The sequence below is a fragment of the Diadema antillarum genome, unplaced genomic scaffold (assembly GCF_040938485.1).
Source record: "Diadema antillarum isolate AM-2024a unplaced genomic scaffold, OU_Dant_1.0 seq00000486_RagTag, whole genome shotgun sequence".
Taxonomy (NCBI): Eukaryota; Metazoa; Echinodermata; class Echinoidea; order Diadematoida; family Diadematidae; genus Diadema; species Diadema antillarum.
Window position 1 is genome coordinate 288,160 of NW_027271449.1, and position 72,089 is coordinate 360,248.

General features: G+C 39.6%; 3 protein-coding genes across 3 annotated transcripts; 1 reads left to right on the plus strand and 2 right to left on the minus strand.

Moving 5' to 3' along the window:
• Positions 1–4,295: 4,295 nt before the first annotated feature.
• On the minus strand, positions 4,296–38,365 carry LOC139733681 (delta(24)-sterol reductase-like). The gene is made up of 8 exons (XM_071644493.1): positions 37,928–38,365; positions 30,789–31,050; positions 20,696–20,814; positions 19,968–20,234; positions 19,215–19,355; positions 9,517–9,714; positions 8,236–8,414; positions 4,296–5,672 (listed from the first exon to the last, which is right to left on the minus strand). The coding sequence occupies exons 1-8, from the start codon at positions 38,180–38,182 to the stop codon at positions 5,519–5,521; spliced, it is 1,575 nt and encodes a 524-aa protein (XP_071500594.1). The 5' UTR covers positions 38,183–38,365; the 3' UTR covers positions 4,296–5,518.
• Positions 38,366–45,508: 7,143 nt separating this feature from the next.
• On the minus strand, positions 45,509–53,833 carry LOC139733654 (CUB and zona pellucida-like domain-containing protein 1). The gene is made up of 5 exons (XM_071644466.1): positions 53,749–53,833; positions 48,715–48,905; positions 47,506–47,939; positions 47,009–47,108; positions 45,509–45,694 (listed from the first exon to the last, which is right to left on the minus strand). The coding sequence occupies exons 1-5, from the start codon at positions 53,831–53,833 to the stop codon at positions 45,509–45,511; spliced, it is 996 nt and encodes a 331-aa protein (XP_071500567.1).
• Positions 53,834–59,348: 5,515 nt separating this feature from the next.
• Positions 59,349–64,988, plus strand: LOC139733682 (aldo-keto reductase family 1 member A1-B-like). The gene is made up of 6 exons (XM_071644494.1): positions 59,349–59,546; positions 59,954–60,105; positions 60,658–60,859; positions 62,858–63,057; positions 64,180–64,336; positions 64,861–64,988. Exons 1-6 carry the CDS (start codon positions 59,349–59,351, stop codon positions 64,951–64,953), a joined length of 1,002 nt encoding a protein of 333 aa, XP_071500595.1. The 3' UTR covers positions 64,954–64,988.
• Positions 64,989–72,089: the final 7,101 nt, after the last annotated feature.

The window sequence follows — 72,089 nt, forward strand, 5'->3', positions numbered from 1 at the left end:
TGCAAGGATATTAGTTCCTGTTTCATTTCATTATGAAAGTCAATAACAGGAAAAATGTCACATGACCCTTCTTCACCCTTGAGTTTATGTACATAATGCCAAGTTTTGGATAAAGATGCGAACCAGCCACAGAAATTATTAGCCAGCGAGTGGACATGCTGCAAACACTACACAGATGTCTTTGGTCAACAGATAGTACACAGTACCACAAATGAATGTCACACCGTAATGTCACTGCTCCTTTTCTGCATCTTTCTAGTTAAATGCTGACACATTAGTTTTTGAATGGATCAGATTATCCCATGAAAATCTGTACATGTTCAATGACTCTTTCTTATTTTTTTTTTTTGCACAAACAAGTGCATTTTATCTTGACAATGCAAGCAAATACTGTATACGCCAAATATTTCGGGGGTTTTTATTTTCGCGAATTTCGCGAGTCAGGTGCTATTCCCGAAATTAAAGACATGCGAAAATATTGACTCTGATCCCGATGTGAATGTGACGTACGCGTGTACACTTCTCCATTCTGTAAAGGACTCCACGAAAGCAAATCTAACCACTTGCGAAATCGTCGGGAATTCCCGATCCACGAAAATCTAGACTAACGAAATATATGGCGTATACAGTAGACCTTCCCTTGTAGGAAAAGTAATAAAACAATAGCCCCAGAATTCAATTCTGTTTGGAAATATATCACTACTTCAAAGCAACATATGGTTTTGCGAGAAAAAAACAAACAAACAATAACACCCATTTCGTTTCACCTTGAGAAAGTCAAGAACGGGATATAATTTCACACAACACTGCATGTTAATGCCAAAATTGCATATGTACGTCCAACACGAACTCAACAAAATGAAGTAGTTACCCAATGAATTGCATGATAATAATACAGAGTATTAACAAGAATACAAGCCTATAGGAGGAAATAAAAATGAAAGCTAAATGGTTTTCTTTTCAAGTCAAACCATACATGGTTATGATCAATGGCTAGGGACAGCCCCATATCAAATTGACGACAAACTTTTTTAGCAAGGCAACTCTACAGAGTATTCAATTCATGGTCAGAAAGTAACATAGAGAGTGTTACTTCACCAGTCATTAAGGGCTACTATAATGGACTTCAAGAGATCAGAGAAATTGTCAAAGAGTTTTGTGCATTACTGTTGCATTTAACTCACAGCTGTGCTGGTTCCTTTGGCTCTAAAATTTGTCTCATACAACATGCTCTGGAACCTTATACTAAAATTGGAGGCAAGTAAGATGACCTAATATAAATGGTTTACTTCCTTTCAGCACAAACATTTATGTCTAATCTTCACATTATAAAATATTTGCTTGACGTCACAATAAACATGATGTAGTTTAACATGTAATTTGTTACAATACTGCAGATTTTCTGCTATTCGCAATAGAAACCAGATACTTTCAATACATAGACAGGTTTAACCTATATCAAGAGTTTCTCATCATAACTTGCCATCAAATGTTCAGTTTTTGAGAGTTATAAATATAACATTCACAGTGAAAATTACAGAGTCCTCATTAGATGCTTCGACATGTGACATTTACATTACCTTTCAGAAAGATATTCGGGACATTAAAATACATTTTATATAACATCTTTTTTATCCTTAATGCCAAAATTCGACTGGCAAATCAGAGTCAATGTAAAATTTAAAAAAACAAATACCGCTGTGAATTTCATTCTATAAAATATCTTACTATATTAAAAATCTTATCATGTCTGCGACAAGCCTACCCAAACATGTAATACCAAAAGTAAAATATTTCTGGTCCAAAAGCTGCACTTGTCACCCATCAAGATCCACTCTCAACCCAGCAAGTCATAGGGGTATTAGGCTGCTGGTATTATTTAGAATATGCTTTGCCTTGAGAGTTTTTGGTTAAAACTATGGGCCAATGAGACTACAAGATAGCACCATTGGAGGCCAGATGGCCCATAGTTTCAATAAGCAACTCAAAATGAAGCAGGGTACATTCATTCTATATTTTGAATCACAAAATTAACACAAGAGGGGAAGAAATGCGGTCAAAAGTCAGGTGCTGAAAGTGATGTTGTGGAGGGATCCTACAGCACCTGTATGAAGAAGGGCGCAATGTACTTATTTGTGACATTTAACAGAGTGACTGCACGAAGCAGCGAGTGCTGTCAGAATCCCTTTGTGACATCATTTCACACATCGTGTTCTATTTGGAAACTGCTGCAATTGAAAGTGACATCATTTTCAAAATAGTGTACCATGGAGTGTAAAACATGCTAACATTCCGAAACAATCAAAAACATATCAAATCACATGAAGCTCTTTCAACCAAAGAATACAGGATAATTCTAGATCCAAAACTTAACATCATTTTGTCATCAAGTGGCAACTCCAAATTTCATTGCATATTATCTTGGTTATATTCATGAAATCCAATTCTATATGAACATCATAAGGCTCAACTGAACAAAAATGTCTTACTAATAATAAAAATGACACAGCACCAAGCTATAGAAATAGATTTCATTTTTATTTGATGGGTTGAGATGTGTGAAGAAAGTGGACAGTGAAAAAGTGTCCACTATACATATATATATATATATAGATATATACATATATATATATGGCTGCACGGCTTTGTTCTGCAGGTGTGCAAGTGTATACGCCTCATCTGTAATTACCCAAAATCAGATTCTAAAAAGCATACTATTGGGAGCATACTATTGCTACCTGAATTACACCAGCCATGTCTCTTGCCATTTCCACTGATATACAGCAAAATTACATTGCCTGCCTAGAACAGATACAAGTCAAATTGTCGGGCTGAACAAGGTGGTTAATAATAAGAACTGATCACTTCACACAAATTAGTATAAAGCAAAGACAAAGGCCCATAAATATTATTATCTACACATTCACCATATTCAGCTCAGCGTGAAGTTTTCAATAAGTTAGCGCTGTTAATGTTTTTAATGCACGATCAAAATGAGCTCATCAATAAATACCTATTCACTATGAAAGCCTATGGATATGAAAAGTTTTTGGTATAGATGAATCTTGCCCTCCAACGAAATTGCCATCAAAGTGAGCAATCATATGAACAACAAATGCAAATGAAAAAGAAATATGGCACAAGCTGAGCCTGCAATCATTTTTGCATGATTCTGTTTTGCATATTGCAGCCCTACATACCCTGTACAATAATACTTCAGGAAATGTCAAATAGAGCGCTAAAGTGTGATGTCATAACCAGCTTTTCATTACCATGAAAACAGGTTCTAAAAACATCACCTGGCCTGGTCTGTGAACACTATTGCTGATAACCATGCTCATTCCTGGTTCAAAACCAAGCTATGTATAACAAGTCAGTGAAATCATCACATACATATTTCACTAATACAATTGTACATCAATAAGACAATTTGGAAAGCAACCATTTTCCCCCCTACATCACTTTGATATTGATCCGCAGGCATACTCTCCTACGCATGTTCAGCATGCAGGGCATAGCCCCAAGCACTTCAATGCATAAAACATAAAAAAGAATTGGAAGCCAGGGAAAGAACTGGTGACTTGCACTGATATAAAAATGTCATCATATCTCTTACATACACACACACTCTAGTTCTGCATATGGACGCTTCCTCACAAATCAAGCCTGCCTTTGCATATTGTGCAAGCTACATTGTAGAAAAAAGTCCCGATCTAAATTCAGTGAGAATGGTGGCAAACCAAGACAAGAAAAGGCTGCACAGGGAAGCACAAAAGTACAGTGAAGAGTTTACACAGGAAAGCACCATCAGTGTGTGACTTGCCACACGACCATTCCATGTGTGTCTGTGTCTGAGGTCTCATTACACTGATTGCACTGATTGCACCAGCAGTGTTTTGTGTAGTGAGTCTAACAAGCTCATATATGAGCACCCTGCTTTCAAGAAAGCAAGGTACACGAGGGAACACTGAGGCTTGCAAGCAACTCCTTAGCATCGGCTACTTTGTAAGCTGTCATTTTTATGAATTTTGTGAATCACAGTTGGACTGCGCATTTCCAACATGCAAATATGTTGCCATGCACTAGGGTAATAGTGCATTTACAACAGCCTCGGTGTCAATTCTCAAAAACTACATAATCGAATATGTCTGTGAGCTCCTCATTTGTTAAAATATCTGTAAGTAAAAATTTTAGCTTGTACAATATTCACGAGGTGAAGCCCACGAGATTAATCTACGATATGCATGCAATATCATTAAGATGGAGCAATGGGTTATGACGAGAAATACCTCTGAGGTAAAAGCTGTGTGTATTAACTGGCCTTGCTTCGTCTGTCAAATGCTGCCAACTCATGTCCAATAACATTTAGAGATTTCTCCCATGGATTCAATATGCTGGTACTACCCACAACTACCCGACTGATAATTTGACTCAAGTCACACTGCAGCAGCGTCATACAGGCGCTGTTAGCATAAGTAACCCCTCTACCCCCCCTGAAGGAAACCTCGTCGCTGGGGTGGCAAGACCTCGTATCTACAAAACGGTTTAATGTCAAATGTTCAGAAGAGCAAAAAAACAACTACATGGCAGCCAAAGCACTATACTGAATGGGATAGCCTTTCTTCGAGAAGATGTGGTGGCTTCATTTTGGGGGTAAGACAGCTAGGAATTGGACAGGACATCACTGAACTGATTATCTGACCATTAATACAGGAAAGTAATTTTCACCAAAATTTGAGATACAAGGTCTTGTCACTGCAGCGACGAAATACTTCAGTCATACTCACTAAGCAGCATGCATTTCAAGGTCAGGATATCACTGCTGCTGGCACCATTCAGTTTTTAATGAACATTCAAAATCCCTCTCCCTAAAATATTATGAATCAAAAATTTACTTTGGCATGGTCAAGGTTGTAAAATATTTCTCAAGTACATTCAGTGGATGCTTAAAATTCTTATACAGTTCGACCTCGAGTATCCGGCCATGTCGGGACCAGTGCTCATCCAGATAAGCGAAATGGCTGGATATGGGAGACACAATGTTGATGTATATAGCGGCCGTCCAAGCTGCCATCCCAGTGCACTGGCAGCTAGACAGGTAGCGTACCTCGCAATGGTGGTGTAATCTATGCTAGCCTGCGCAAAATTGTAGTCCCTTCTTCACAAAAATAAAGTATATCTTTATGTTAGTTCTGTCGGAAATAATGTAAGTAAATCGTGTGAGATTTGTAGAAATTTTAATTGAGTTTAGAGTCACTGTTTTTTCTCAATTTTTGGATGAAAAAAAAAAGTCCTTCACTGCGTGAACGTGTCCAGATAATAGAGATTTCCGGATAAAAGGAGGCTGGATAATTGAGGTCGAACTGTATTCTGTTTTTATGTCAAAATGACATTAGAATTCTTAGTCCTACAAGGGCATGTCCAAAACAAAACAATAACCTGTGCCACGATTCTGAACATTTACAGCATGTCATGGAGTTAAAGGAATTTCTGCATCTCTCTACTAGGGTGTCCAAGCTCAGTGGCGGGCAGACTTGTTGATCTTGTCGTAGACCTCCGGAAACGCCCTCTTACAGTCCAGCTCCTTGCGCAACTTGTCGTAGAGGGAGTGGTCAAACATCTCACGGAATTCCTCACGCGTCATGTAGCTGTCGGCGTAGAGCATCTGAAATCTGTCCAGATAGCAATTCACATTCAAATCACATTTTATTTCCAATATCACATTCTTTCCAATACAATTACGAAAAATGTGAAACAAAAATATATATAAATACATACAAAACTTTGTTAAAAATCACTTTATCATTGGATAAGAGAGGGCCAGTAGCAGGAATTATAGGAGTGACAGCTGTCAGCAAGAGAATGTTTGATACTACAGCTGTACTGACAAAGTGAAGAAGAAAAACCAGTGGAGTTAAGTTATTGTAGAAACAAAAGTATAAAATTTATTCAATTCAAAAGAGCTTAAAGCCACCTAGGTCTCATTTTGAATACCTGCCAGGCCAGGTAGACTTTTCTGACGGAATATGTTCTGGGCAACAAGTTCACCTTCAATATGTGTGCATGTGTGTTGGTTTTCTCTGTTGACACATGTAACACAAATCATGACAAGCACAGTGATAACTTCCTACAGGTACTTGTGTCTAAGAGTAGCAGGTAAACATCTGTTGGCATACTGCCTAATGTTAGCCCCTCTATCTGTGAAACACTCATTGCCCTTCACAACTACAAAGTAGGTCTGTCAATATTGGGGTCATCTGGACATTAGACAAGTTTAATGTGACTTTAAATTGCATCTTAATCATGCTGATACATTCTATCTTTCTTCCTAACAAACTACTTAAGATTTGACCAGTGTAAGCTTTGTGTAAGCTTTGTGTTGCATGTTTTCAAGAATATTTGCTTGGGCCCACACAAAAGCATCATTACCTCCGCCAAGGGAGGAGGTTATGTTTTCGTTACCACTGGTTTGGTTGTTTGTTTGTGTGTTCGTTAGTTAGTTGTTTAGTTTGTCCGTGTGCAAAATAACTCAAAAAGTACTTAATGGATTGGGATGAAACTTGCAGGAAAGGTTTAGAATGACACAAGTAACAAACGATAACATTTGGTAGTGATCTGAGAATTTTGGGGGAATTTATGAAGGATTTTTGATATTTTGGCTGGTAGGGTCAATGAACTTGGGAGTTCAGGCTGCGCGCATTTGAGGTTTGCATGCGCGCACTAAAGTGCTTGCTCTAGTTTCTGCTAGGGGCAGGCGCGCCACGCAGCTGAGGGTTTATGACGTAACAAAGGCTTCTATATTGGGAAGTCAGGCGACTTTCAGCACACAATGCTATAAGTACGTATGGGTGGAAATCACTGATATCTCTATGGAAGAACAAGATAAGTGGTGGAAATAAGCTGCATGCTTGGCGGAGGTCTGCGCTCTCAGAGTGCTTCTAAAGTTATTGTTAGATTTTCTTGTTCTTGTTCTTGCTTTGCTTTTTTGTTTTTGTTTTTGTTTTTTCTTTTATTAGGTTTGTGTATCCTGTTATCATCCTGTAATTCACAATTTCATCAAAATCCTCTTGACCAATGACTATTTCTTTATTAAGATACGCACACACCCAAAATTACATTGATTTGTTTCCTCCTCACCAATTCACAGGATATTTACTGTCACGCCTCAAGATTAAAAAAAAAAACCAACAACATTGAAAAGCTAATTAAAAGTGATTAAAAGTAGTCAGTATGTGGTTCAATATAATTTTCTTGGCATAATTGTGCCTACAGAAGGCACTTACACTTTGTACTCATGCATACCAACTTATCCAGCCAGAAGAAACATTAGGGCTAATGTCCGTGATCTCATACATGTATGCCTGCTACATCAAAGTCTACCACACCTCTCAGTGGCTGGCTAGACAAATACGTAAGGTATCCTCTTTTAGCCTGAAACTTTTTTTTTTTTTTTTGGGGGGGGGGGTATTTCTGTGGCCATCTCTGAGGCATTACAGTCCTGTTAGTTTTTAGAAAGTAAAGGCTAAAAGGAGATTAAAGGACCAACTGCGGCGATTCCCCTATATAAAGTTGTTGTTTTCCTCAGATGCGAGTTTCTTCACTTTGTCTCCCTCTACAAATTAAATTTGTTAAGATCACAACTGTCGGAATTTCGGAGCTTGGGTATTTGTTCCATGTTCATCGTGTCACTGCCGGCAACCAGGGACAGCCTGGTGGCAGTGTCGCTGCCCAGAAAGCAGTAGATGACAGGTTCGGGTCCCGCTGGTTCCTTTTTTCCGACATGTTTGTTAATTTACAGATCAGCAGTTGCGATCTTCACAAATTAAATTTATAGAGGGACAAAAAGTGAAGAAACTTGCATCTGAACCTTCACCCCTCTGAATATCTTTCTTTCATTTGTTGTTTTCTTGTACCTCTAGATTTATCCTTACAAGATGTCTGTATTACAGGAAGACCATCCTGCTGTACCAGTGTGCGAATGTGAGTGTGTGTGTGTGTTTGCTCATTTTATTTATTACAATCATTATCATCATCATTGTGATTATCATCATTGATATATTATCATTATAACCATCACCTGTTCATTTTTTAATTTCTCTTGTTACCAAACTAAAGCATTATCATGTGTCAGTGTGTTACCACTCATCTACGCTCTGCTCAGTTAGATGGGTATGCTCACAACATGTCAGCAATTGACTTTCAGTCTGCAGTTACTCTTGCATCTCTTTTTCTTACCCGTTGACTTTCCGCACGTGCTCCTCCACGCGCCGAGTCGTGTTGCTGTGATGGTAAGCGGGGTTCTTGGGGTTGCCGTAGGCACCGATGTCCACGTACAGTTCATCCTGGTCACCATGGGGATGAACCATGCCCGGAAAGGAGGGCAGGTCAAATGGACACAGCCACAGGGGATACAGCTGAATTGTTTTTTAGAGGAGAGAGAAAGGGATGACCATCATGACAGGAGGAAAACCAATGCATGTAGATAATAATAATAGTTATGAGTATAATAGCTAGTTTTTATGTAGCGCATTTCACACTTGTTAAATATCTCAATGCGCTTTACAGACTATCATTACCCCGGTCACTGGATACATTATTTCCAACCAGCACTAACAGTACTCACTCTCCACTCCCTGGGGAGCATTCCAGTCAGTCACAGAGCCTTTCACAGGCGTGCACATGCTGATCAACCAACATAAGCTTGCTCATCCTAACGGGTACACATTTATACTACTAGGTGGAGAGGAGAAATGTGGATAAAGCGCACCCTGTTGAAGGGCAAACATGTCAGGCTTGGCTTGGGCTCAAAATCTCGAACCCATGCCATGCTTGTGTGATTCAGAGACGAGCGCTCTTATCCACTCAGCCACAACTCCTCACACTAGATGAACTGATATGTTTTGTGCTCAGCTGCAGAAATTCATTGAAAGACTTGTTTCCCCCGACATAATTTCCAGAATTCTTCCCTCTGACAAAAACTCACTAAAATTCTAGGTTACTTCTACACTGAATTTGCACACAACGGCTGAAGTTAGCATAAAATCAATTTAAAAAGCTCCATGAAAGTGCATGTCTGAAAATCATGTACACAGTTATGTTGATTGTCTTCAGAAATAGAATTCTACTTGATTGGCCACATTTGCACAATAGTGACCACAGAGATGTTTTAAACATATATTTCTTCCAAAAGGCTGTCTTTATCTCTGAAAGCTAAATTATTACTTATGCAATGCAAACAACAGAAAAACAAAATAAAAGGACAAAAGTGTCCTGGGTCTGTTGTCAAACCTACGAATAACACAGAAAATAAAAACACAAATGATCACAGCTTCCAGCCTACATGCTACAAAAATGAAATTGGAATTCAAAAGACGGTTCAGAGCTTTTATGATTTCTATGATTTCAAGACCTGTCAATTGTCAATCATCTCGCTATCACCTGTCAATCATCTCGCTATCACTGCTGCTACAAATAAGCTGTACGATGGCACTGGGAAAGGACGGCCAGGGGGCTCACCTCCATCTCCTTGTGGAAACACTCGAGGGAGCTCTTCATATCCTTGAGAGGGACCAGCATGTCCTGCACCACATGCTTCTTCTCGTAGAGCTCCCGAATGACCTCTCCCTGGGTGAGCTTGAGCAAGGAAACCTTGGGTGGGGTCAACCAGCCCAGGAGGTAGCGGAAGATGGGGTGGTTGCCGAATGGAACAATGTCCTGCAGAACAAGGTGCGGGAAATAACGATAAGATATTTTATAATCACCATTTGAATGGGAATTCACTCAACACATGTACAGATGTGGCTTGCATAAATGCAGAAATATTTAATAGTAGATCACATTACTTAAGTGAAGTTTGAGGAACATCAGACAATCCATTCAAAAGTTATGAATTTGTAAAGTTTGGGTTAGATTCATGTGCAATCATCACTGGATATTGAAAGATGGCTTCAACAGTTTGTGATGTCACAATAGTGGTACACTACAAAGAAAGTAGACAATAACTCCAGTAACTCTGTACATATGTTTGTGTTTGATGATCCAGATGTTGTCGTCATTCGTTTGATGCAACCGCCTGACAACAGCCATCGAAATACCTAAGGGTTATTATCTATGACGACAACATAGTCTGCCAGCCGCCTTATCGAACTTGGATCAGTATATCTCGGTAACAAGCAAGATGCCCGCAATTAACTGTCCCTTTCCAGAATGCACCTACAACACAGGTGATGTGGACGCACAGCTCGCCCTAGAACTCTTGAAAATACATGGTCTTGCCCATGCAAAAACCGAGCACAACCTCCCCACATCACAGCCAAGGTTGAGAAAGTCCACCGACCTATGCTAGTCGCAGAAAGTACGTCTGAGGACTGGAATTACTTCCTCACCCGTTGGGCTGACTATGAAGAAGCAACCGGGATAACTGGGAAATCTCTCATACTTCAACTGCTCAAATGCTGTGACGAAAAGCTGCGTCGGGACCTGACCCGCACTGCTGGGGGCTCACTCACCAACAAAAGTAAAGCTGATGTTCTAATGCTCATGAAAAAACTAGCGATCAGGGCAGAGAATCCAATGGTGACTCGTGCTGAGCTTCACACGATGCGACAAGATCATGATGAACCGGTTCGCGCCTTCAGCGCTCGGGTCCGTGGCCAGGCAGACACTTGCCAATACACCATACAGTGCCCAAATTGTGGCACTGACGTGGACTACACTGAACCCATGATACGTGACATCGTAAGTCAAGGCCTCGCAGACAAGGATATCCAACTCGAACTCCTTGGTGACACGAATCAGTCTCCCTCACTTGAAGAAGTCCTGCAGTTTGTTGAAAAGAAAGAGTCCAGCAAACGCTCAGCGCCCCGTCTAGCTTGCCCCCAGTACTCCGCAGCAGCAAGCAGTACGTACAGACGGCAGCAACTGGGATCAGTCAAAGACCGCGCACAGAAACCACAAGCTCAGGCTGGCCAACCCCCCGACCCCAGTGATACATGCATGTACTGTGGCAAACATGGCCACGGCACCAAGGCATCTGCTCGTATCCGCAGCAAAGAATGCCCCGCCTACGGCCAGACATGTGGGAAGTGCAACGTCCGGAACCACTTCAGCTCTGTATGCAAAGGCGGACGACGCAACACTACAGCCTCCGCCTCGCAGGAGGACGCTGAGTTTGGCCAACTCTGTGGGATCAGCGACCTCCCCTACAACCAGACCCATGCTAATTCCAACCACAACACCAGTGCAGCCATCACCCTGGACCACCACGTACACGATCAACTCTCAAATGCTTGGCTCAAACACTCGTCCATGCCTCAACCGATCGTCACCCTAACGGCTAGCGTCCACCGCGAGGACTATGAAGCACTTGGCTTTCCTCTAGCGAGTGACACTCAGCCCACCCCCATCGACAGCACGGCCGATACAGGATGCCAGAGTTGCTTAGGAGGAGTGCAGATACTGCCACAACTGGGCTTACGAAGAAGTGACCTACTCCCCGTCAAAATGTCGATGCGTGCTGCCAATAACAAAGGCATCAACATCATTGGAGCCACCTTGGTACGTTTCACAGGTTGCTCACCAGAAGGGGACACCCTCATGACCAAGCAGATGGTGTACATCACTGACCAATCTGACAAACTCTTCCTCAGTCGCGAAGCGTGCATAGCCCTCAAGCTAATTCCTGCTACCTTTCCCACGGTCGGCGAGTGCTCAACAACTGGCGACTTCACCCATGAAACAAGACATTGTGATTGTCCACCTCGCAGCAAGCCGCCTCCACGTCCCACTGCACCTCCATTTCCAGTCACCAGCGACAACAGAGAACGTCTCCAACAGTGGCTCTTGGATTACTATGCCTCATCAACGTTCAACACCTGCACGCACACACCACTCCCGATGATGGATGGCCCCCCCATGCGCTTGATGATCGACCCAGAGGCTACACCAGTGGCACACCATACCCCCATCCCAGTCCCCATTCATTGGCAAGACGAAGTCAAGGCGGGTCTGGATAGAGATGTCAGCCTTGGTGTTATCGAGCCAGTCCCCGTGGGCACACCTGTAACATATTGCCACCGAATGGTCATATGTGCCAAGAAAAATGGAACCCCCCGCCGCACTGTTGACATGCAGGCACTAAACACCAATGCTGTTAGGGAGACGCATCACACTCCATCACCATTCCATCTTGCGCGATCCGTCCCACACAACACCACTAAGACGGTCTGTGATGCCTGGAATGGATACCATAGTGTCCCACTTCACGAGGACGACCGCCACCTGACTACATTCATAACGCCATGGGGACGCTACCGCTACCGGGTATGCCCACAAGGCTACGTTGCTTCTGGCGACAGCTACACCCGCCAGTTTGATGAGGTAGTCTCGCACATCCCAGACAAAGTGAAGTGCATCGACGATACCCTCCTGTGGTCACATTCGCTTGAAACCAGTTTTCACCAAACCACGGAATGGCTTGAAACTTGTGGCAACAAAGGCATCACTCTCAACCCCGACAAATTCGTCTTCGCAGCAGACACAGTTGAGTTCGCGGGATTTGAGATCACCAGTCACGACGTACGCCCAAGCCAACGGTATTTGCAGGCCATTCGCGACTTTCCTACCCCTCAATCGACCACAGACGTCAGGTCGTGGTTTGGCCTCATGAATCAAGTTGCATATGCATTCTCAATGGCGGATACCATGACCCCATTCCGCAATCTCCTCAAGCCAGGACAGACCTTCCATTGGGATGAAACGCTAGACAAGCTCTTTTGTGAGTCAAAACAGAGGATCATCAATGAGATACACAATGGCGTCAAGATCTTTGATAAATCAAAACCCACATGCCTCGTCACGGACTGGTCAAAAACTGGCATTGGCTTTTGGCTACTGCAGAAACACTGCCAATGTCATGCAGATGGCACAGCCAAGCCATTTTGTTGTCGCGAAGGGTGGAAGATTGTTCTAGTCGGCAGCCGATTCACACATCCAGCCGAATCACGCTACGCACCCATTGAAGCGGAGGCCCTCGCCGTGGCAGATGCCCTCGACCGTGCACGATACTTTGTCCTTGGATGCAAGGACCTCATTGTCGCAGTTGACCACAAGCCGCTCCTTGGCATCTTTGCGACCCGTGCCCTCGATGAGATAAGCAACCCACGCCTCCGTAACCTCAAGGAGAAGACGCTACGCTACAGCTTCCGAGTGATTCACATCCAAGGTGCAAGGAACCGGGCCTCTGACTGCATGTCTCGCCATCCTACAGGTGATCCCAACCCGGCCAAATACCCACTCGAGGATGACATAGGCTCTGCTTCATGCACACCTGGGCCCACAGACTTCATGGCACAGCTACGAGACAACGCTCCCATGCAGTGCGACATTGACATCTTGCTTGAAGCTTCTGCATCTGCATCCCTCGAGGGCCTACAGTCGATAACCTGGGATCGCGTGAAATTAGCAACCACAAGCGACCAAGACTTGGCCCGCCTCACCAACATGCTCGAGTACGGAGACTTGCCCCGAACACGACATGGATGGCCTGAACCCCTTCGCCCATACTACCAATTCTGTGACCACCTTTACACCCTCGATGGGGTTATCATGTACAAAGACCGGGTTGTTATCCCACCAACGTTACGCGACGACTGCATTCGGGCACTCCACTCTGCCCATCAAGGCACCTCCATGATGACTGCAAGAGCAGAGTCCTCGGTCTTCTGGCCAGGTATCACACACGCCATCAACAACGCCAGGGCCCGTTGCAGCCATTGTAATCGCATGGCACCATCACAACCTAGTGCCCCACCAATGCCATGCCTTGAACCAGCCTACCCCTTTCAGTGCATATGTGCCGATTACTTCCAGTACAAAGGCAGCAACTACCTTGTGGTTGTCGACAGATACTCCAACTGGCCCATCGTTGAAAGTGCCGCAAATGGAGCTGCCGGCCTCATCGCTTGCCTGCGACGTATCTTTGCAACTTATGGCATCGCCGATGAGATCACGTCAGATGGTGGTCCTGAATTTACAGCAGCCATGACTCGCGACTTCCTCCGCCGATGGGGCGTACACCACCGGCTCTCATCCGTTGCCTTCCCCCATGGCAACTGTCGTGCTGAGGTGGGTGTTAAGACTGTCAAGCGTATCATTGCAGACAACACGGGACAAGGCGGTACGCTAGACACTAACTCCTTCCAGCGAGCAATACTGCAATACCGCAACACACCAGACCCGACCACAAAAGTGTCACCAGCTCAATGTGTCTTTGGCCGCCCAATCAGGGATTTCGTACCAATTCATCCTGGCCGGTATACACCACATCCGACCTGGCGCGACACACTTACTGCCAGGGAGGCAGCCTTACGTAACCGCCACATGCTTCAGGCAGAGCGCTGGTCCGAACACACTCGCAAGCTCCCACCACTCAAAGTAGGTGACATGGTGCGCATCCAGAATCAAATTGGCTTGTACCCCCGGAAGTGGGATAAGACGGGTCTTGTGAAAGAAGTGCGACAATATGACCAGTACCTTGTGCGCATCGATGGCTCAGGCCGCCTGACATTGAAAAACAGGAAATTCCTGCGGAAATACGTACCCATATTCCATCAAGAGCCTCGTCGATCCATAGTCGACGACTTGGTGCGACTAACCCCTCGACCTCCTGCAATTCCATTGGAGAAGCAATGGATCAAACCCACCCACCACAAGCTCACGATGGAGGTAAACCGCGATCAACCAGTTGTCCCAGCCACACGCCCAACCCCTGATGTTCCGCCTCAGCCCACGCTACCCGCTGCCGAGTCACCAATGGAACCACCAGCAGCCCAAACTCCAGCTGCACTACCTGCCACGGGACCCCGCCTGCCACAGCCAACCGCAGGCGACCCACCAATGGCTGACACTCCAAACCCGCGACGATCCACGCGTGTCAAGAGACCACCTGAATGGATCAAGGACTATGTGAAATAAACTTTCATCCAATACAGCCCCTGTCGCACTTCCCAGTTGGACAGCGACTTAGGGGGGAGATAGACAATAACTCCAGTAACTCTGTACATATGTTTGTGTTTGATGTTCCAGATGTTGTCGTCATTCGTTTGATGCAACCGCCTGACAACAGCCATCGAAATACCTAAGGGTTATTATCTAGAAAGTAAGAAGAGAGTTCCACAAAATTTCATTTTATGAGACAAGTACAAATTCATTCAACTTATGAATGAATGAATGAATGAATGAATGAATTGCTTTATTGTCCATAAAGGAAATTCTCTTTTCACTGGTTTTTTTACATGTAGTCCACATAGTGAACAAGACAAAAAATTACAATTACATATTACAAATTGACAAATTCATCATAGTTCAAAGGTACATATTGCATAACATATAATTCTGCTTGCCCAATGTATACATTAGAATAGCATATGAAATAGACCAAGTATTGATAATATACAACTGTCTTGTAAATCAATTTTGGCCAAAAAGTTCTGTATCATATAGGGCCTAAGTCATAAAAAAATTACTGACACATGTTGAGGGCAATATCATTCCCCCTGCCGTCAAAAGAAGTAAACAAAAAAATTAAAGGCAAGAAGCATAAAGAATTGTGCTATTCTCTGATTTCTCTCAAACTTCACTAGTTGTTCTTCTACTATTTCTGAATGAACTGAGGTTACATGGGGTAAATTTCTCCCTTTAAGTCAACAGAAGTTGACTTTAAAGGCAATTGTTACATACAGTGTACAAACTGGATCAGCATGCTGTAATGTGTACACGGGAATAGCTTTCATGGGACAGGTTGGGTCTGCATGTGCTAATTTGAGAAATAACAGAAACATGATTTCTACAAAACCACAGCTTGATCCTTTGTGCAATTATATCCATGTCCATTCATGAATGCATCAAACATCTACATGAGTAGAATAACTGGCACTAATTCTGCACGCTGCATAAATACCTGTAACTGATGCATGTGATATGCTTGTTTCAACATATGATTTATTGTCTTTAGGAATACAAGGAACAGTAAATGACAAATATTCACTGTACATTCATTTCCACGCCTTTCATGCTATTTTTGGCTAGCACAAATTCTAAAACCCACAAAAATATTGCCTTGATTTTCTCTGCACATTTTGAACGAGTTGTATTGTCTTCTTTGTCAGCCGATAACACAACAGTAGTACACTGTACATGTAGAAATAATGGTGTGTGTATGTGTGTATGTAGAAGAATGTACAGGATTTGAAAATATCTCACGAACCGTCTACTGCGAATGAATGCTGTAGTATCTTCCAGTCTGGGAAGATAGGGCTGATGATAATATGTGATTGTGCATCACAAAAGCAACAAAAAGTTGTACGTCCTGATTTTACATGAGGAATAAAAAATATGTGATACATCGTAAGGTCAACCTAGTCAATCATCTAGATGAGTATTTCACATTTTCTGAAAGAGCAATTCTCCTACATAATTCTAAAGTTTGGGATCATTAAAACAAATGGCAAATTTTTAGCAGTTTTTGTAGACCACCTTTTTTTCCCTTGTAAAATATAGTGTGATTTGGTTTGTCTTACAGGCCTCTTTTATTTCTAAAAATACATTACATTCTTCAATTTCAACTCTAATAAATTATTGCTGAACAGATGATGCTACTGCTTTGACAGTTGGTATTTGTCCTGGATAGATTGTTGATAGAGCATGCTTAATATCAGCTTTAATCTATAATCCCTTCATTGTTGTTGCTATGGCATTTCACGTCTTGCCTTTTGTCCTTTTCATCGCACAGCTAGCACGGCTTGGTGAGATTAAGCGCATGAATGGACCCAATACTATAGAGGCCTCTTCCTCGGTACACACTTGTCCAGAGTGTGTGCATTCTTTCCAGTATCTAGGTAGGTTTTAATAGGAGAGTCCATTTGAATTGAGCTACACATCATTTTAAAGCTTAAAGTGTGCCCTTTTAGAATCTACCCGTGTCTAAAAATCCATGTCTGGCCACTTTTTGTTGGTTTTGCAACAAAGGGTCACATGACTGCCCATGAAGTGATGTAATTCATCTAATAGGGTCTTTGGAATCTCTCCAGTGCTTGACCTTCTGCTGTACTGTCCACTGCACTGACCACACTTTATCAGCTGCAGCAACATGTCTTGTCTGTCCTTCCGACAGCTGTTCTTTCCGCACAACAGCAAAATGACTAGTTTACATACCACAATTAATGTTCACTTCATGGCCTTGTGGCTGGCAAGGGGGACATTGCTCACTACAGAGTGTTCTCGCTGTCATAAAGCAATGTGAAGAGAACACACGACAATAACCTAGGCTATGATTACCTTTCCTAATTACATTTCATCATCCAAGGATGAGATATTCTGTGCCATTACCCCCCCCCCCCCATACACACACACACACACACCCATACACAAACACAATAAAGGGGAAGGAATGTTTCATTATCCCGTTGAGGACGAGTCCCGAGTATACTCGAGCAAGTTATCTATGGGAAATGCATGTTGTAGCAAAAGTAGCCTGTCCTCAACAGGTTAACAAGGATATAGTCCTGATCTTTTAAACTAGAATTCTCTGTATTTTCAAGAGAGATTTTGTTAATATGGTTTCATTGTTGTTGATTTCTTTTCTGTTTGTAGTCTCCATGGGCTCAGTTATAGTCAAATCCAAGGAAACAATGACACAAAACATTGATCTTTTCTGCCATGCTCTCTTGAAAGGCAAAATAATGCTGTAAAGAAAAAGGATCCTCACAAAGAAACAAAAAGACTTCCAGATTGCGTTCACCTGTGCAATACACTCCACCTGAGGCAAATTATTTCAGATCTATTTTAAAGATGGCCCTTCCCTTTTGCATTCCTTCCCAAATAGCACAGAACATGATATATTCCACCAGAATGACAAGACTATTGTAAATCTATAACATTTCTGTGATATTTGAAGGTTGTTAGCCGTTAAAATTCAAATAATGCACCAAACGCTCACCGTAACGTATTCTGTGTACTAGGCACAGCTGCATACATTAATCCTCCTGTGGTTGTAATATGATACTTATACTTCGAACAACAGATATGCATGCTAAAGCTGTCAGAAAAGAAGAATTCACTAGCTTCTCTTACTTTGTTATCAATGGCAAATAACAACACACCACTTACATGAACTACATGTACAACTAAGTGCATCACACAGGTCTGCAAAACTAGACTAGTATTTAGATTTGTCATTTTTGCGAAGTTCGCAAAAATTATTCAAATCTTAACGGTCAATTTAACTAAACAAATAAAGACCCTCTTGAGTTCAAAATTTACAGGTTTCCAAATAGTGTTTTCTTCAATACCTAAGTGTTTTTTTTTTCAAAAATTTGCATGCATAAGGGATTGGCTGTCTTTAAAATTTTTAGAACTAGGGATCAATTGCTTCAGGTCCATTGGGCAACACCCTCATACACTTTTTGTATTAGTTTGGTTATTTGGGCTTCACCCTAGCAGACCCCTGGGGGCGCCACAACCATTTGTACAAACTATGATCCTCTCCCCTCCCTCATTGATGATTCCTGTCAATTTTGTCCACATTTCTAGCCTCCAGCTTTCAAGACGTTGCTGACAATGTGAAATAGCTTCTGCACAACCACACTGCACACTGCTAACAGCATGAAGGAAGATGGATAATAGACACTAAATAGCACTGATTGGAATAGCCTGTGAACTTGAGTCATTTGGCTTAGGAGATTATTTAATTAAGCGCGACTTCATTAAATATTAAAAGTGTATATGGTACCTCAAAATTGGTATTTATTTAGTGAATTGAAACCTCTCTTTATTTTATGCAATTTATCTGTATTTCATAATTTATAAATATCATCACTGCTTCACTAATCATTGGCACTTTAAATCCAGCACACCTGTTCTGGAGACAGTGTGTTACAGGAAAATCAGTCCATCTTCAATGGGTTAATTATTCATCAAATGAGTCCAGGTAGGGTTTCAGGGCCTGTTTCAGAAATATGCATGTGCAACTGTAGCAAGTTTACTACATAGAATATTGGCATTTATCATGGTACAGTGTAACAGTTGGACAACAAGTCATATTAAAAGCTGAAAGTATTTTCTATGTTGCTAGCTATGCTAGGACAACTGCAGTTACCGTCACTTGCAATAATTGTTGTAACAGACCCCTGATGTCTCCAATGCCTGCATTTTCTCACCTGGATCTCCCAGAAAATGCTCCTGGAGTGTCGATGGTAGTAATGTCGCAGGGGGATGTACTCAACGGCTGGACCAGTCTTCAGGAAGGTCTCAACATGCTTAAAAAACCAGGGCTTCCAGAAGTTCCCAATGGAGTTAATCTTTACAACAAAGAGAAGTAAAAGTAATGAGTCACATATGGAAATACATAACATATCAAACTAACCAGACAAATATGGAAATATATAACATATCAAACTAACCAGACATGTGACCTAAAAATATATTTGTATGTGTCTTACCCAATATTTTTCAAGTTTTCAATAGCTCAATCCTGATGCTTTCGAGTCAGTTTCAGAGCAGAACATGAAAACATTGAAACGGAATGTACACACTGACTGACACGGTCCATGGCATTGAAAAAATTGATCAAAGAAACAAGTTCCCGTTTTTGCTGCTGTTTGTTTATTGCATGATCACCAGTGTTTTTTTAACTAGAATAATTCCAAGTTTTTTCAGTAATAAGTCCTCAAGTATTCATGCCCAGCAGTGAATTCAGAACAGCATAATGTATGAGCTGCAATTTTCGCATAAAGATATATTTGTATCGTTGTTTTCTTGTGCTTTTTATATTCCTGAGTGAAAGATGATTCGTGAAATTCACAAAAATAAAACGTTAAACCACTGCAACAATTTCAGCTCATACAGTAGTCTGCAGAAGGCAAAGAGAGCATCAAGTAAAAAAGAATTGAATACAAAAAGAAAGTTCTCACCTTGTCTGGTTCAGCATCATCAGTCAGTTTACCAGTCATGATCACAGCTGTATCCTTGGAATACATTAGGCCCTCAACGAACTCGTTGACGTCACCACGCCTGGATTCCTCAGCGAAGACATTGTAGATGTCGTCGAAGCAATGCACTGGTTTATACTCGAGCCGGACAAACTGCTTGGCCGGCACGATTTTGATCTCGGCAGAGACCAGAAAGCCAAGGGTGCCGTAGGACCATGGTACAGCATAGAAGAGATCAGGGTTTTCATCCTGGAGCAAATTTGTCACAGATTACACGGGTGTGAGGGTACTTTCAGAAAAATGCCTGAAAAAATCTGAAACTTATGAAAAGAAAAAGTCTGAAGGGCCTAAAAGCTGTGAATATTTCGACAATGCATTTGAGTAGAATAAAAAGTCTGAAATCAGATTAAACTCTGAACCCTCACATCCTTGAGAGTAGGAAGGACTGCATAAGCACTCAGCAATATTTATGATTAAATTCCTTCAAGCTGAAACTAGAATATTACAGCAAAGGCATTTCATTATTCATTCCACAAGATGCAGGAAGTATTCAGGTTTATACAATATGAACTTTAGCACTTGCTCTGTCACAGTGAGGTAAACAGTGTTGTCCTGTGCATTCTCGATTCCCTCTGTGTGTTTTTAATACTTGGGTTTCTTGCAGCAACGATACCCGCCCCATCACCCCATACTAAAGGTTCAAAGATTACCTTGGAGCAGCGAACCACGCTCCCGTCAGCCAGCACCAGTTCGTAGCTCACACAGACGTGCTGAAAGAGGCCATACTTGTGGGAGGAGCTCTCAATACCAACACCCATGATGAGTCCACCTTGCAAATGAAAGATACAGTAACCAATAATGACGAGGTAAGAGTCGGAGAGGAAACTTTTTTTTTTTTCAAAGAAAGTTAACAATCCAAAGAGGTGGAAAGTATTGGTGTCAGAGCCTCCAAACTGACTGATGAATTAAAGGGATTGTACAGTTTTGGTTGAGACCTAACAAGAGGTTTCTAAATTTATTTTTTTTTGTGAGAAAATGAGAAACCTCTTAAAAAATGGAAAGTGAAAGAGCATGTAATTCTAAGAGAAATTCAACATTTATTTGATAAAAATTGGTTTTGAAATGGCTGAGATATCCAAAACAAGGCGATCCTAATAAAAGGTGGGACCTTCCTCCTAAATACGATTGCTTTGGCTTACTTTGTTTTTGGATGTCTCAGCCATTCCAAAACTGATTTTCATCAAATAAACTATGAATTCCTCTTTATCTTTAATTGGTTTCTTGGTATCTTACAAAAAGTTAAAAGCCCAATCCTCATCTCCATCAATACTAAACCATCCCTTTAAAGTGTGCTACTAGAAGGCACCTACCACTACACTTGCATGTGATACTTTTCCTGCTCCATACAGGTCTTCTGCCTTTTCCATGACAGAAGCTAAATCAATCATACCAGTACAGGTTTCTAATATCTTTTGAAAATATGTACTTTCATCTTTTTTTTCTCTCCTTTTTTTTTAAGTTTTGGTGAATTACATCTTTATGGGGGCCTAAAGTTTAGGCAAACTTTAGATAAGAGGTTCTGCCAGTTTCTCTCAAACCTCACAAAAACATCAATACCAGGTCTCCAAAGTTCGTGAGAAGTTCAGTGAACTTTTGTAACTTGTCGATTTCCAGTGCACTGACATGACAGAAGCCTCATGAGGAATGCATTTAAGTCTCTCCTAATCTACACTGTGCAAACAACTCCCTAATAATACACAAGGAGCTGTATCTGCATCAAACACTACAACATGATACCGCAGCATTATCAATATAATCTAATTACACAGCATGGTGCTCTGCAGTGACAGTTTCTTCTGTATCTAAATGTATGACTTGAAATTTAATACTGGGTGTAACCTTGGACTAAGGATAATGCCCCTTAATTCTCTTGATTAAGGTGTGTTTTTTTTTTTTCAAGTCATTATTGTCACTCACATACAGTAATATTGTTTGCAATCAGTCAAAACATCAATATCAGATAAACAAACATTACCACAGAAGCACATCTACTGATAGATCCATTTGTATATGACAATAAGCTCCCTGGACCCTGGATGTGACATTCCGTCTTTCCAACAGTCCTCACTGAACACTGCTGGAAACACAAACATTGAGCATTTCTGTTTTTCCATGTTTTTTGAAGGTCAATCGAAGATATTGATGTTATACCTGACATTATTGATGTCATACATGTACTAATATACAAACGTTGTATGTGTAATAGTCAACTTGCACAGTGTGCATTTATAAGTACTATCACATACTTGAGTGAAATGTCTGACATCTTGGATTTTGGACTGAATTTTATTTTCTAAATTTCCAACTTCAGGTCAAACTTTTTACAAGTCAAAAAAGAAAGTGTTTATACCCCTGTATTATTGCAACTTTTCACAGTTCAAAATATTTAACAACTTAATCATATACTGTACGAGCTGAAATCTTCGCAAATGTCGCGAATTGCCTTTGAACCGCGAAATGACGACACACGAAAATAACAATGTACGAATAACTAAGTTCAGTTAGACCCTTGCAACCGCGAAACTAACAACACGCGAAAATGTCCTCCAAGTAGCAATTCGCGAAAATATCTGTACGCGAAAATTTCAGCTCGTACAGTATAATGTTTCTTCCAAAATGAACCAAGTAATCCCATTACTGAAACATTTTGTTACATTTAAATTCTGCACATATTTTCCCTCTCAAAATGGCCCTTCCAACCAATCTACAAGAGATAATCACAAAATACGAGTCAATGAGAAGTATGCAAAAATGGCCTCTTGATTAGTAAGCGTCCTTGCAGCAATTACCAATATCTGCCATACACATAATTTTGAGCATGCTGCTCTAATATCATAAGATAACGCTTCTTATGAAATTACTAATTTTATTCAAGATACATGTATAGTATAATATGAAGGTACCTCTTGGTGGACTAAAGGCTACAGTACCCTCAATACTACATGTATAGGGCATTCATTTGTTTGTTTGTTTATTTCACTTGTATTAACTCTTCTTTCAATTTTCTTACATAAAAACTCAATGAGACTGTATCAAAGGTATATTTCATGTACATACCAAATATTGGAAAAGGTGAAACCTAAACAACAGTACTTGTGATCTTTGTTCTATCAATGCTGTGACTATGATAAATGAACCAAGGTGACTTGATTAATTGGATCTGTATGTCTGTAAAGTGTCTTATTTAATGTGCAAGTACTTGTACATGTGTAGGTGTAGGACTGTAGCATGCAACATGAGCTACACTACACTTGCCGCACCCAAAACACATTATATTGTACCTCTGTCTCTTTGTTTCTGCCTACAATACAGTGTATGTACTGTATATCTGTCTGTCTCTCTCTCTCACGCATACTTTCTCTCTCTCCTTCTTTATAAATCATCTACCACCAGATAATGAGTAACATTCCATATGGCCTTTTTTACGATCAGTGGTGTAACTTTTGTACTCAGAGGGTCAAAATTTCAAACAAAATATTTTTTCATTATTCTGTTTGATTCCTGTTGGAAAGTATTCAAATTTTTGAAAAAATAACATTTCAGACCTTAAAGCTGAAGAGTTATTGGTGTAATTTAAGGAAAACCCTGGCACCTGAAGTAAATTTAAGCAAAATTTTGTTTTCATGAATTGCACCATAATGACAAAACTCTGTAGTCAAACTTCACCATGCAAAGTTTATATGGTTAACAACAATATATAGTTTGTGAATCAAAACAATTTGGGGGTTGAATATAAATTGAATTTAAAAAAAAATACATGAGATTTATAAATTTTTGGTAAAAATACCAATTGACATGCAATTTTTAAGATTTTAACTATTTATTGGAGGGCAAGCCAGGTAAAACTCTATACTATAACAAGTCTTTAAGAAGGGCTACCTTCCTATGTAGGTTAAATGAAATTCCAATCATTTCTTTAAATCTTGGATTTTTCACACATGGATGTTTCGGAGGTGACAGTTAACACAATAGAATGTTTCCGAGGTGACATTAATATCAACACTCAGTTTTTTTGAGAATAAGTGACAATAACACAAAACTTCTTCTTTTTATCAATGTTTTTAATAATCATAACTCGAGAACAAGAAATTAACTCCTGTTTCAAGCAGATAAACCACACAGAACGAGTGTTTTTTTACACTTCATTAATTAGCACGGGCACCAGTAATTTGCCTTCCATTTGGACGAAGGTTGTAAGCTAAATATTGTAATCTGAAGAAACATGGCATTCCATTTTCTACCTTAAATTGAGATGAGGGTGTGAGATCATTTTAGTAATGTTTCTTTGCTCTCAGAACATTTTATTCCACAACACCAGGGAAGAATCACTTCGTTACGGAGGTGACATTCAATGTTAACATTGTGTTGAAATATTCATTTACAGTAAGAATATGACAGACATAAGCTAGATATTGTAACCTGAAGAAAATTGGCATTCCATTTTCTACCTTAAATTGAAATGAGGGTGTAAGATCATTTTAGTAATGTTTCTTTGCTCTCAGAACATTTTATTCCACAACACCAGAAAAGAATAACTTTGTTTCGGAGGTGACATTCAATGTTAACATTGTGTTCAAGTATTCATATAGTATGCCCCCCCCCCCCCCCCACCAAAAAAAAAAAAAAAAAAAAAATACAATTAGACTTTTGCATTGATAGCACCCAATATGATTAAATCAGCTAAAATCTACTTTGGGGTCTTAAATTATAACATCTTAGCTCTATTTTGCAGAAAGCCCCAGTCAATTTGGTTAAGTGGTCTCAAAGAAATGTGGATTGTTATAAAGGATGTCAGGAGTCTGATTCTTCCAAGTTTAGCACTTGGATGCTCTTGGAACTGCATATTAATGTGTAAACACAATACTAGTATACAGAACTTGGAGGGAAGGGATTCCCGACATGCTCTACAAAAATCCTCATTTCTCTTTGACCTCTGAAGCAAATTGAACGGGGTTTTCTGTAAGGTGTGGGCAATGAGTTATAGTTTCAATCCCTCAAATTGTATTTTAGATTGATTCACTATCTTTAAAGTTATCGTTGCGGAGGGTACCATTGTAATTTTTTGGTGGGGACATAGGTTATGAGTGCCAAAAGCAAAAATTCTTATTTGACTTGTATTATGTTTTTGTTTGCACATAGTATTATAAATAGATTAATTCAAGGATGTTCATGAATTCTTCATCATTCTTGATAGCCACCATACAAATGTTATAATACTGGTGAAAGGTGTTTGGTTCATCTGGGATAAATTTTCTATATACCAGATTCATTTAAACTGTTGACATTACTAAAATATATTTTATGTATCTTTCTGAATTGCTTGAAAATTACCAGCAAATCATATATATTAGTCACTTTTGAGAGTAAAAAGTATAAGATAAGAAAAAATCATTTTATTGTTTTGGAGGTGACACAACACAGAGACAACCCAACTTCTCAGGTGTTACAATGTAACTAATATATTGTGAACATTCATGTCTTTCCTCATGGCTTTAATTTTCAAATATAAGCTCTTTCTTTCAGTTCTTACTTTTTATTTTGTTTAGTTATTCTCTTTCATGATAATGGATACCAGCTCATATTTTGTTTTAGATTGTAATTCATACTAATCTTTAGCAAGTTTTTACAGTTTGGTTATTAAGACAACAGTTTGTGTTTCCCAGCTGAAGAGAGCAGCATAATGCTTTTGTGTGAACTTATGGGGAAATATTTTTTTGTTCAGTAATTTTACCTATCAACTTCACAGAAGGTCCCGGACACAAACTGGTCTCAAATAACCCTATAAGGGACCGAAAAAGGACAAGTTCACCTCAATAGACACGAGGGTTGAGTAAATACAGCAATATTAGTAAAACACATCAGTGAGAGTTTGAGGAAAATAAGGCAATCCGTTCCAGAGTTATGAATTTTTGAAGTTTCTGCTCAGTCAAAGCTGAATGAGAAGACTTCTATAGCTTGTGATGTCACACGTGTACAAGGATATAGAGAAAGTATCAAGAAAATTCAACATATTTTCACTTTTCTAGCATAACAAAAGAACACTTGACTTCTCTCTTTTGGAAGGCAGGGTGAATAATATTGCCCTAACATACATCAGTAGCAAGTTGAAGAAATGTGCACTTTTTTCAAAAAGTAAAATTTTGTGAAATTCACTTATATTTTCTTTATATCGTTGCATGTATGTGACATCATACACTGTCGTAGTCGTCTCATCCAGCAGTTATTGCATAGATACTTAAAAAAAACCCATAACTTTTGAATGGATTGTCCAATTTCCCAAACTTTCAATAATGTGTTCTACTAATGTTGTTGTATTCACTCAATCCACATGTTTGTATATGAAGGTGGACTTGTCCTTTAAGAAACCATTTTCTTTTCCTTGAAATTCCAGTACTTAAAGCCAAATTCTAAGATAAAACATAATAACAAAACAAGGTAAACACGTCATCAAAATTATATTGAGATAGAATGACAAATCTTGTTTTTGGATTTTTCCCTTTCCAGTCCTGGGGACTTGTTCCTCTGTTCATTTTAGTTGTCAGATAACTTCAATAATCTTGAAAAATACAATGTCATAAACAGTTGGTTCAACTTGAAAAATGTAATAATTTTTGTCATATTTAAAAAAAAAAATCACAATTTTGTTTATAAATGATTACCATGTTGTACATGGAAAAACAACAACTAAGAATTCAAGAACAAGTTGTGCACCAGCTATAGGCATGTGGCCTTTTTGTGGAATTTGATTATTTTATGATTTTTTTTTAAAGATTGTGGACTAGGTCATGCATGAACTGCCACATGTATCACTTTGGCATCAAGGGAATTCTGGTGAGCTAGGTATACAAAAGTCACTTCTATTGTGATGATTTTGTAGATATTGAATGTATTTGAAAATGTTAATAGATAGTGAAAAGGAACTGAAGTCTTGCCTTTCACTATCACATAACAGTATGGTGTTAACAAACAATGTCACCTCCGAAACACAAGAAAAAGCAACCTACATGGAAAGCTGTGATTGGTAAATCTTCACAACTAAATTGCTTAAATTGGAAATCAAGCTTCTAAGATGAAAGCATCTATATGTTTACTTAACTAAAGCAGGAGAATTGATCTTGATTACAATATTATATATACAACAGATGGGTGTCTTTTGTGCATTCTCTTTGTTAAAAAAGGGGAAAAATGTAAATTTGCCCTAAAACGTACAGTATAGTAATAAAAATAAGAGTGAGAGTGTGTTAGTTGATTTCTCCACTTTGAGACTTATGTTACTAAAATAAATGAAACCATTGGTGTACATGATATGGTTTCTCTTCAATAGAAATGAGCAAAAACTCTTGTTAACAGTGTTTTGTCACCTCCGAAACAGTAATTCTTAGTTTTTATTAGATCTTTTATTAATCTCTAGAAAATTCTCACTTCCTGTTGCTATATTACTATTTTTATCCAAAAGAGATTCCTGTCAATTGGACAGAATCAAACAAAATTGCTTTGTCTTCGAGAAATTATCAAATATAATACGCTTGTTGTTTCGGAGGTGATGACTGTTTCGGAGGTGACAAGTGTTAACGGAAAATTGTAAATTGCTCCGAAATGAAAACAACAGGCTATATTTCTACTACCTTCCTTCAGAGATAATGTGAGGGGATATGTGACATTTTTGTAAATGTAATGTATAACTGATGTCAAGAATAAAAAAATCAAATACATAAATCTGTTGTCTCGGAGGTGACAGAAAAGTTAACGGAAAAGTTGCATAAATTTATAAACACTCACCAAAAAATGATAAGCTTTTTGAATCAAATAATCTTTGGATCAAAGTTAAGTCAGATTGATTACTATTCTGTTTTGATGGAAATTAGCAAAGTTGAATTTTATAATTGTGAGCAAGAGCTAAATCAAAAGAGGGGTTAATTGTTAACGGAAAAAGTCACCTCCGAAACATAAAGTTTGGACAATTTCAGTCTTTAAAGAAGACAAAGCAGAACCTGGTAAACATAATAGTTCTTAATGTTGGATACCTGTCTATCACCACAACAACAAAAATAATGAAAAGGAATGAACAATTTAATATGCTAGGTCTGACAAAAAAACCATGTCAGAGTGCATACACCAAAAGTGTTGGATTTCAAGCATGTAAGTGCATGCCACATCTGAAAGAAAAAGAGAGGAAAGTTCATTAAGGTACCCAAGGTAGACACTGTGGGTGGTAAGTTTATGAGAAAAAATAATGCATATCTGTCAGTGTATAAGAAAGTTATACACAAATTAGTGCCAAAACCGTGTTTTACACCACTGATTGTAAAAATGGCCATATTCTAATAGGTAAACAACAAAAAGAAGACAAAAATATGTACAGTACATACATTTGAGATTGGAAATGACGTGTTACAATGTATAATATCAAACACACACACACACACACACACACACACACACACACACGCGCGCGCATTCAGTCTCTCTCTCTCTCTCACACACACACAACAAAGACGACAGCATCAGCTGTAAAATGCCAAATGCCATCATTGATCGGATCCACCAATAATGGGAAAAGGCTGGTGAATGATCAATAAATCCATTGTTAATGATACTTGGGAGTACCATGCATACATTCTGAGCTTAATATTGTAAGTCTAAGACATGAAGTCAGTGCTGGTACATTGGAGCTTGGGCCATTGTGCTGTAGCAGAGCATCCAAACACATGGACGATTTGTACACCACATTGTTTGCTAATTTACTTTTCCATTTCCACTCAACTACACCTACAATTTCTTTTCCTGTCATCATTAATTCTTTGCACCAGGTCTGATACATGTTGTTGTTTTTTTTTGTAACTTTCGAACAAAAGTCTTGTTTTACATTGTAATTTGAAATACAGTTTACACAAGTTTTGTTTGTGCAAAGTTTGCTGAAGACTTGTGAAATCTACTAATAAGAACTTCATCATGACAGTCTTTATGATAGCCGCGATTGCATAATTGTATGATAAACTGCTTTGTCAAAGCACACTTTAATAATGAAATCAATGGCAATACCCTTCATGCCTATATTAAAATGCAAGAGTTTTGTTAGTCCAAGTAACAAATAGGCCCTACATACATTCACCACCAAATCTAGAAATTGTGTAAAACAGTGTTTAATAGAATTTTAGTGTTATTCTTGTTATCTTTTCTAATCAATATTAGGCCATTCAGTTGAAAAATAAAACATTTGCAATGAACATGTATCATTTGACCTTCGTATGTTAGCACATAGATGTCAGTCCTGGAGCACAACATTCATTTTAGTGCCCCCCCCCCCCCCCGAAAAAAATGAAATAATTTTGGAATAAATTCTTACAGATCTTTTTATCCAGGCAGAATATTCACAATACAATTTATGTGCCTTCGTATGTACCATACATAAATTACACTGTATGTAGTGCACACAGGACTACTTGTAGTATGGGTGAGAGAGTCAACAAAAATATACACATGGAAATTGCGTTGTAGGAGGGACAAGTCTGATGTAACCATCGAAGGAATATAAAATTTAGCTAAAAAAAAAAACAGGAGCCTGCCAATTATATAGGCCATGCATGTTTGCTTACATCAGAGGGCAATACGTGATAAACAGAGCTGTGATGAGTGCAGCAGAGTGGAAAGGCATGCAGTGTACTGGCAAGGACGAGTGAGGTCAGCTCGAGAGGAAGGAGAAAATAACCTACAGGTATACCCCTATCTATACACGTATAGCTGGGCACAGGACAGCTTGAGAAGCACTCCACCCCTTGGTGTCTGTTCAGTGAATACAGTGAGTTGCTGATTGCCAACACCACACGCACAGTTGCTGAGAGGGGCATCAAAATGTCATGACCTTCAGATGTGCAGGGAACTTCTAATTTATGTAAATTGAATGCACAGCCCAGGTTGCGTACCACTTTCAGAATGCTCTAAACATCGGTGACCATTTATACAGAGTTTAAAGGGCACTTCAGGGGGGCATTTCATGAAGGAACTTGTCGGATAAAATGTCCGACAAGTCAATTATATCCGACAAGTTCAGATAAATCAGCCAATCAGACTAAAGAATTTCTCAAAACTTGTCGGATATAATTGACTTGTCAGATATTTTATCCGACAAGTTCCTTCATGAAACGCCCCCCAGGAGTGCACCTGAGCCTAGGCGTGAGAGGGACATGCTATGGAGTGCTCCAGGTCCCAACTGTCTGTTCATTAAGAGCTCAAAGAGGTTCAGGAGCACTCCTTAGAATGCTTTATGAAATGCCTTACATACATGTTGTAAATGGGTTGCTGGAGATGCTTTGGACAGTTTGGAGTGAGAATAAGGTGAATAACAACATTGAGAGACTGATTAGTACAATCAAAAGTGGATGCAGGCTGCAAAACTTAACATCGCCAGGATGTTAAGACCTTGTACAATTGTATCTCAAATTTTTGTGAAAATGACTTTATTTCAGATAATCAGTTCAGTGATGTCCTGTCCAAATCCTAACTTTCTTACCCCCAAAATGAAGCCACCATGGCATGTCAAATGAAAGGCTATCCCATTTGATGATAGTGCTTTGGCTGCCATTTTTTTTACTCTCCTGAACATTTGACATTTTGTAGATATGAGGTCTTGTCACCCAAGCGACGATATGTATTATCTATCCATTCACAATTCATCATGAAAATCATGCTTACAGATCCATTATGTTTCTCTAGTTGATGCCTTCGTTCAAACAATGGCCTTACCAACGGTCAAGTCATCTAACTCCGGAAGCACAGGAAGTGTCCATCCCAGGGGGTTCAGCGTGGCTGTGATCTGACCCATGGTTGCTAGGGGCTCCACCCGCATGACCTGTCGCTCTGTGTCCACGTCCAGAATGTCCACCAGGTTGATGAAGATTTTCCGGTGTGTCTTCTTGTATTTGGCCACTCGCAGACTGATCGTCTGCCAGCCGGGGCGGCCTGTGCACATCAACTGCTGGCTTTTGTCCGCATTCCACTTTCTCACCTGCATTCAGTGCAAATTTGATTTGTGGAAAATGAAACTTGTAATCAATTGCAAGGCAACATGTAACAATTTGCAAACTGTAGTCTGGCTGACTGACAAGCATGAAGTCGACATGCAAAATGATGCTTATTCAAAGCACTTGACCTATGTTTAACTGTACCCTGTTTAGAGTCCCCCTAAACACATCATAACCTTGACCAGTAAGTTGTGCCGTGTTTACCTCAGACCATGGAAACTCTTAACGGTCATGACAAAAAGCACACAGCATGAGTCTGGGTTAACCCTAAAAGGGTGGGAGGGGGCAGAATCTGGCCGCCCCCCCCCCCCCCCCCCCCCCCAACGTTTCGAGCTATAATTCTGTAACGCCTGAAGGCCTCGTCGTGAGGCTTCTTGACTTTCTTTGTTCAAGTCTCGCGCAACTTTTGGGACCAAATTTACAATGTCCGTGCATACTTTTTTGAAGCCACATCCATTTTTGTAATGGCATGTTACCCCAAAACGAGCACAATTTTGTGATTTTGTGTACATTTCTTATGGAAAACAGTGTTCTGTCACAAAAGCCTGATTACTTTTACAATTGATCCCTTTAATTGATTGATTTTATGCTATGCGTGTAATTATGGTAGAAATGTGGTCAGTGACAATTTCCAATAAAAAAACAAAGAAAAAACAAATGTCGAAAAACAGAGAACTACATAAGAAATTCCAAAAACAATAAAATACATACGAATTAAAATGACTTTTGGAAATTTTATCATGTCCCCTCTGGTTTTAGCACAGCCAATACAAGACCATATGAGACAACCTAGCGCGACTCTAACTCACAACCTTTGAAGTTAATTGTGCTAGACTTACATCACTTGTACAGTGCAAGATGACGGGACCCTTTAGAATGGTTTCAGAATGAACACAGCACATACTTCCGGTGACCTGCACTGTTCGTGGTTGAGTGCGCATAATGTACACATACAAGAAACTGCCGCCTCTCTTGAGGAGAAATGCCCACCCATTGGTTTCCATAGACACATATTTTTTTTAAAAGTGCTTGTTTTCATCTGCCATGTCCTCCAGACGTTATCCTAAGGCCCTCTTAGACAAGGAGACTCTAAACGGGTATTGAATTATCATCACATCAAAAGATAATACACAAACCTATGGCTCACTTTTCTGTTTGTTTTTCTAACACAAAAAAGTGATGGAAAACTTGCAAAATAAAAGTCCATCTGTTGTTTAAAAGCAAATCAAATGGGTAATACTAATCGGTGGTAATAATATACAGGAAAAAAAATCCAGAGTAAAGATATTTCAGTGCATGTTCTTTTGAAGTAACTGCATTTCGATTTGTACAATAATTGGGAATAGTTACAGGTGTACATAAACCATTATCATTCAAGCATAGTGTAAGAACTGGGTATTAATGCTGACTGCATTTATGTCTTTGTGACGAGGTTGATACGTACAATGTCTACTGACATCATTTTGTCATTCTGATTGCCCCCAAAAGGACAGACTGGGAACCTCCCAGGCCAACAACCTGCATCCCCCAACATTTTTCTCTGATTTTTTTTTCCTGCAAATTTTGCTAGATTACCCCACTTGCATTTATTTGGAAATATGGTCTTAGCATCCCATAACAATTGTATGATAACTACGATGCACTCATTATTAAAATGCACTTACACAGTGTATCATGACTTTTTTTTGGGGGGGGGGGGGTCATACATAGACAAATTTGCTTTGGGCCTATGTGAATACGAAAATATCAAATTGTTGGAAAGCAATGCTTATTTATTTTGGCATTGTGATCAATCTGTACTTTGTATTTCTACTGATCCTCAAACTACATTTAGATTCTACTTTGATATGATTCAGTTGGTTAAACATGATAAATCAAACAATGGATGCCGGTATGTACAAATGTAGGTTGTAATTAAAGGGGAAAAAAATTGAGAAAGTAAATTGTATGTTACATTGTTAGATCTATGATGGTCTATACGGTTGTAACTGTTGATTAGTATCGTGTTCGTAGTGTTATTGGAAACCCTAATTACCCTAATAAATCAAACAATGGATGCCGGTATGTAGGTTGTAATTAAAGGGGAAAAAAATTGAGAAAGTAAATTGTATGTTACATTGTTAGATCTATGATGGTCTATATGGTTGTAACTGTTGATTAGTATCATGTTCGTAGTGTTATTGGAAACCCTAATTACCAAATAGAAGTTAGAACTCTGGAGTTTAAACTTGAGTTGTAACATACATTAGGCTGTCTAATATCAGCAGTTTTTGTATTTCAAAATAATTTGGCAAAGAACTTTTCCATCTTTGGGCAAGTTCGAGATGGTTTGCTGAAAGAAAAGTTCTACAGGTTGTAAGTAATGTTAACAAGTTACAAGGACTTTCTCAATCATGTCTGGGAATATCAAATCATAACCACGAGATCATGTGACCTTTAGGCCCAAAACCACTATTTCGGCGCAATTGGTCAAAAATCGTGTCGCTTATGTTCCTTCTCACCTAGGAGAGATAAAAAGCTCTTTCAAAATGCTCCTGTGATTTTATGTGATGCCAAGGGACATATAGACAAAAACTGAAATCATTTCGAAGGCGAGATTATACCACTAAGCCATTGGTGGAGGGTTAAGTTCGGCCAACAGGCTTCAAAGTGCATGTCGCCAACGATGGTTTTTTATGTTTTCTCAACTTTGTGGGAAAATATGAGCTTAAAGAAGAAGCTTACTCACAGTTTCAGAAAAGTAGCTTAACGTTCTATGAAAACCTAACACAACTTTTTAAGTGTATCATTCTTTAACAACAAAATACCTGATGGAAATGTGTCGCCAGATCTGCTGAAACATACGTTACCATCTTTGTACTCCAAACTTGGTAATGCTATTACAGTGAGTACTACACAATTGTATTGTTTTTCTGACCAAAAGGGGTCTAAGTTTATGTTACAAAATATTTCATCCCTCAGCTTCAAAAGACATGCGACTGCTAATCTCGCACTTATAGATTTTAAAAAGGTAGATTTAAGAGAAGTAACATACATTACCATCTTTGTAAAAAATATGAAGGTGCATGGCTCGGAATGATTGTTCTAGAGTTGAGACTAATGGAGTAGATTGTCCTCATACCCATGGGTGGCAAAAGATTCATTATTATGTTACTAACTTATACGATTTAATCCAAAAGTGTAACATACGTGATGTAACTTACGTTACCACCAAATGACAGAAAGCTTAATTACACCATCAATTACCATCTAAATGTATATTTCTCGAATCTGTGCCGTCGATTTGAGGTCATGGGATAGCTCAGCAACCTCTTTTACTGGCATCTTGAGCATTGGCAGCGCGCAAAATACCTTTACATGATGTGTTGAAAAACTGAGTAAGTATTTGATTGTTGGAAATGTGTTGTTGTTTTTCATAGAATCATGTTTTACTTCTATTAAGTCAGTAGATTCCACCGTAAAAATCCAGTTATTACTTTGCTGTACAGGTTTATTCTTTTGAAATAAATCACTCAATTTATCAAGTAACGTATGTTTCAAATTTTGGTAACGTAAGTTTCAAGATGTTGTCATGTTAATAACAGACAATCCACGGAAAAGCCCATTTAATTTGAGACAATTTAATTGTTGCAGTTATGATGTTGATGAATTTCTCCGTCAACACATATCAAAGTCATTTACAGCTGTATGTTCTTGTTTGTTTGGAGGATGCAGTAAAAGGGGACATAAATCATAGTATCTTTAAAAAAAAATTGTTTGGTGGGCGTTGATGTTCAACCTGGCTTTAATGTCATATTTCAGGTATAAACAATGAATTTAACATTGTTTTAAGAAAATGCAATGAATAGCTAATAAAATTAGAGATTACAAAGATATCTACTTCAAAACTAGTGGACCAGGTCCCTACATTAATGTAGTAACGTAAGTTTCATCAATTAATGTCATTGAAAAGGATATTTTAGAGAATGTGCGTGGATAAAAATAACATTCAATTGTTCTAGAACTATATTGTTGAAGGAATTCTGTAGGGAAATACGTCTTTTTAATTATATTTATCTTCGGTTATCATAAACCAATATGATGACTTACTACCTGACTATTTTTAATGGAGAAAATAAACTCAAATTTGTGTCGTAATGTCGTTGATGATCTCAAAAAGAAGAAAAACACATTTTGAATGAAGAAAAGGCAACAAAAATACAGTGCATTAGAGAAATTTCAACTATTACTCTGTATACCATCATAGATCAGGCCTACATGATAATAATAATGATAATGATAATAATAATTATAGTAATATATGTTTCAGTAAGTTATATGTTTAAGACATTAACATTTTTTGTTCTTCCTTCTCGTTGACGTTAATACAGTTGCAATGGGGAAGAGCAGTGCTAGGATTAAAACCCCATGGTTATATAGGGAATGTGTAAGCTGTAATCAGATAGGCGAAAAAGCATATCTCTATATTACTAAGCAAAGATTCAAGAAAAAAAAAAAACATGTTCCCGTCTCATAGTTAACAAAGAAAAGAAGCAAAGTCACACATCTTTTTTTTTTTTTACCCTACCACATCAGGGTAACTGTATAGAGGATGGGGGTTCAGGGTCCCCCGCCCCTTTGCCAGCAGTCAAAATATAAACAAAAGGAAATAAAAAGAAAAAAAATGAATCGCAGGATCACCCTCCCCCGTTTGAAATAATAATAAAAAAACATGAAATTGGGCTTGTACTTGCAGCATAGAATTGAGCTGAAGCCTTTTTCTTTATATTTCTTCAATTTCATTTTCTTTCTTTTTTTTCTTGCTTGTCAGTCGATGAAACCCGGCAAAAGAAATGAAACAAAAAAAAAAAATGCCACGGGAGCTTTTTATTTTTCTGCCTGTCAGGATATTAAAACTGGAAGTGGTCAACTTTTTCTAACTCCTGACTCCATCCCCCACCCCTTAAAAATCTTACTTACGGGCCTGCATGTCTATAATCATTATCAGTACCTTTCTTGTGCATGTATAGCAACTTGTCCTTTCACTTTTCTTTTTTAAAGATTCAAAACATTTTTCCAGGAGACAAGAATTATTAATGCAAGACTTGTTATTCTTGTTATCCTTGTGGATTATACTGTTTTATGCATACATAACAAGGAAAATCGAGTACATCAGTTTACTAATGACAATTTCATTCATCCTACCCAGTATTGTGCTAATGAAACTGTGTAATTTGACATTATTTCATGGACCTCATTTGCCATAGTCAACTTAGTAAAGTGGTCATTTATTTAGTTAACAAAGAACATTTCTCGGTTCCTTCTTTTCCTATCTCTTGTTTACCGAGTTCTGACATTTTAAATACAAGCAATACGGCGTTGTTCATTATGACGCACTTTAACAGAGTAATCATCTCGTTTCTGCCGTTTCTTGTTTCATACAAGTGTTAAAAATTTTGTGAATACTATTCTATTGCAACTGCTATTTTCAAACCTGCATAGAGTAACTGTTGCGACAGCTGATGAGTCTGCAAAGTTATGGATTTGAAACATATCTTTCAACAGCATGAAGATAACAAGTTACAAGACATCAATATGAAGATAACAAGTTACAAGACGTCAAGCATACGAAATCTTTCATTATGATAAAATTAAAGTGAAACCTACGTTACCCACCACTCGTTTTACATTACACGTACATTGTACATCATGACAATATTTTAATCCGTGAAGGCACGAAACAGCATGTTCCCAACTCTTATCATTTCAATGCCATAAATTCATAAGTATGAAGCCAATTGTCTTCAAAATATCAACACTTACGGATTACTGTTCTACTGAAGAGTGTATACGCGGACATGTTATAAAGTCTTGCAGTTTTACAATTATTTTAATTGTTATTTTTGAGAATTGTATCGGCATAATATTGCGACATCGTGTTATAATATACGTTCACTTAGAGTTGAAGAGAAAATAATGTGAGAATAAAAGAAAATGTACCAAAATATGTTGCACATGTAGTAGCATTGTCTTTGTAACTTACATTACATTAACGTGAAACATACGTTACGTGGAATCTAACGACTATATTTTTGCACACATAGTTTCACATGTTTCATCGATGATACTCAAGAATTGGCTGGCAATGTGGGACTGATAAATGTTGAAAATAATTTCTGAAGAAAGTCTGACGTCAAATTATCGAGAAAACAAATTAACATTACCTTTCTAAGGTTTAACACAATAGGACATGCTGTATTCAGAATAGCATACAGGTCATTTGCCATCCTTCCCATCTGCAGGCAGCATTTACAAACATGGCAGCCGATGGTATACTTCACATCGGACACATAATTATCTCAATCGTAGAATGTAGTCACCAATCTTAATGCATTTGAAATAGAATGACATGGTAACGTATGTTACATGATGAAATTTACGCCCCATGAAAGAAATTATCACATCTCAAAAATAAAGCAAAATTATGTGTTCATATTTTTCAAGTACAAACTTGAATATTTATCTCGTGGATTGGTATAAAAAAGAAACCTATTCTAACAACTTTAATTTTCCCGTTTTGTGATTGTCCAATTGTGCCGAAATAGTGGTTTTGGGCCTTTATTGTGTCATTGAATATCCTTCTAACACGATACATAATTCTTTGTCAAGTTGTTGTTTTTTTTTCTTCAACGTTAATACTTAGCAGTTACAATTAATATAGAAAAGGTCTAAATCAACTGTGATGAATTTCCATAATTCATGCTTTAGTTGTTTTTATTTAATACATTACTCATACAAACGTCAAACTCTCTTCAGAGTTCACACACACACACACACACACACAAACCTAGCTATCATCAGGCAACTTCTAACTAGTTTTACCTGAGCCTGAATATCGCGCACACGATGTTCATGCATCTTTGGAGCACTGCTGAGCTTGAAAATCACCCAGTTCCGGAGGTAGTAATAGACATCATAAACCGCAGACATGGGGAGTAGGAACAGGCAGACGAAAATCCATCGCTGGTGAACGATCACATATTCCAGGCCCTTGAAGCGGATGAGCAACAGCAGACTAATCAGAGGTGTGGCGGCAAGGACAGACATCCATGTGCCGAGACCGTATCGCATATCCATGATGGCGCTTTCGTATGACCAAATTTCAGCAAAATTTTGGACGCCTTCCGCTAGTTTAAAAGGGTTGAAATAAGGAGCTAGCTGTTTCGAAACTTGGCTGGAGCTTGCCTCGCCTCACTCCTATAGCTCCTGGACCTAGATCCTGCCTAGGGTACCGGGTAGAAGGTAGATCGATCCTGTTATGTTTACCAAATACGTTCCGGTATATCCATGCACGGCACGCGTGCCGGCTGTTCACACACAAGACACACTTTTTTTACCGGTGAAAAATTAAAGCAGACAGTACAGATCTATGAATTTCCCGCACACGTACACATGGATATTATGGAAGCCGCACTCTTATTTACACACACACTGTACATTCGCACATGAGGGCGGTCGACGACCTCGGGAAGACGGAGTGCTGCGCATCGTGCGCGAGTGTTGCATCGGTGGTTCGATCCAATTTGTGCGCGCGCCCAGGGCGTTATGAATATTCATGAGATGTACTCTCGCTTGCCTACTCCATTGTGTACGAGTACCAAAAAGCGTACCGGTACGCGAGTCAAACCTGTCTATAGCGGCCATCCAAGGGAAGCGAAAAAAGTGACCGTTATAGACAGGTGGCCGCTATAGGCAGGTTATCCAACTTTGTGTGCATTGCTTACAAATGTGCATGTATCATTGTTGTATACATCTATTGAGTACCGGGTACGTACATTTTAATGTACACTTTAGTATGTGTGTATGTATGCACACGTGTGTTCCATGCATTGAACAATGCCGGTGTTCTTGAAATTGTTGCACAGTAGCATGTGTACAGTCGTGAAGAAAGCTTGATACTAAAGGAGCGATGAATGCAGCGATGGCGATCACTGAAAGTTGTTGTTGTTGTTGTTGTTCATTTTCCATCTGTGAAGATGGTTGGATTGCCCATATTCAGCTACACTAAGCTGGTCTTCCATGGGGTCCAGTTGGATGTGGGGTGGGACCACTTCACCGGGCTAGACACCCTGCTCTTTGCGATGAATGAATGAAGCGGGATCTTTTACGTGCATGAGCTGTGACTCTCTCATACACAGGACCTCCATTTTATGTCCTATCCGAGGGACATGGACAGAGTGTTTTGCCTCTTGCTAGAGGGGACGGTATGTTTACACACAACATTGCTCAGTCCAGACTCGGGTTCGAACCCGGGCCGCGTGATCATGAGGCAGACGCGCTACCGACTGAGCCAACTCACCGCCCTAAAGTTGCCCATGAATGACTGGCACGGCCGCACGGCTACTAAAAGCAGAAAAACGCGCTGAATTATCATCTCTTTGGCCGCTATAGACAGGTTAAAAGCTACTGCGGGAAACAAAATCTGTGGCCGCTGGCCGCGTAGACAGGTGGCCGCTATACACAGGGTCTTCAACAGGGCTTTTTTCTCGGGGGGATTTTTCAGTGGCCGCTATAGACAGGTGGCCGCTAAGGCAGGTTTGACTGTACGCTCTTTGCTAGCAGGGAGGCCACCTCCCTGTTGCTAGTAACTCCTCAGGTATTAGTACAATATAGTACTCTTTCGATGTCGAGCTCGTGGGCCGTATATGATTCATGGGTGTCGGTATCGTGAGATCCCAAGCCATTGACTGAATCGAAAGTGCGGGCGTGATATGGCACAGTTTTTATAAAGTGATATAAGTATAATATAGACCTACCGTCAAGCTCGTTTGAATAAAAACAGCTAGGCCTATACATTAACAAAGGAACGTAGTTTCCGAATGGATAATAATTTCATAGTATTAAGAGAGTAAAGATGTATGTTTTGCATTAATCTTTTAAACACGTGATTGATTCAAATCAATCACAACTTTACGATTGAATGCAAATCCATCTTATAAAAAAAGTTATGATTGAAATAAAGACGGAGAACTGCAATCAATCAATCACAGGTTGCGATTGATTGCAGCTTTCAAGAGATTTGTGATTGATTGATTTCTATCACAAGTTTTACAAGACTGGGCCCAGGGAGGTGGAAAAAGACTCTCCACCTCCCTCGTTCAACAGGCTGGTGCGATTTACATTCTGATGGCACACTGATACCAGCTTCTCTCTCCCCCCACCCCCGCCCCGATAAGAAAATTAATATGAAAGAGAGAAAAATCAAGAGAGTATTTTTGATCTGTGTTGGCCCTAAAATTGTGGATTGTCGGTTGATCACTCACTCTCAAATCAGCGGGGTGGCCTCACTTTGGGTCTTATCCTGCAAGTCGCTTCTCTCCCTCTGTGACTGAACCCCAGGCTAAAGTCAATTACGTGACGTTGTCATCGTGACAAACTCTCGTGCAAAAAGAAAAAAGAGCGAAAAAAATAAGAGGGGTTCAGGTAGTCATTACTTTGTAGACCATCATTGAACAGACATTAACAGAAAGCCCATATTGTTGAAATTACCGTGCTATGATTATGGCATGGTTGGGATTATAGAGTCAAATCGATTAAAGGAAAAATTTCCCCTCAAGAATTATGTAGGCCTAATGAGTATGCAGGATGCTGAAGGCTTATTGAAACAATCCCCTGGAAATTTAAGAAATATGTATAATAGGTTCAAAAGATATATGTGTTATTGTAAAATTGTGTCGATTTGATTCAGTTTGCCCCCTTGTCGAAGGCACAGTATGAGTATAGATGGAAATAATATACAACATTTGTAAGAGTATACTTGGCTTAAAATAGCTTCTGCAGTAGGAAAATGTTAAGGGAATATCAATTCACCTAGAATATCTCAGTAACAGTTCCAGCGAACGTGCACTGTTCAATAGAAACTGTATAAGTGTGTGCCACACTAACAGCAGCCAGGCCTGTTTTGGTACGGTGAAACACTTGCAAAGTCAACGAGCCTACGCTGATACAGCGCCAAAAAAAAAAAAACAAATAAACAAACAAACAAAACAAAAAACTTAAATCACGCCATCTCTCGGCCAGGACCTTCATAGTATTCAAATACTAGTACACCTTGCCTTGGACAGAGGTGACTCCAAGCCCCGAAGTGAATAGATCTTTTGAAGGTACTGAGGCCTATGGTGTAACAAGAAACTCGAAATTAGGCAAAGTATATTTATTTTATATTTTGGACCAAAGATTTTAAACAAAAGAAAGGGGAAATGGGGAAAATGCGAGGCGAGAAGTCGTGTGATGAATACGATGTTGTGAAAGGACCCTAACATTGCCCAAGAAGCAGCGCACGATGTCAGAACTGCTTTGTGACGTCACAATTGTTTTGTGAGAAACTGTTACTAAAGTACACATCACAGTGTGACGGACGGGTACGAAGCAGTGCGCAATGTCAAAATTGCTTTGTGAGGTCACAATAATGTTCTGTTAAAAATTGTTACATTTCACGCAGTGACGGTACGACGCAGTGCGCGATGTCAGAGTTGCTTTGTGAGGTCACAATAATGTTCTCTTAAACATTGTTACATTTCACAGAGTGACGGTGCGGCGCAATGCGCGTTGTCAGAATTGCTTTGTGAGGTCACAATAATGCTATGTTAAAAATTTTACATTTCACAAAGTGACGGTACGACGCAATGCGCGTTGTCAGAATTGCTTTGTGAGGTCACAATGATGTTCTGTTAAACATTTTTTACATTAATTTTCACAGACTGACGGTGCAAAGCTGCGAAAATTTTAGAAATGCTTTGTAACGTCATTTTGCAACTAGTATACTATTTGCAAAATGTCGTCATAGGAATGACGCCATTTTGCAAATAGTAGGCCTACTTTATGGAGTGTCAAACATGCCAACACTCTGACATAGCTGAAAATATCTATAATCAAGTGAATACATTTTTGATCCAAAATACTATACAAATATACTTTGTCTTGAGAGTTTCTTATGAAAAACTATGGGCAGGTGACTCCAAAAGCACTATTCACTGGGCCCCTCAATATATGAAGAGTTTGTTCGCAAAAACCGATAAGTCCATTTTTGAAGATTTTGAAGTACGGGCTCTGTCCTAAAGTAAAAAATAATACCTTTTAAATGATATATTGGTCACTGCATATAAAGGTACATCTTTGAGGTTATGGTCAAAAGAAGCACACATTTTCTTATTATTCTCTTTATTTTTTTTCACTTTTAATCGCAAATATCTCCATTTGGCAAATATGGACTTATCGTTTTTTGCGAACAAACTCTTCATTGTAGTTCTTTTGGAGGAACCGAGGCCTATAGTTTGAACAAGAAACTCGAAATTAGGCAAAGTATATTTGTTTAGTATTTTGGATCCAAAATTTAAACAAAAGAAGGGGAAATAAAGGAAATGCAAAGAGAGAAGTCGTATGGTAGATGCGATGTTGTGGAGGGATCCTACATTGACATAAGACAAGTAAGAAACCTGTAGCATGCAGCGCACGATGTCAGAACTGCTTTGTGATGTTTTAAAGATATAAGTGACTGTAAATTAGGAGCAGTGCGCATTGTCAAAATTACTTTGAGGCGTCACAATTGTTTTGTTGGAAATATATTGTTACATTTTACAAAGTGACAGTACGGCGCATGCAGTGCGCGATGTCAGAATTGCTCTGTGATGTTACATATTGTTTGCTAAAAAAAATGTTACATTACACTGAGTGAAGAGTACAGAGCTGCGCAGAATTTCAGAATTGCTTTGTGACGTCATTTTGCAAATAGTACTTCATGAAGTGGCAACCTTCTGACTTAGCTGAAAATACCTACAATCACGTGAAGGTCTTTCGACCAATCACTAGAGGATGAATTTGCAATCCAAAATATAGAATGAAATATTATTGTTAGTGCAGTGTAAGAACGATTTGTCCCCACTGGTCTGATTCCCTGCAAAGTTAGTGGTACTTTAGCGCCCTCTATGCCTATCTACCACCCCCCCCCCTTTCTCTCTCCCTCTGTCCCTCCCTCTCCCCTCCCCCTCTCTAGTTTTGTACTATTGTTATGAATGCGTGTATACAAATTACATAATGGCTAAATTATACTAATGAGGTAGATATTCTCCTGATATTAGTGAAGCAAAATAGTCAGTTCAAACACAAATAAAAATTCTTGTGGTTTTTTTTTCAGAGGTTTGTACATAAATACAACAGTTTTATTTGCATTATTGACTTGGGTATGTATCGTCAACATTGGCAACATTCAGATGACTATCTCATTATCTGCAATATTGTATACCCTTGAGATACTTCCAATGCATAGATATCTATTCTAGGAATATCTGAACCGTCAACGCGGTATTTCCTATGCAAACTGTATCTGGTGGACATTCGGCCATTATAAGCTCAACAAAACTCCGATTAGTGCCAGGCTGTCTCCTTCGATATCGTGCAATGAAGACTATTTTGCGGTTGATTTAACACTTTTAAAGTATAAGGATCTTAAGGGATGGTTAGGTGCCTTTATTATCTTTACACAGGTTAATAATGTTCTCTGGCGTTCCATGATTTTTTTATTATTACATGTATTTTGATTTCATTCATCCTGTCAAGCATTCCCAATACAAGAAATAATTACATCATATGGATAGAGATCATCGATACGAAACACTTTCGAGAATACTAATTCATTACTGTTTCACTTTTGTAGAAACAGTTATTGAAAAATAATTTCACATTATACATAATATACTTTTTAATAATGCAGTCAAAGTAAATAAAAAAGAAGGTGTGAAATATGTTGTATATTGCCTCACCCCATAACACACTCGGTTAGGAAGGAGTTACTTTGTTAAGCTTTTATTTGAAATGATGTTTTGTACCAGTATTCTTCCTCCACCTGCTATACATTCATAGAATAGTATACTTACAGGATTATTGTTTTTGTAATTAAGATAGCACAGAGTTTTTATGCAGTCCGCCCTCTACAGTTTTGATAATTATAATCTATCGCATGACTTCAGCCTATCTATGTTCCAACCAATATTATGAACAATGTCCAAAGGTGGAAACTTCTGACTTCAGACAGGCGTTGGCGCAGACGGATCGAAGTATAATAAGCAGCACATTAAGTCGCCCATCTCACGTACAACGTGAAGACTTTTGTTATTTCGCAGCTAAATTTAGTCTCCTGATGTGTCATAACCATCTAGATAAGATGTCTGCCCTTTACATACATTGAAACTCTCACACTGGAATCATTTTGTCAGATTTAAATGTGGTATTTACACATTTCTTGTCAGTGACATCAATTAAAAAAATGAAATATCATTCTGTACGATTTCTTTCGAAACAACTGAGGTTTTTCTTACTATGCGCAAACATGTTCGCTTGGGTGCAACATTGTATTCATTCGTCAAGACTAATGTTTTGGAAATCAGTGCAAGGTAAAATAACCACGTGGCAGGCTACTAATCTATGAATGCATCGACATCATAAACCGTGGAAAGACGTAAAGTTTTGAGAAGATGACGTTCAAAGTGTGATTACTGATGTTCTCTGCTATCATGAGCCTACAATAATTAGTCCATAATCCTATAGTTCCTTGGTCCTTTAGCATTAAGGTCCTATAGTCGCTTATTCTACAGTCATAATCACTATTGATATATATATATATATTTGTTCATCATGAACGTTTTCGCGTTCACTGCGATCTGTGTATTATGTGTATGTACGGGCCCTCCATTATAATCTACGCTTTAATCTTGCCCACGTTGGATTTGTCTGCTTTCAATAATTCAGTACAATAAAATATTTGTTTATCACCGGCTCCAAATGGACTAAATCCACCTTTAATGTCTTCCAAAACCTGTAATGGCACGAGCCAGTTGATTCATTTTCGTATCAGTAGCGTTTGTTCAATTACGTAATGCACTGAACGACAATGAAGAACGTTTCCTTTTTGTCGCGGCGCATTCGATTATTTGATGCATAAATAACTTGCAGATTTCAAAGTGCATTCGGTGGATTATCCTATAAGCGGGGACTATCATCATTGTAAAAGTGGTAGTCTTTCTTAACTTGGAATCTTCAGTTTGCTCTTCTTTCACTCCAAAGGGAATACAGCCTACTTCGACCAAATTTTGCCCTATAACAATGTCTAATTATAAGAACGGTTATATCATCACACAGTTTCTAAGCCTCAGATATTCGTTGGTTCTATTGTATGATACAAACTCATTCATGATGTTACGTCTTCAGATACGTGAACATCTACAGTGAAGGAAGTATAGAACACAGTAGTTGTGGAAGACTTCGACATGTTCCAAGTCTATACATTCTTTGGTAACAAGCAACATTCCATGATAGACGTCTTGCATGGCGATCTTCAGTCTTTCGCTCCAAAACAACAATGACAACGAAAACACAATCTGAGAACATCGATGCAATGTGTCGTTTCCCCTAATCCATGTTTTTGAGATGCAGCTTGTACTGCCTGAGGTTGCGGGTGATGATTGCTTCGTCGCTCGATTCTCTCCGTCGCCTCGAGAGGCGACTAGCGCCGTCGGAGGCATGGCTGCAAGATGGAAGACAATCTTCCGTGGAGTCGCTGACGTCACATATGAAAGCCTTGCAATGGATATACACCTGCAGACGAAGTCCAGTTTGATAGTAGGTATATGTTATAAACATAATAGTAACTATTTATTACTTGTTGTTCTTGCTCAGGTATGAAGTTCAGTTGGGCTCATATAACTAGTGAATGTAAATATATATACAGACTATTAAAATGGGTTATAGTCTGGGTTATTGCTGTGATATTATTTCAATACAAATTCCAGTTGTAAATTATCAGCAGGATCACTTCCTGCCTGCACGGATGATCGGAGCCAAATATGCTCTATGTGATCTAAGAAAATATATTAGAAGGGAAGTGAAGCCTGTATCAAATTCAGTTTTCTTTTTTTTATTTGATAAGCTTTAATCATTGTAGCATAAAAACCCACGTCATTCTAAAAAACAAAAGAGTTTATACAAATGTACACACATTTTAGAATTCAATTCAATTATCTATTTCCATCAATAATAAGAACTATATAATACCAGGTGATACACTTGTATCATTTTAACTGTTAACAATTCGAAAGAACTATTATTGGGTATGATACAAAATAGATATACAAATGATAATGTAGCGGAAAAAAGAACGATGCACACTTTGCAATTGTAACGAAAGCAAAACACATAGCGATGGAAAATCGCTGTGATCCATTGAAAAAGCAAAACTTGTAGGACGTGAATCACTGGAAAAACAACAACGGCACCAATATACCAATATAACGTATTTATGCTAAATTAATATAAGTACCGTCAAAGCATTTGATCACTGATATGATATAATTATATGATGCTAATACATTAAAGTTTATTTTTAAGAGTAGGCCTCTTTATGCAAGTTTTAAAGTACAAACGAAATACAAACTGAAGGCACTATTCCTTGGGCGTTGTGTACCAGGAAATACGACGTATTAATGGTGACGAAGACGCAAAGACATAGATGTGTTCACGCAAAACAACACATAATATGCACACACACACACACACAGACACACACCCATATATACACATAATCTATAATAGTCAAACCTGTCTATAGCGGCCACCCAGGGGAGACGAAGAAAGTGGTCATTATAGACATGTGGTTGCTATGGTCAGGGTCGTTCATAATGTTTGTTTGTTTGTTTGTTTGTTTGGGGTTTTTTTCTCGGAGAAATTATCTTCAGTGGCCGTATACGATGATAGGCCTGATAGCAGGTGGTGCTAAGACAGGTTTGACTCTATTATGTAGAGATAGAGAAAAAAGGGGAGGGAAGAGACATTAGTCATCCTCTTTAGACAAAAAAAAGAAAGAAAAGAAAAGGAAAATACAATCACTCATACAATGAATAAACATATTTTTACCTCTGCGTTGTATCCAATGAAAGCGAAAGATTGAAAGGAAAAACGTTGTTGTGTTGGCAATAATCCGGAGTAGAACAGCACTGTGTTGTCAACAGCGCACCTGAAACATAATCAAATGGCGAGCATTTTTATCCCGGTGAAAAAAAGTGGAACCTTATACTTGCAAATCTAATGGCGGCGAAAGTAATGATGTCACTATAGAAGGATTACTTTCTACATGGTAGATAAGGCCCTATATCACCATTATCATCAATATGATCTTAGTTGTTAAGTAGTAACGTCACTATTTCTTGACAATAATTTTTCAGATATAAGTATATTATCTGCCCTGTCGTTATTATCATAATGAGATTATTTACTATCATGACTTCCATTGCCAAATCATCATTGATAACGGTGATGCAATTGAAAAGATGACATTTCAAGTTTGCAGAGCTATTTTGATAAAGCTGAAAGGATTGCAATGGTTCTAGCCGATCAAAATAACGCTAACGTACCCTTTGTAGATAAATTCGTAAGAGGGCAACGAGTAGGGATCGGACGAAGTCGTGGCCCAGCACGACTCCAAATTCAGCCTCAAGTCGATCAGGTTCTCCAGCTTCACCTCGAAAAACAACTCGTCTCCCAGCGACATCGTGTTCGAAGTATCGCCCGTCGGGTAGACGTCCCGGAAGTCATCGGTCTTAAATCGTTGCATGGAGACGGAGAACGCGCCTTGGCCGACGAAAGTTATATCCGTATCGGTGGAGGAGTCGCTGGAGTCACCGTCAGCAGTCAGTGAAGACGAACTGAGCTGGGACTGAGAACTCGAGATTCCAACGGTCAAATCTCGTCGCGAAATCTCGCATTGCACGAGAATCTCGAGTTCCTCCTCTCCATCACTCGCTACGATGTACACTTTGTTTGAATAGACAATGCTCGTATCCTTAACCTGGAAACGGATTTTGGATAACATGAGATGGCAACCATGCATGGGGTCACAATTATATTTTGTCGATAATAACGAAGTTTCGGCTATATGCTATTAAAGGGGATGGCTAGTAACTGATCAGTGGGAATCAGTGGGAATGCTGAGGGATGATTGTACCAATCCTTGTGGGATTCATTTGAGAGTACATTAGATATCTACTGTTGTGTGAAAATTATTTGCTTCAGAACGGTCTCATATTCAAGTAATGTGCAGTTTAATGCCCGTCACTGATCAGGCACGCTAACCTGGAAACATTAAACTGCACATTACTTGAATATGAGACCGTTCTGAAGCAAATAATTTTCACACAACAGTAGATATATGATGTACTCTTTAATGAATCCCACAAGGAATGGAACAATCATCCCTCAGCATTCCCACTGATTCCCACCGATCGGTTACTAGCCATCCCCTTTAAGGGATATGTGAGCTACACGTATTTGGTAAGGAAATTGTCCTTTACAGAGCTGCAGCTTTTTATTTCATTATGTAGAGCACTATGGAGGAATGGAGAGAGATTAATCTTGTTTAAAAAACAAAACAAAACTAAGGACATGACGGGAAATACAGTTCAGGAATTCTCTGCTGTTCAGCCACGTTAAATTTGGAGAGCCTACTAGGTGAAACGATATCTAGTTTCGTTACCATATTATAATATGCTGCATGAAAATACAATGTTACATAATGACAACTTAAATCAGTATAAATAAGTATAGACATATGGGAATATTATAACCTTCTTTTGAGTGCCGCATTTCTTGTATGTGGTTGCGATGGCCACCACACCGACCCCATTATTCTCTGCTTGGCAGGAGTCGTCGATGAGATGGACGTGGATCGACGTCGAGATGGCAGCCGGTTCGGTCATCAGGAGAGGGAGATCCAGCGTGATCATCATCGAGTCGCCACCGCAGGACAGGTCAACGCCTGCCGTGGGTATATATAGCAGGGAGTGAATTGACAGACAGTATCAGGTGCGGACAACGGCGTAGCCAGGATTTCATCTTAGGGGGGGCGGTTAGTCTGCGAGGGAGCGAAGCGACCGAGCCCGAGCGAGCGGAGCGAGCGAGGGGGGGAGGGTGTGGGAGGGGGGTGTCCCCCCTCCCACGGTAAGAACTTTTTGCACTTGGATGTTGTAAATGGTGCAATTTGATGCATGTTTTTGCGCGTTTTATCGACGTGAAACAGTCCCACTTGTTTATGGCAGCAGTTTATTTTGATGTAGATTATCATTGAACAATTTGCCTATAAAATGATATAATTTAGATACACTTCTTGTATTAATTCTTTTCACTGAATATCATGAACGCGACTGAGCCCGGGCGAGCGGAGCGAGCGAGGGGGTAGGGGAGGGTGTGGGAGGGGGGTGTCCCCCCTCCCACAGTAAGAACTTTTTGCATTTTGATGTTGCAAATGGTGCAATTTGATGCATGTTTTTGCGCGTTTTATCGACATGAAACAGTCCCACTTGTTTATGGTAGCAGTTTATTTTGATGTCGATTATTATTGAACAATTTGCCTATAAAATGGTATAATTTAGATACACTTCTTGTATCAATTCTTTTTACTGAATATTATGAACGCGACTGAACCCGAGCGAGCGGAGCGAGCGTGTGGGTATAGGGGAGGGCGTGGGAGGGGGGTGTCCCCCCCTCCCACGGTAAGAACTTTTTGCATTCTGATGTTGCAAATGGTGCAATTTGATGCATGTTTTTGCGCGTTTTATCGACGTGAAACAGTCCCATTTGTTTAAGGTAACAGTATATTTGAGTGTAGATTATTATTGAACAATTTGCCTATATAAAATGATATAATTTAGATACACTTCTTGTATTAATTCTTTTCACTGAATATCATGAACGCGACTGAGCCCGAGCGAGCGGAGCGAGCGAGGGGGGAGGGGAGGGTGTGGGAGGGGGGTGTCCCCCTCCCACGGTAAGAACTTTTTGCATTTTGATTTTGCAAATGGTGCAATTTGATGCATGTTTTTGCGCGTTTTATTGACGTGAAACAGTCCCATTTGTTTAAGGTAACAGTATATTTGAGTGTAGATTATTATTGAACAATAATTGCCTATATAAAATGATATAATTTAGATACACTTCTTGTATTAATTCTTTTCACTGAATATCATGAACGCGACTGAACCCAAGCGAGTGGAGCGAGCGAGGGGGAGGGGAGGGTGTGGGAGGGGGGTGTCCCCCTCCCACGGTATATAAGAACTTTTTTGCATTTTGATGTTGCAAATGGTGCAATTTGATGCATGTTTTTGCGCGTTTTATCGACGTGAAACAGTCCCATTTGTTTAAGGTAGCAGTATATTTTAGTGTAGATTATTATTGACCAATTTGCCTATAAAATGGTATAATTCCAATACACTTCTTGTATTAATTCTGTTCACTGAATATCATGAACGCGACTGAACCCGAGCGAACGGAGCGAGCGAGGGGGGAGGGGAGGGTGTGGGAGGGGGGTGTCCCCCCTCCCACGGTAAGAACTTTTTGCATTTTGATTTTGCAAATGGTGCAATTTGAAGCATGTTTTTGCGCGTTTTATTGACGTGAAACAGTCCCACTTGTTGAAGGTAGCAGTACAAGTATATTTTAGTGTAGATTATTATTGACCAATTTGCCTATAAAATGGTATAATTCCAATACACTTCTTGTATAAATTCTTTTCACTGAATATCATGAACGCGACTTAACCCGAGCGAGTGGAGCGAACGAGGGGGTACAGGGGAGGGTGTGGGAGGGGGTGTCCCCCCTCCCACGGTAAGAACTTTTTGCATTTTGATGTTGCAAATGGTGCAATTTGATGCATGTTTTTGCGTGTTTTAACGAGTTGAAACAGTCCCACTTGTTTAATAAGGTTGCAGTATATTTTAGTGTAGATTATTATTGAACAATTTGCCTATAAAATGGTATAATTTAAATACACTAGTCTTCTTGTATATTCTTACACTGAATATCATGAACGCTGTCTGTTCAGCAATCAAACAGAAAAAGCATGCACACGAGGGTGTAGATAGGGGCATATCCCCTCCCACACGAAGGTGATTTTGCGTTTTCAGACCTGAAATTCAGCGATCTGGTGCAAATTTTTGGTGCAATACTTTTTCATCGAAGTGTTAAAATCACGGAATTTAGCTCTTATTCCGAATGTGCACCATCTGTGCGTATGTATAAAGTCTAGTGAGGTAGAGCTTAGGGGAAGGGGGATTCCCCCTCCCGCTCGCGGAGCTTTTGCGTTTTTAGAATTGAAATAAAGCGATCTGGGTATAGCCACAGTCTACTTCTTTGCATGGCGGGGGGGGGGGGGGGGGCGAGCAGGGAGAAGGCGTGGGCGAGTATTATCTCCACCCTTCCCTTCCGATGGAGCTTTTATCTTTTTAAGGTTCAAATTGAGATATCTCGCAAACGCATATTTGATGGAAGCAACATTTGGGAAATCACACACACACACACACACACACACACAAACTGATGGGGGTGGGCTGAGGGAGGAAAGGGTCGATTAAAAGGGAAATTCCCCTTATACATGAGGGAACCTTCAGTTTTCGGAATATAAGTCTTCTGCACCCAGAATTATTCAGAATTTTTTGTAAATCTAAAAAGTGTACTTAGCTAGGGAAAGAGGCACAGAGGGGGAGGGTTTGGGAGGGGGATACCCCCTCCCAAGCACGAGAGATTTTGCATATTTTGAATTGAAATTCAACGATCTGGTGCACACTTTGAGTGAAATATTAAAAAAAAATATCTTATTTGATGAAAGGTTGCAAAGGAGATCCGCTTCATGTGCATGCATACAGTATACACGCATTTTTTTTTCCGCCTCCCAAATCCCCGGTCCAAATCTTAGGGGGGGCGACCGCCCCCATCGCCCCCCCCCTGGCTACGCCAGTGGGTGCGGAAACATTAGTATAGCCTTCGTTCAAAAGTGAGGAAAACAGATCAAGTAGTTCTAAATTATTTTCTGTAAACTTGGTATAATTCTGATGTGTAATCTTCTCTGGACAGGAGCTCTTTATGCAACAACCCGTGATATCACAGTATAGCAGAAGTATATACAGAAAAAAGGGCATTTCAAATATCTAAATGTATATTCTAATCAAAAAGGTGCTCAAGTCATTTCCTTAACCTGCCACGTAACTGAGTTGTTTTACAGGCAACTGTCATTCTCCGTGCATTCTGGAGGAGCTAAGTCGAGTGCTTTTTCGATGTTCTGGAAAAGAAAAGTTAGGATTTGCGTGTGTGTGTGTCTGAAATTTCCAGATATGCATCGGTAAACTTCCCGTTCAAATCAGCAAGTTATTAGTAACAAGTGCACGCCATGCAAATAATTTCACACCTTTTCTCGTATTACTAGTGGAGATCATTAGGTTTAATTTCTTAAATCTTTCATTTGTTTTCTTCTCACTTTTTTTTTTTTTTTTGGGGGGGGGGGGGGGTGGGTGTATTTTGTATATGATCATGCATTCCAGCCGTCTTTTCTAGACATGAGACCTTTTGGAATTGCAGTGCCTGTAATGTCTTTAGTATGATTTTAGTTTGTGATCATAATCAAGGAACAAGGTCCCTATTTGACATATATGGTGTTTCATTGAGGTTATAATCAAAATTCATGCATGAATAAAAGAAAAGATTAGTATGATTCTGATGATTATGGTGATTATCATTATTATTATTATTATCATTATCATTATCATTATCATTATTATTATCATTATTATTATTCATCATGACCGCATTATCTTCAAAGTTCTACTCCTCACCTACAAGATTGTCCACAACTTAGCACCATCCTATCTTCATCATCTGGTTTCCCTCCGGACTACATCTTCTTCCTCAACAACCAGACGCCTTCGTTCTCACTCCACTGCACACCTTCAACTCACATCGGCACCGCGCACCCGTACCGTTATGGCAACCGTGCCTTCAGTGTTATTGCATCTACACTATGGAACAACTTGCCCATCCACGTCCGTGAAGCTCCAACAGTAGATTCCTTCAAATCATCACTGAAAACTCATCTTTTCTCTCATGTCATGTAATTTGTATTGATTTATTATATACAGTCTGTTATGTTAAGTTCGTACTATAATGTTTATTCTATGTATTTTGTATTGTGTTTCATCGTATCTCAATTTGTATATCTTCCATAACTAAATTTTTCTTTCCCAATTTTTCTTCAGCGCTAAGAAACATTGTAATAAGCGCTTTATAAATGATATTTATTATTATTATTATTATCATTATTATTATTATTATTATTATTATTATTATTGTGTTTATGTTTATGGTTGTTATGACTATTTTCATGGTTATTAACATTGCTATCATATATGGATAAGTCAAACATATATGTTTTTCTTCATTTTTAGTCTCTTTTTCTTCCTGTCATGAAGCTTTTTCTTTGTATCAACATTCTATTTTATGCATAGGGCCCTACAGACTTTCCGACTTGTCCGACAAACGGCTATCTATAAAATGCACAGAAACAATGCATGTAATTAGCATGGTATTGCCCATATAAGGCACACTCCGCTCAGATTCAGCGTGCAAGCTACAACTCAACATTGACAGGAGTCTTCATGGTTCCTGTCGGGCCACGTTTCTTATGTTTTCCCACTATATTTTTCTCTTTATTGTATTGCCAATAGTTTAGATTGTTAGTTTGTTATTGCAATGTTGTTGTTGTTTTTTCTGGGGGCCGGGGGAAGGGAATGAATTCCTATTCACTGATGCAATATCATAATAAAAGCTGAACTCACCATGCTCACCGGATGGCTGGTCTGCAGCAAACCCGAGAAGTGCCCATGATATTCCAATCACCCAAAAGAGCGACAGGCGACCCATTCTCGATGGAATCCTACAAAATCTATCCTTCTGTTCGCTCCGCGTCAGATTTCATCGCACTTATTGAATTGTTCCTTTTCATTGTGTGCTCCCAGAACATAAAACGTGGTTTCATCGCAGATAGTAGATGAAAGACGGAAGTACTTCGAACACCAACTTGAATGAGACGCATTCAAAAAAACAAAAACGATTAAAAAAAAAACTTTATGCACAAACATAATCCAGGTAATAAAGTGAAGATGAACGTCGTGAGTGTTGACAAAGTCTGTTAATATAATGTGTGGGGACAGCGTCTGCAGGATATGATGGCAACGTATGTGTACTTTGCCCTTGAGTCATAATACTATTTGACTAAGACGAGATAAGATTTGTACACACTGGACGGATCGAATTGCAGGATCTGATATTTCTTCCTTAGAGCTAACCCCGTGGGATATTTGATATAGGCCTAGTTTGATCACTATCTCGCCACACAACCTTTATTATATAATGTGGTTATTTGTTTGATTTAGGGACATGCCATATGTTGTGACCTTATGAGAGTTGATCACGAAGGGGGTGAACAAACGTTTATCTATTATTATTGTATGGGTATTTCATTTGGCATTAAAAGGGACATGGAAAACGGGCACATTGGCAATGCGTTAAATTCATGGGCAAGAGCGCAATGTTAGAGGGTAGTGAAGGTGCAAACATCACATGAACATGGGGGGGGGGGGGGGTGGCGGAAATGCGTTTTACATTTACATTTTGCGAAAGTATTCATTTCATTAAAGTCATTATTATCGTTCCGCTAACACCCACTGCCCACTGAAGGCATCTATCGAAAGACACCTGTTGACCCTCCCAGAGCCAATCTCCATTAGGGTGCTGGAGCATCACTGGACCAGCCTTCGTGACGCCATGACTGCTGCTGCTGAGGAGACGACCGACTTTGCCCCGGAAAAGGAACCAAGACTGATTCACCGAGAATGACGTCACTATCTCCAGTCTCATCGAAACCAAACTCCGGACGCGCCCTCGCCTTCGAGAACGAACCACGCCACTGCGGAAACACCAACAAGCATCAGAATAATGTCAGCGAGGAATCCGAGAAGCTCAGAACATCTGGTGACAAAGACAAGCAGGGGAGATGCAAAACTATACCGATCAACGAGACCTGCGCCGCTTACATGCAGCATCCAAGGAGCTCTTCGGCCCCACAAGGTCATCAGCTGCCAACCTAAAGAACGCAACAGGCTCTACAATAACTGACAGTCAGGGAATCCTTGATCTCTGGAAGTTCCACTTCGAGAGCCTGCTTAACGACCTCTCGCCCACTCCTCCGTAACACCCCACAGCATCCCAGGGGCCGCCACTGGATGTCCCTGCCACCCACGCCCGAGAATTCAACAGCGCATCTGAGCGCATGGAAGCCATTATTCTTCGCCATCGTCTCCGCTGGGCTGGTTGTTCATGTACGTTCAGTGTATGGAGCCCTCCCGTCTCCCAAACGCATACGGAGAACTTGCAACTTGAACAAGACCCGGAGGAGGGCCGTGTGGATCAGCTCAAACGAACCCTGGAACAAACTAACATCCAGTTATCATCATTAGAAAGACTGCCATGGACAGGACAGCGTGGAGAACTGCCATCTGTACTGGAACCAACTCCTTCGAAAGGAACAGACAACAGAACGAGGAGATAAAGCGCAGAAGACAGGATCATCTCTTTCACCATCGATCAGCACCGACCATCTCGTGCTAATCCTGCACACGTCTCCTTCAACATCGGCTTGGACTCCAAAGTCACATTGATTATGACCTAAACATCAACCGGGGAGACAGTATACAAATCACAAGCTGACGAAGCCAATGCTCAGACACGAGCTGGAGCCAACAACGATATCTATGAAATAAGGGGTGTTATACACTAGCTTATACTTTTGTTTTTAGATATTTTTATATAAAATTTGGCCGTTTAATTTGACCGTGAAAATAAAAATAGTTTGGCAGAATTTGGACGTATCATATAGACTGAGTTTGTCAGTGGAAACTAGCGGGGATCTGTTAATCCTTGTCGGAGTGCATTTTTACTTGAAATGCATGCACTTACTGAGCAGCGAGTTATTCTCTTAATTACTTATTGGACAAGAAAAAGCATAAAAAACAATGTACACACTCACAAAATTTTGGTGGCGCGATTGGAACACCAAAACATTTAATTTCTGAAGTAATGGCGACCCGACTTCTATTCTTCGGCCAAATAAGATAACTAAATAAATTCAGATAGATAGATATAGATATAGATATAGATGTAGTTATAGATATAGCTCTCGCGACCACCTGTTTATAACGGTCAATTGCCCATTACGACCACATGGGAATCCCAGCAAAGAATTAGTGTAGGAATCTGCCTATACAGTGACCATCACACCTGCCTTTAAAGGACGTTAAGAAGCAGGGGGTACTTAGTATGAGTTTGAAAAGTTTGTATAAAAGATACACTTATCTTATGAATATATAGGTCCTGTACATTTACATTCGTATTCTAGGAGAGACACGCACCCCACACAAAATTTATACCACAGCCAACTCCAGTACACCTCCACCAACCAACCCTAATGAAGGTCTGTATAGAACAGACCGAAAGCTTATTGTAAAAGGTACTGTTTACCATTGAGAGCAGTGTTTAAAAATGTTCGATTTATCACATATTGATTGATATAACTGCATCAGCTGTATCACAAAACATCTACCATATAAAAAATTCGCAATAAAGCCTAAAACATAAGGAGATATCACTTTTTTTTCCTCAATGAACCATAACTGTTGACGGTTTATTCTAGAAACAATGCTATTATAACTATTGTTAACATTAATTTGTACATGCAAAGGGGATGGCTAGTAACTGATCAGTGGGAATCAGTGGGAATGCTGGGGGATGATTGTTCCAATTCTTGTGGGATTCATTTAAGAGTACATTATATATCTATTGTTGTGTGAAAATTATTTGCTTCAGAATGGTCCCATATTCAAGTAATGTGCAGTTTAATGGTTCCAGGCTAGCATGCCTGTACAGTGACGGGGCATTAAACTGTACATTACTTGAATATGAGACCGTTCTGAAGCAAATAATTTTCACACAACGTTCTGAAGCAAAGTAATTTTCACACAACAATAGATATACAATGTACTCTTAAATGAATCCCAAAAGAATTGGAACAATCATCCCCCAGCATTCCCACTGATTCCCACTGATCAGTTACTAGCCATCCCCTTTAACAGTACTTAACATTGATTATATTGATTAATATTTTTACATTGGTTCTTCCTATCCCTAACTCACATTTTTAGAATTATTTTGAAGCTCGAAAGCTGGGTTTTTGTTTCATCTGCAAATAGTGAAAAAAAGCCTTTAAATCATGGAGCTGCAGCTCCATGGTTAGATAAACCGGCCTTGAAACCTAGCTACGTTCACTGCACCCTTCCCCTTCGCACAGACCCATTATCATTTTACTGTAATTAAAATTGCGTACTTAGACCTGAAGTCAAAATGTTTATTGATCCCAATCATATTATTGTTCCTGTTGTTGATTTAAGTCTCTATTCTATCCTTGGTAGGATGTGATCGTTAAATGGTAAAACGTTGATCATAATCATGTTTGTTTGTGTGTGGTTTTTTTTTTTTTTTTCATTTGAAATCCTCTCTCAGCTCTCTTGTGTATAATTCCAAAGTTCATATCGACAGAATTAGATCCACAATTCCAGCAGACCTTGGCTCGACGAGCAGAAGAGGGCACCAAACTGTCAGCCATTTTGCTGCACTGTGTTTTTGTTCTGTCTTCATTAATCCCGCGTTCCTGATGAGCTTGAGTTGTACATCATTCTGTAGGTAGGCCCTTCTGTGTTCATGTGCGTGGAGGGGGCGGGGCATTGTCTGTAGAAAAATCGGCTCGTGCTGTACCGGAGAAAGCTTGTTCCCCTGACATTTCGGTATTTAAATCTTGATGGTAAGTGAACAAAGAATATCCGTTATTTTTTTTTTCTTTTAATAAGTACTCATTAGCTAATGTCAGGATGTCAGCCTACTGGTTGTGTTGTGTACATAGGGGTATTTTTTTTTACTGATGTCATATTATCATCCTGTTTACCTGTCCATTACCCATAAAATTACTATACGATGCCCTGTCCCACTTCTAACTCGCCGACGAGTGCTAAAGGTATAAAGGTGTATACTTAGTCAGAGAATGGTACTGTGTAACCCTCTTCTCATGGGTTTACCACGTGTCAGTCTAGCGTTATACTGTCTCTCTGAGCGAAAAGTCTTACCAAACGAAGAATATTTTTCGTTGTTGTTAGTCCTGACGACAATGATAATTTCGGTTAACGGTTTGGTTTTTTGTATATTCATGCGCTTTTACATCTCTGAAAATTGAGAAGTAGATGGGGTAAGAAGACAGTTGATAGTACATGAAGAAATGCATGGATGATTTATTGTAGTATCTTTATCATTATCGTTATTGTATTATCATTCTCCTTATACTGTTACATATATTTCTCCATACTAATGCATAATAAATCTAAAAAATATTATAAACCCTTCTATTTGCTATAATGATTTACGGCTTTTTTTCATTTATAGCGTATACTGCCCCTCATTTTTATTGTGATTATTTGAAATGACGGTTATTGTATTTTGTGTGTTTATTTACACGGGTATGAATGTGCTGTTATAATAGCCCCTTAATGCAACAAGTATGATAACTTCAATCAAATACATACACAACGGTACTGAATATACGTGTTCACACAGAAGGCTGAATGTGCACTGTTCACTTACATGCAACATGCAGTATTTACATATTTTTTTTTTGCATTAGTTGGTACGATGGTATAGAAATATGTGATAGCATCGATTGCCCAGGATTTGCCCGTCCGTGATTGCATTGAGCATACAACGCCAGGTGCATTATGTATGTTTGGTAAAGAGAGAGAGAAAGGGAAGGGGGAAGGAGCTGATTCAACAAACTGATTTAACAGGTTTGATTTAGTATGCAAAATACTTTTGCCCCAAAAGGCTATACATTTCGTCATGTATTATATTCCCTTGAATGCGGACTTTGTTGAGATCCAATTTTGTATGTATTTGTTTCTTTCTTTATCAAAAGAGAATTTTCCTTAATAATGTAAATCCAGTGAGCGCACAAAATGCCTTACAGCAATATTTATGAATTTCAAAGTTTTAGTCAAAGACAATGTCACAACATTGATTGGCGGGTAAGAAGGCATCAAAATCAGACAAGACCACTCACACACACGCACACACACGCACACACACGCACACACACACACACACACACACACACTCAAAGAAAAATCCCAAAGTTTTCCAAGCAATTCTTTCCGGGAAGCATGCAGTAATATAGGCCCATAGTTATGTTTGTTAATTGGTTGTTTGTTGTCATTTTATTCTCACGATACAATCATGATTATCCAACTCGTCGCCCCCCCCCCCCCCCCCCCCCCCCAGTACAATGGATGCTAGTGTGACCATCGCCAGTGGGGTCTCGATGCCCCTGGTCGGGCTGGGCACGTGGAAGCTGAAAGCCGATGAAATTGAGCGGGCGATCGGGGCGGCACTGGACGCCGGCTACAGACACATCGACTGCGCCCACGTGTACAGCAATGAGAAGGAGGTGGGCGTGGCCCTGAAGAATGCGATGAAGAGATTGGTGAGTCCTTCGGCCGCCTGCCCAAGGCACTAAATGCCCGGATTTAAAAAAAAAAAATAATAATGGAAGGTTAGCTGCAAAGGTAAAAGCCATCAATCATCTCCTCATGTGATATGAGATTCAAATTTCAGATGTTAAGACCATCATGTAGTACGCAGTGTAGTACAGCCTCTCACCAGTCTATCCATGACACAGATTCAAATATTGGCAATTCTTCAAGTTGATTAATACCCAAATTAATGTTGTAGTGCATTATCGCTGTTGATCTCTATGTAAAGTATGGAAATGCAACAGGGATATTCAACTATGTATATTCATCTTTATTCATTTGTGTCGTCACTATTTTTGGACGAGGTTCCTCTTCCAAAGTGTCTATTTTGCTGCTCCCATGTAACTCCTTGTCTCAGGGTCTGAAAAGGGAGGACGTCTTCGTCACCAGCAAACTCTGGAATACCTTTCACGCCAAGGAGGACGTCCTTCCGACCTTTCAGCAGTCTCTCACTGATCTCCAGCTAGACTACCTCGACTTGTACCTCATGCACTGGCCACTCGGTTTCGCGTAAGTATGGAGCAACATAAACGGGTTTCAGGTTTTACAGAAATAATAACGCACGTGTTTCAAGGCTAAATTTTCAATTGCCCTCAGACTGAGTACATTTTCATTTTCCTTTAAGAATAATGAGAAGCTCTATTGATTTAGAATAACTGACACTACCTGCTCGCTAATTTTTACCATAAGAAAGAAAAAATCGTCTTTTTCTTCTTGTTATATGTAGATAGAGAGAGAAAAAGTCATATGTCTATATTGTGAATATTGCAACTGATTGACAAATATTGCCCTACACCGACCTTGATCAGTGTTTTACTAGTAACCATGATAAAAGAAATCACGGCCATACGTATGCATCAAGCAGGATTTGAACACGTACATGACCTCCTGATCTCCGGACAGGCGTCTAATTTACGTCGATGCGTAGGGCAATTTGTCAATCAGTTGCAATAAAAACAACTCGACCGAAGAATTCTTTGTAGACTATAACAAAGCGATATTTGCTCCACTCGTTAGTGCGGAAATCTTCATATCATAATTTCGATGTCATTCCTGTTTCAGGAACCGAGATCCATCAATCAAATTCCCTTTCACCGAGAGTGGAGACGTCGAATACAGCAGCGTTCACTTCGTCGATACCTGGGCGGCCATGCAGGAGCTGGTAAAGGCGGGAAAGTGCCGCGCAATCGGCATCTCCAACTTCAACAGCAAACAGATCGACGAGGTCATTCAGAAGTCCGCCATTCCCCCAGCCGTACTGCAGGTGAGAAAGACATGACCACTGACCGATAGAGCTTGTTCATGTTGTTTTAAATACCATCTTAAATATTATCCTATTACATGTACTGCTAAACCTCTGGTTCAATGCACAAATATATATTCAGGTATTATGTGTACATATTGTAGGGGAAGTGTGGGAGAGTTGAGCCACTTTTTACATTTAGTGATATTGTTCAATAACTATACACAATTTATGGATTATTCGTTCGCTGGTATATACTACAACTATTCAGGCATAATATGATAGCCCAATAAGACACCTAGCACAAACAACTTGGGGTGACACTTCAACAAAAATATTTTGCAAAATGGCTCAAGTCTCCCTTGATGTGGTGAGAGTTGAGCCACGGGGTTGGGAGAGTTGAGCCACTATGCTATAGGCCCTACATATCATATTAAGAAGTTCAGGCTTATAAAAGAAAATGACTATGGAAACCTATCTAAGGAAAGATGGTGTAATGGTAACAGAGGGGGCGGGGCGTCTGTTTGACTTACGGGTCATCGGATGGATAATGTGGATGTTGTTGGGGTCCACGTACGATCACATGATCAGGATTTCTAGATGCACCCTGACTGGATTTGCGTAATAAGTCAACTGGCAGTGGTGTTAGGAAGAAGAAACCGCCTGTAGGGCGTCACCCCTGGCGAGAACACCACATACCTTTCCAATATTCCTCACCTCATCCAATTGCAGACCCGTTTCTTTGACCAAAAAATGACACTCATTGAGCCACTTGAAGGGAGGGTTGAGCCACTTGAGGGCTGAGCCATTGGAATACAGGGTTTAGCCATGGCACAACTCTCCCTCAACACGTTGGCACAACTCTCCCCACAGTCGCCATTTAAACTAACCCTCAAAACCTACGAAAGTGACCACACCAAACATGTTGAAATTTGCTGAAAGAAACAAATGATATACAGACTATCTGCTACTCCAACTGATTCGCACTTATCCTCTACCATAGGTGTGAGAGAAAACCACATAACTGACAAGTGGACATTCACTTTTGGTGACCAAAAATGGTTTTTCTTTGACTATTTTGTCATGCTGTGTCCAACGTCGCTGCCTCATACACTGGTATATAGTTAATCATAGGCATGAACAAGAAATGGCAGCAGCTGACTGCTGTCAGTCACTATGAAGATGTGAGGTGACCTGGATCAACTCTCCCAGTGGCTCAACTCTCCCACACTTCCCCTACGAAGGAAAAATATTATCCCATTACATGTACAGCTAAACTTCTGGTTCATTGCACAAAACATACAGGTATATTAATTATGTACATATTGTACGAAGGAAAATTATCCTATTACACGTACTGATAAACTTCTGGTTCTATATGCACAAAACATAATTTTACCGGTATATCATATAATACGATTATGTACATAATGTAAGCAGAACCAAAAAAAAAAAAAATGGTAATGACAAACAAGTTGGGTGTTGACCTTTCTGAAACAGATGTTTATCAATCAATTGCTCTGATTGATGTATTGCCATAGATATCGAGACGAAGTCTAAATCAATTATAAAATCTCGAGACAATTAGCTGGGCCAGCAAACTAACTCTTCTGCTCTTCATTTTCCATCTTTTCTACCGCATATTATGCTTGTTAGCAAGGCTATAATTCGAGTTCGTCATATCCATAATCACGTAATGCTTATAAACCGTTTATACTGTATCTTTTACTTTGTATTAGATGCTGTGATGTAGTCGATCCATGTTTAGCATCGCACTCATAATAATCATTATAATCCTGATTGTAGGAAGGCCTGTATAAAGTATGAGTAGCAACAACAACAACAACAAAAGTGATAATAATGGCATTTATAAGAAAGATAAAAATGCGAAACATGGCAGTGATAAAATTATGATGAGATATGATGTTGATAATGATGATGATGATGATAATGATGATGATAATGATGAAGATGATGATAATGATGATGATGATCTTTTTTTTCATCACACATTTTCAGGTGGAGAGCCACCCTTACTTCCCGCAGACTGAGCTGCTAAATTTCTGCCGCGAGAGGGGTGTGGTGTTTTCAGCATACAGCCCGCTTGGATGCGGGGACAGGGCCTGGAGACTGGATGGCGAACCGGACATCTTCGACGATCCAAAAATCCAGAAGATCGCCCAGAAGCATGGAAAGACGGTCGCTCAAGTTGCCATCCGGTATTTTGTTGTTTTGTTGTTTTGTTGTCCAGACCTGTTTCGTGCTTGTTGGCGTTTGTTAGTCTTGTCCATTCCGTTTTGTCCCGTACAGCCTTTCCTTCAGCATCTACTTTGTTGTCTAGTCTTGTTTCATGTTTGTTCGCGTCTATGAAAGTAAGTGTATTTATCTGTGAACCTAATTATCAGTGGGCTTCTAGATTTCTTCCTCTTCTTCCTTCTTTCCTTTTGTATTTATGATGCTCCAATTAATCTTCCCATTGATGTTTTGTTTTTTGTTTTTCCAGAGGGGCCCACATTCTACAAGCTGTGTCTTTTTAGTGGGTCTCTCCATTTTTCGCACTTTAAGCAAGGTTTACATGCACTTAATTTCGACCACTTCTGTTTCTTTTTTTTTCTATAATGTACATTGTATAATTACTAAAAGGTCCTCAATTATTGTACAGTCTTTTCATTGCATAATGTTCTGTTTACCTTATTCTCTGTTATAAAAGAAGTGTAACATACATGTTTTGTTGAAAAATGAAATAAATTTGAATTGAATTGAATTGAATTGAATCCCGTATTTTGTTAATCTTCTCAAATTCTCGAGACATCTCGATAATCAGCTCGATATTAGTCAAGCAGAAATCTCTTACGAGTCCAGTACATTATGTTACCTGACATGTTATGTCTGATGAATACTTTGTCATTGCTTGAAGCAGTGTTGGTATTGAGAAGATAAACCGCTCCAGCAGATAAGAAGTATAGTATATCTTGGTAGCCACAATGGGGAGCTGCTTTACACGTTATAAGCCTAGTTAAAAGTATCGAAAAATTCCAACACGCCAAATTTTGACTCGGTAAAACTCTACTTAATCTTTAGACATGTCGAGGCTGTTAAAAAACACAACAACAACAATAATTATTTTCTCCTCATTCCTCGTATCTTTATTAATGTTTAATTAATCTATCAATGTTCCGGGAGTCCTGTTGCAAAAAAGTTGAGATCAAACATAAGTCAGAAAATAAAACATAATACTCAATTCTGATTGGGTGATACCTGACTTCTGTTTGATTACATCTTTTTATGCAACAGGGCCCAGTAGAGATATCTCTATGATGTTCCCTTTAATATAAATTCAGGTTTCAAGTGCAGAGAGGAGCACCGGTAATTCCGAAGAGTGCCACCCCGTCTCGAATCCAGGAGAACATTGCCGTGTTCGACTTTGATCTCTCCGAAGACGATATGGCCGTGTTGTCGAGCCTGCCGAAACGCCGCATCTTGGTTCCTCCACGGAAGGTGATGAGAGCAGTGTTACCATGTTTTGCCACTCTTGGTCGCACGATTGGGTCGGTACAATACTGTTGTGCTATGTACGTATAGTGAATAAGGCACAGAAGCCACACAGGGGGTCAAGAGTTCTATTCTTGTTCGCACCCTGTGATGTGCACATCATTGGAGATTATCATATTCGTTGTTTTTCCTCACAATGTCCATTTTGACTCAAGTGTAATAATGAATCCATGGCAATGCTTAGCTAAGGAGTGCGGATGCTTACTCTGTACAGGCTATACTCTACAGCTAATGCAACCGTTATCACCATTGCAATACAATATCATCACTTTTTCTATTATTATTATAGTATTATTATTATTATTATTATTATTATTATTATTATTATTATTATTATTATTATCATCGTCATCATCATCATCATCATTTTCGTTTTTGTCATCATCACCGTCACCAATGAGACGTAAGGATCTCAGTTGTATGCCGAAACTATCGACCAATTTTGTGTGATTGTTCCCCATCGTATATAGGACAAAAACGGCCGGCCAGTAGTGGACGCCTCGGGCCTAGTCGTGCCTCGGGACGGAGGGCACCGCTTCTATCCGTTCCACGAGCCGTTCTAGAGGACCACGTATCTCGTCAACCACCCTCTCTTCCCACCATCATCGAGTGAGGTCGCCCCTCTTGTCCGAATAAGATGTACAGTGCATTAATTTATCATGGTGTGCTACTGGGAGATGCTCCGAAGTTCTTGATACACAAACTTATCATATCCGTTCAGTAGCTGAGAAAATTCGACTCCGCAGGTTTAGAATCTATTCTTCCCTTAATACCCTGAACTCACTTGCAGAGCTTAATCTTGGTTAAAGAGTATCAATTAAGTGAATCATAGTGATCTCACTTCCCATGCATTCTCGAGTCGAGTGAAGCAGGGAGGTGGCCCACCTCCCTGAGTGAAGGAAGAGCTAATGTTTTCCATCGTTCCTCTCAATTTCTCTTCAATATACAAAAAAGACGCTTGATATTGCAGCATCTCATTATAGTTCCTCTTATTATGTCGAGTCTCCTTTAAATCGACGCCACCATTTACTTTGCGAGAAACAATCCCAGTGGAGAAAAATAGGGCAAGTTTATATTGCAAGATGTATGTAAGCTAGAAATTTAAATATCAAACTTTCGGTAAAGAAGCTTGTGTTCTTAGGCTCATTACCCGAGTATACCTCGATTAGTTCTGTACTAAATAGTGTATTCTTTTCGTCGTCAAACGTAATGAGAGAACATAAATAATTTGGAATTTCCACCTCGTACGACACGTCGGTGTATGGGTGTCGGCAGCGGACAAAGGTGTGATTATCATGATAAATACACAACTTTAAGATATGCCGTACATCGACCCTTTGTTGAAGATAGTGTACATCCCTTTGTTCTTTTTCGCTTGTAAAGGAATGGCATAACGCAGGATAAAGTGTAATCATGTACAAACATGAAGCATCTTTACGTTGATTGAAGTATAGTTCCAAGTCGACTACGAAATAAACAGGAAACGCGCAAATTCAAACGACAGATGCCTTACATCATATCCTATCAGTTTGTCAGAGAATTTGTCGAATAAAGGGAAGGAATATCGGACATGCAGTATATTGTTGTGTAATATTTCTCATTTTTCGTACTTCTTTTTTTTTCACTGGGTTATTTTTATGCTGGCCCCATAACAGGAAAATAACATTTAGATTAATAACACAGGGATAAAATTGAGTAATGCTTGTACGTATGATGTAGTCGTAGTACCAAAGCTTGATGTATGGATTACTGTTCACTGCGCTGAAAGAGAAATAAATCTATGGCATTATAAAAAACAGAGGTGAACTGTGCCTACAAAAATGGTGTTTTAATAAGTCATGACGTCTTGATGGTAAATGAAGAAATTTCATCACGGTGAAAAGCTGGCAGGGGCTTAGGCCTATTATCAATCCATCTCACTCCACTACCAGAGAGACTCGAGTCGCTACCAGGTCGCCACAAGTCCTAGTTTCCAAACCCATGAGATACCCACCCAGGAAGAAAATGCGAACATCGGCAACTCACAGATGAATATACCCCTTCAAAAAGTGCACAAATTAATTAACCACCCCCCCCCCCCTCAAAAAAAGGTAAAAAAAAAAAGAAGGGGGGGGGGGGATCAAAAATCCAGGGAGTGATCCGAACCTTATCAGCAATACATCCTTATAAAAAAGTGACATGAATATGGTACCTTGATGTTGTCCCATCACTATAGAAAAAAAAAAAGGCAAACCTATTGACACATAAAAGGACAAATGGCAATATGCACAAACAATGAAGCACAAACTGTATCTAAATACTATTACACTGTGCTTTGGTGTTTGGTGTTTGGTTGTTGTTGTTTTTATTTTTTATTCTCAAAACGTTTACTTAGTATTCCTGCAAGCAGTAGCAACACAACCTATTGTTTCATCACATCTGGGCCCTGTTGCATAAAACCCTTATCAGCTTACCGCTCCTTTCTAGCGGTAAGTCTTCAAATTAGCGGTAAATTTTATAATCCTTGATGCTGATTGGCTGTGACGCCTAATTTTGACGGTAGTTACCATTGAAATTCAACGGTAAGTTTTATGCAACGGGCCACTGGTTGCGCTATAACCTTATTGTGTCGTCATCGCTATGCGTACGTATGAGTTAACAATTGGTTACGCGCAGTATTCAGGTCAACGCACAGGTGGAAGCCAGGCGACCTCATTTTCATAGTCTTATTTTCCTCCGTTTCAATATTTTAGCACCAAATTCTTTTGTTCGAAGCACATATTAAGGAAAACTTTTAGAAGAAAGCGGCTGTTCCAGCACCTATGAAGAAGGTTGCGCGCTAATGAATTTGCGCGTTAGAGGCGTTCCACCTGCGCGTATCGATTGCGCGTTCTGGTTTCCATGGTGTCCCCTTGTCAACACCTAGGCTAGAATGTAAACAAACCGACGGGTTGCTTTTGTTTGCGACCACTCTATGCTCTTGAGCGTACAGAGAGACTATCTATTGCGATTTCTTGGCAAATATTTGGCTATTTAGAGATCAACTTTCCTCGATTTCTACCATCCTAAGGTCAGTACACGATTTAGCAATATTCTTTGACCCTACAGAGAAAGAATGGATGTAAAATCAACATGTCCAATATAAGTTAACATCTACGTTGATATTTACAACGGTACGAAACACGAACAACGGGCAGAAATGCAAATGCTATGTGTAGGCGTATATAAGTTGACTACAAAGGTGCATTTATACAAGTTTAAAAGGCTGCTTAGTATAGGGGATTACGTGTTTAACGGTCGATGGCATCCCTCATCATGATGGGACAATCATTTCTTCCGCGTCGTGGTGGCTATATCACTCCTTTCTCTTATCCCGGTCCCCTAGATCACTGTCTTCTGTTGTAGTGTGCGAATACTATCAATGGGAGTCTACGATAAAGGCTATCGTCACATTCCTCATCCCTGGCTACATGGAAGAGACATTCCTCCCTGCGGACCAGGGTCATCAGCTGCCGTCGGTCGGTCACACATGGCTAGCTGGCTTGATGTAAGAAAGATTCCTACCTACGTATATTAAAAAAGTAAAAACAAATTGTCTGAAAAATACATTGCATAAAAAGCAAATACTTGAAACAAACTATTAGATATGCAAGTGATATTGTCAACATTTTTGCCTAATCTTTAGGGATAGGCCCACAGCAAGCACAAGATTCCTTAGAGCAAATGAAAGGTTTTATCTAAAAACGAGTTAATTTCATTCTTGTAAATTTGAAATATATGTGATTAAATCTGCTTAAAAAAAGAAGGGAAAGAAAATGTAAGATACGTGACGTCTTAAATCATTAACTTCAAGAATATTCTTTGATATGCAACAATGCGAGTATCATTGGAAAGGTTCTATTTTCCACATGTTGGTGGACTTACTTTATTCTTTTTTAAATGACAGCTCCTTTTGCGATCAAACTCTTCAACTTTACATAGTCACCTTTTAACATTTATTACTGGTAATTTGAAATCAAACTCTTCAATTTTACATGGGTCACATTTTAAAATTTCTTAGTGGTAATTTGAAGTCGAACATCAGACAATAATCAACATAGATTTTAGATACTCAATTTGATAAAGACGGATAGGAATGAGTTCTAATTATATAAATTGACAACCGGAAATTCAGAAAGAAAGGCAGTAACTTTGATCCTCAAATTACGAGATAAAGTTATTACTCTTTTTAGTATATCATGTTGCGTTTCTTTAGAGAGTGCGGGTTCCATTTCTTATCCTTCAATTTGTTCGATTCGAAGATGTGTCGGGCGTTGAAAGATCCATCCATCAACTCTCCCATGGCCTCGTCACGTCCAGCCGTCAACCTTGCTGGTAATCTTCTCCTTCAATGTCTGCAAGACGCTGTGGAGAAGAGAAAAGTGCAGGAACAGCTGGATGTAAGTCAAATTGTAAACAGATGAATTAATTAAACATGAATATATTAAGGTATACTTCCTTATTACCTCTTACAAACCATTTTACCGTTGATACTGGTTGAATGTGATAAAGGGAATGGAGAACTCGTTAAATTTGCACCATTAGCATCTTCCAAAGTTCAAATCTCCAGTGCGAGTCTAATTTTGTCCACTCTGTTCTAGGACTTGACCATGAGGGTCAGTCAGGCAGAGGAGCGAGCGAGTCGGGCCGAGGAGAAATACCTCGACGCCAATTTGAGAGTTCAAGTCCTGGAGAGAAAGCTGGAAAAGGCCAGACGAGACAATCTCATTCTGGCCAAGAGACAGCTTAAGGTATGCTGCATTATATATATCTTAAACAAATCTTGGCTATCGTCATGAATGATATGGAGAAACCAATACCTTGTAAAGCTTTTCTGTTAACTTTTTAGAATGAATCGCTTTTAGAAATAGTGATATGATGTATAGCCTCGGTAAAAACGACAATACTGAAGACATGAAAGCAAACATCTATTGTCAGAAGGCCTATTTATAATTCAACTGAACGCAAATTATGACGGCTGAGAGAGTAATTTGATAACATTTTTAAACAACTGACATACGCACATTAGCTTCCATTCATTACTCTTTTGGATTCAGTCATTTCTTATTTATTTTTTATCTCCCCTAGCAGGATTTGGACTCTCGAATGGAGACGGACCTTACCACCAAGTCCGCTCCGCCAATCTCTTCGCTCTTTCCTGACTGGTAAGTTTTATACTTCATCAATGACTGTGATAAAACTGAGACCATCTCATGGAAACAGAAATGATGAAAATATGTGAAAAAGTATTCCATTTTGTTAGGTTTAACTTATAAAGTCAACAGCAGAAACAGTTCTGGATAAAAATAGAAATTCGTTGACACAAGAGCAAAAGTGGAATTAAAAGTAACCTCAAACTTGAAATCCATCTTTCTCAAGGTTGAAATCTTCCGCTTCGAAGACCACACCTCTTCCTGCACCCATCAGTGCTCCCATCATCACCACCCCATCAGTCACATCCTCATCCCCACCCATCTTATTGTCATCACCCACCACAGACATCATCCAACACAATCTGGTGGAGTAAGCACAATAGAGCTTTACCACGTTCCTCTTTCTCTTTCTTCTCCTCCTCCTTCTTCTTCTTCTTCACATTCTTTCTTTCTTCTTCTTTTTCTTCTTCACAAACAAACACATCTATTTGATCAAGTCTGTATACACAGGTACGAAAAGATTTTCATAAAGAAAAGAAAAAAATAAATACAAACAATGAAAAATTACCAGGAAATAGAAATACACTAATGACGAAGGGCACAACAAAATTAGATACTTTGGTAGCTGGGATAACTAGAATGTTTTCATATTTATTGATAAGTACAGATATTGTGAGGAAATTAACTAACCTTCAAATACTTTTTTTTTCAAATAAAACATTACATTTCCTTCTTAGACCAACATCACATCCACCATCCCCTAGTGGAAATGTTGTCGTTGGAGCTGTGGGCGGAATGGTATCCCCTAGCAACCCATCACCCCCTGGTGGTGAACCAGCCTCCATCATGATTCTGAGGATGTCGGACTTGAAGCCTTTCAATCCGGCAGGTGGCGACGTCATCCTTGGCAAAGGTAGCTACGGATCCGTGCACCTGTTTCGACATCGGAACACCGATCGACCTGTCGCCGTCAAGCGCTTCGAACTGCCTGACGACGACGAGTCGATGACGACCAAGGTAAAATCCACACGTCTCCATGCTGTAACTGTCGAACTGGAAGTGTGTTTAGTTTATTGAGTTCACTCGTTCTCATTCATGTTCTGATACGAAACATGCTTTTGAATAACAAACAAGAAAAAATCCGACAAGAGTATCTCTTAAATGACACTTCACGGCAGTTTATAAATTCAGAATTTAGGATTCCGTATTTTCTTAAGTCCTACATAGATTTTGCTACTCGTGATCACCAAATAAAAGATGTACTAACATGACGTCATCATAATGATACTGAATTTGGTTTCTCTTGTACCTGATGTTTGCCATGCAATATTGGTTGGTAACACATTGGTTTTCATAAAAGGAATTACATTACTTCTGCATTTTAGGTGACACATATCCACCACGAGGCTGCATTGATGGAGATGTTTGGAAAAGAGGAGTGGTTTCCGAGTTTTATGGGGTGCCTTCAGATCAGCGAAAATTGCATTGGACTGGCCATGCAATTCATAGGTGAGATCATACTGTGTCAATAACATTGTGTCTTATACATATATTGTCCTTAAAAGGTGTTAAAATGTTGACCCTGGAAACTTGAAGGTTACGTTTAAGCTGTGTTGATCCACTTGGTTTTCACATCTGTGAGAAAAACCTCTCCATTTTTTTTTTTTCATGTCAGGAATTGCCAATGTAACGTAGAAACGTTTTTGTTGTAACATTTACCAGGCTATATTCGTTTTGTGCACGTGTATGTTTGTATCTCAGGTGATGGCTCTACTGGAGAAACCTACACCTTGAGCAGAGCCATAAGGGAAGGCACCCCGGCCCTCTCCCGTCGTCAATGGCTCCTCATCGCCATTGACATCAACCGAGGACTTCGTCTTATCCATCATCAAAATTACTTGATGAATGACTTGAAGGAGGACAACTGCATGCTACAGCTGTCCTCTTCAGGTGAGATGTTGAAGGCATCTGAACCAGTCAAGCATAACTGGATCCCATTTTATCTTACGTATCACCATCTCCATTGTAACTTCTCGTATGCAGCACAAGATAATGTATTCAAAGAGATTATGGACGTCAGATATCTTACAAGTTGGACTAGTATTGGATAAGTAATATCAGGCTCGTTTGTATAATGATGCTAAAGCTCTCGTTCCTTTTTAAGGCGAAGACAAAGACTGGAGAAGACTCAATCATTGAAAAGCGTCCCTTTCTTTCTCTTGTTCCTCTCAGGTGACTGGCAGGCCCGACTGATCGACCTGGGTCTCGTTTGCCCCCAGTCTTCTCCCATCTCATTTACTTTCACTGATGAGATCAAGGACCAGTACAGCCAGAAGGAGCTGTACCACCACCTGGCCCCAGAGTGTGTCCTCCACGACCAGGTGACGAGCACGGCCAGCGATGTCTACCAGCTTGGCCGCCTTCTCGGATTGATGGGAGTGGCTGGAGTCATCAGCGACCTCATGGACATCGGGGCCATGTGCTGTCAGGAGAACAGCGCCTACCGGCCTGCCGTCGACGAAGTCCTC

Bases quoted from the DNA above. Each gene is read 5' to 3' on its own strand.
- LOC139733681 (XM_071644493.1), bottom strand. From the start codon at position 38,182: ATGGATATGCGATACGGTCTCGGCACATGGATGTCTGTCCTTGCCGCC. The intron at 31,051-37,927 runs GTAAAACTAGTT...CACTGAATGCAG, and splicing joins TGCGCGATATTCAGGCTCAG to GTGAGAAAGTGGAATGCGGA. The intron at 20,235-20,695 runs GTAATCTTTGAA...AATTTGCTCCAG, and splicing joins GCGTGGTTCGCTGCTCCAAG to GATGAAAACCCTGATCTCTT.
- LOC139733654 (XM_071644466.1), bottom strand. From the start codon at position 53,833: ATGGGTCGCCTGTCGCTCTTTTGGGTGATTGGAATATCATGGGCACTT. The intron at 47,940-48,714 runs GTTATAATATTC...ATCCGTTTCCAG, and splicing joins AATGCGGCACTCAAAAGAAG to GTTAAGGATACGAGCATTGT. The intron at 47,109-47,505 runs GTACGTTAGCGT...ATTATGTTTCAG, and splicing joins TACGAATTTATCTACAAAGG to GTGCGCTGTTGACAACACAG.
- LOC139733682 (XM_071644494.1), top strand. From the start codon at position 59,349: ATGGATGCTAGTGTGACCATCGCCAGTGGGGTCTCGATGCCCCTGGTC. The intron at 59,547-59,953 runs GTGAGTCCTTCG...TCCTTGTCTCAG, and splicing joins AGAATGCGATGAAGAGATTG to GGTCTGAAAAGGGAGGACGT. The intron at 63,058-64,179 runs GTATTTTGTTGT...ATATAAATTCAG, and splicing joins GTCGCTCAAGTTGCCATCCG to GTTTCAAGTGCAGAGAGGAG.